We start from the raw sequence: 72,089 nt of genomic DNA, 5'->3' as shown, positions 1-72,089 counted from the left end.
TCACGATCAGATTGCTAGACAGGGGTTGTTGAAGAGACATGTCATGGTTGGCGGTGCTTTGGTCGATATCTAAGCCAAATGTGGTGCCCAGTGGCATGCTCCTAGTGGAGCTATGAAAGATGGAAAAACTTTTCGAGCCAAACGAAGCTATCACAGACCATGCCTATTAAGTTTAGATGTAGAAATTAAAAAAATTTAAATAGACAACTAGACACTAGAAAGATTGTCGCATTTACTACAACAGTGAATGTGCGCCTACTCCACAACACCAACAACTAGCTCCTAACATAGCTAGCTCTAAAGAGCGGGTGCCATTGAAGTACTACAAACACTAGCAATAGAGTTGCTGACAACACTTGAGGAGAAGCATTATAAGTGTCCCTCCAACACTGGAGGTGAAAAAATGTGATCGGGGAAGGGCACGTTCACTATGGTTTATAAAAATTGGGTGAGGACAGTGCCACCTCCCCTCCATATGTTCATATGGTTTTTTTGTTTTTTTGGGCACAACATCCCGTACACGTATTGCATCTCTGCATCGTAGAAAATTTTACTTTAAAAACGCTTTTGCTTGATACTTTGCCTAACTACCTAGTTTTTATTGTGCGACGAGGTCATGGAGATCTGGGAACGAGGTCATGGAGGTCTAGGAATGCTTTCGATAGAAGATGTTATGAAGCATCTGCACCATTTGAGATCAAAATACCATAGGTACATTTATATTGATACTTTGGGTTTCATACTTATTTTAAAGATCTAAATATTGTTGCATAGATTGAAACCATTTTGCATCCAAACCAAAAAGCAAATTAGATCTTGTTGTGCTATATGTATGTACAATGAAGCTGGATGATCTTAGTCGGCAGTTTTTTGTGTTTGCACCTTGAAGCCTACGGCATTATGCAAGATGTTTACATGGTAGAAAGACTTTACAATCTGATTGCTAGTCAAGGGGTATTGGACAAACATGATCTACTTGGTAATACTTTGCTCAACAAATGTGTCGAAGAATTCTCGATGATCTTTCTATCAGACATCTCTTGGAACGATATCAATTAGATGATATGCGTATAAGGTCAAGGACAAGGTCAAGAAGCTGTGTGTCTAAGATGCTTCTTTATCCTTCATTGGTGCCCCTCCAATCTTGGAGGTGAAAAAAGGCGATTATGGAAAAAGATTGGGGAAGGGCTCATTCCATAATGGTTTAAAAATTTGGGTGAGGACAATACCACCTCCCCACTGTACATATGTCTTTGTTTTTTAGCACATCATCTCATGCACGTATTGCATCTCTTTCCATCATAGATCATGTTAATCTTGAAAGGCTTTTGCTTGATACCTCAGCTAAGACAAGGTGGAAAATTTGCTAAGTGACTATAGTCTGGATGAGAAAAGTTGGATGAAAACCTCATCTACCAATTACGTAAATGAAAAGACAAAACCTAATTGTAATGTAATTTCAAACAGTGAGAGATTTATTGCTATTGGTGGGGAAATGAGTCCGGCTAATGTTACTCGTAAACAACTTGTTACTCAGGACCAGGTAGAAAGAGAATTTTTAATGAGTATCGTTGCAGTTGACTCCAAAAACCTTTTGGACGAAAAGGGTGAAATAGATGACCCATATTCCGAAATAACTTCGAAGGATTTGGAAACAGACGATACTACATCAAGTGACATAAATCTTGTGAATTCCACCAAATTTGAACGGAAGAAATTGGTCGATTCCAAGGAAGCAGGATTAAGTTTATATTTACTTGTCAGAGAATTAATTGAAACATTTGTTTCAGTAGTAATAAACTTGCCTTTCACAATTAACAGGATTTTTGTTCATTACTTCACTGAATTCCTCGCGTTGTATACACAATTGGCAGGGATATTGGATAACATTAATGAGGGAAGCAATTTATCAACAAGAAGTAACTCGTTTCAATTTGACTTGCCATCTCAAACCTGTATTTATATTGATATGTGGAACATCGGTATGAGGGGCAGCTTAAACCTGGATCTGTTAGTTAATGATAAAAGAAGTAGCAGTAATTGCGGAGTAAAAAGTAGACAGAGTGGCATCTATGTTGAAACCGACGGTGTATCAAACCTATATCAACCCAAAATGTACGAGAAAAAAACTCCCGTCCATTACAATTTAATCGCGACAAAATTTCTGAGTCCTGAAATAAGAAATAATCATGTAAATGATTTAACAATGTGTTTTGATACGGAGACTGGCAAAACTGATGAAGAGTTTTTTGATGAAAAGGTTGTGAGGTCTATAGAGAATTGGGGATTTTTGAATAAGTCTTGCAAATTGGATGAAATTAATTGGAATGAATGGTTATATTCTATCTCCAGATATAACTTACCATTAACAGCCTGGCGCAATATAGCACCTCGGAAGTGGAAAGTTTGCTTGAGTGAACTTAGTAGTATTGAGACAAATACGATAACTGAATTGAAAGATCAGGTATCTCAAAATAAGCTACACAGTTATTATTCCATATACACAAAAAAATCTTTCCTCGGGAATAGAATTAGTAATTTTAGTAAACTGCGTAGACATAGAAACCTGCTACAAAACCTAACTGATTCCGTAAAAAATGGCGATGTGGAAAATTTATCTATGCAACAAGATATTATGGAGCAAAGGTTTCATTGCAAGAGTTGCATTCAAAAAAGTAGTAGAGGAGGAAGAAACAGAATTAGCAAATTTGTTCACTTTCTGAGTTCTAATGTGGAGAGTTGTTGCTACCGTAAAAGCGGGGCTCCAAAGCTCCAACTTTCAAACTGTCCAAAACAAAAGCTAAAGCACGCAGAGCTTGCAAGTACAACATCAAACCTGGCCATGATTAGCAACTTGATTATGGGCAAATCCACCACCAGCAGCTTATGTTAGGCGATAGGTCTTCAAGATCTAACCATGGGTGATAGCTTATGGAGAAGGACATTTACTTCACATTTGATGAAAACAGCACAGAGCTTCTTGACGCTGTCCTTGTTCAGCACATGCTGCAGTACAAAAGGAGTCATCTCAGACAAAACAGTCGCCAAGAACTGCTTGTGCTTTTGTAAAGTTGTCGTAGAGACGACATGTATGGTAACAATAAACTAAATTGATGGACGTCGAGCTCCTGCAGCAGCCCCATGCCTGCCAAACTTTTCGTGGTCGTTCAGGCCAAGCACGCATGGCACGCCCACCAATAGCATCACGTTTGTCACATGCATGGCCTTGACTTCACAATACTACTCTCTTGAAGGACAGCAATCTCAGCTAGTCCTAATTACAGTTTGACTCAGCAACAAGGGCAACGTGTCAATGTTGTGCCGGTCTTGGTTATTCTACATGTGCTCATGCTTAGCGGGCTACTGCCACTGAAGCCTTCATCTGGAAAGGCATGAGGCGAGCAACGATTTGATTCCGTGCCTTTGGTGAGAGGAAAGTCAGGGTAGCAAGAGGTGATGATCAGCCTTCTCCCCATTTTACCATGTATCAACACATGGTGGCCTTGAGGAATCGTACGTACTTCCTAGTCGTGCAAAGAGTACGTGCTTCCAAGCTGAGCCAAAGGATAAGAGGCACGAAGCAGATTTGAGGCTGATCTGGTACAATTGGGACATGGAGACATGGAGCCACCCTTGTACATTCCTGTCGTCATCAAAGGGCGCTTGTTCAATATGTCCAAGACTAAAGCACCAAAAAGGGAAGCTGTCAGTCAAGGGTTAGCCAAGGACTTGTCAGCTAGATAAGTGTGTGTGTGTGTGTGTGTGTGTGTGTGTGTGTGTGTGTGTGTGTGTGTGTGTGTGAGAGAGAGAGAGAGAGAGAGAGAGAGATACTCAAGTATTCTCACTGGAGGCGTGTTTATTTCTCTCTCCACTTAATGTCCCTTCAATAGACCTCAAAAATGTTCTAATGCCACAAGGGCACGTGAAACCGCCAATGAGGACCTCCTATTTGTCAGTCTACATGCCCTTGTGGCCACTCTTTTTGAGGGTCCCTAAGGTCCTAGCATGGTCCTACATCCCTTTTAAAAAAAATCATGTAATTGGCTCCCAAATCTATCATGAATTTATTGTGTGAAAGAAGATTTTCTTTATATTGCTATACTATAATCTCTTACAAGTTGATAAATGGTTCTTGAATTGATCCATGGTGGTTATAGAAGAATCCTTTGTGCTAAAGAAGAATTCTATGTTCATGGAGAAATCTTGCTCAAGTAGAGTGCTTATTTTTTTACCATAGACTCAATGTGTGTCAATCCTTCATACAAAAGTGAGTATCAAGACACTCCTAACCATATGGTGAATATCAGCCAATTTGACTAAAACTACATACAAAACCATATCCCAAAATGCATCTATTTCCAACCTTAGGGGCACTACCCCTGAACTCCCCTGCCAAGGGGAGCCTAGATAGTTGTCATCGATCCCCCTTGGATTCCCTCAACGATAGTAGTCAAGAAATGGGATCCAGGTAAACATGCAATAGAAAATAAATGATGCTCCATCTCCTACCATAATGGTACAGTTTGCTACACCCAACTATTGAGCAATAATGAACTTAGTGGGAAGATACTAGAGTATTAAGTAAAATTATCCAAGATAGTTTTGATGATTGTAATGTCTCTAATTTGGCTACCAAAAGTGTATGTTGAAAGTTGAAGCAAGGAAGCATTTTGTATTTGAAAAGATCTACAACAATTGTGTACATACTTTGTTACAAACCAAATAAAGTGTCAAACATAGAATTGATCTTCACAATAAAGACAAGACGGGCTTAGAAATAAGAAATCAATTGTAGTGTTACACACTTTACATAGCATCATCGTCAACATGATGTAAAATCTTCAATTAAGGAGGTTGGGGGACATTAGGAATAGCAAGGCATTCTTGAGAGGCATGTGGTACTTGTTTGATAGCAAGGTAAGGATAGTTATACAAGGAAATGATATTCTTGGCAATTTTTTTCATCCTCTACCTTAAAAATTGAAGCACCTTTAAGGTACTCTTGTGGTAGCCACTCACTATCTACCTCTTTACTGGTGTGGCATTGAGGGTACTACAATGTTGGTGGACTAAGGGGATGCGGCTACTTGGTATTGCAATGGAGATGGAATAAGGGGAAGTGGCTCCTTGGCATTGCAATGGAGGGATTGTAAGGTTCCTCACGAACCAAGAATAGGGTGTTTTCCATCTCTACACATGGTTTCTTGCATCTCTCCCCTCAAATACTCTAGTGAAAATTATACAAAGAAGAGACTAGAAGAAGAATCTTCGACAACTCTCCATACATAATGAGTCTCACTTGCACTGTAAGACTCAATCACATGCTATGCAACACTATATAGTACACCAAAGCCACCAAAAAAATATCACACCCTAATGGTATGATGAAGTTTTCTTATTTTTGTTTGAGATGTGAAGCCCCAAGTGTTCAAAGCCATAAAGAGATTATTTGTCTCTAGCTTGATAAAAGAGGGGTTGAGATGGAGTCAAGCTCTGAATGTAAGCTACAAGGAGAGTTCCATTACCATTTTATCATTATGCTCGAGGTGAACCCTTGCAATGCCCACTCACCACTTACACCTCTTGTTGTTGTGGCGTACAGATCCTTTGAGTCCATCCTTTTGCTGCCTGCAAGAGTAGAGGTTTTCATGTGTGGTGTGAGTGAATGAAAGTAGGAGGAGGAGGAGGATCTTGTTTCATGTTGCAATGGAGGTGAAAGAAGAGGGAGGGGCTAGCTTGGTGTGAAACTATGTGGTGGACAGGGAAAAGAGAAGGACGAGGAGCTTGCTTGGTGCTACAATGGAGGTGGAAGAAAGCTAGTAGAGAGAGAGAATGTATGACAATAGGGTGCATGTGATTGTTGCAGCAATGGAGAGCTTCGAAAAAAGTTTGTAGAGAGAGAAAATCATTGTTTAGCTATAGGACAGGTTTGGGGGGAGTTTGGGATGTGGAAAGTGATGTTTTGAATTTTTGTGAAAAAAAATGGATTTTTAATTGCATGTTTTAACTTTTAAAGGTCAAAAATTGCTTTTTTGACCATAAAATAGGTTTGGGGAGCTTTTAAGGAGAAAAATTACGAGTTTAAATTTTTTTTAAATTTTCACATTTTTAGATCATTTTTTATTCCGAGCCAAAAAGTGAGGGAAAAGAAAAAGTGGTCCCCCCTACCTCCTTTATCTTCTCACTAGGTAAGAGGTCATTAAGAGGTGTCTTGTTCCCCTACTTTTTTGAGGGTATAGAGTGTACCCACCACCCTCTTCCTATTGACTGGCCTCTAATTAACCTTAATCCGAAAGGGCCCTTAAAGGGTTTATATTTTTCCTAATGTCTAGTTTGAAGTACTAAAGCCATTGAGTGGCTGCTTTCCCGTGGACGTATCCCACATTGAGTGAACCACGTATATCATGTGCTCTCCCTCTCTCTCTCTCTCTCTCTCTCTCTCTCTCTCTCTCTCTCTCTATAATCTCTCATATGTGAAAATTATCTCTCTCTATTAAGTAAATTACTTTAATATCTACTTAGCTACGTCCTATTTCCTAACATTACAGAAGATCTGTGTTCATCCCAAAATGTAGCTCTGAGCAGACTGACATTTATAAGAAGTAGATCATAGAATTGCAACAGACATTATAAGTTTCTCAAAAAGTGTAGCTATAAAAGCATATGAGAGGGCTTTACAAGCTGACACCCCTTTAGGAAGGGTTTTTGTTGTTGAGGGTATGTGATCTCATTTTACTGTGCACTCTGTATAAGCGTAGGACTCTACACCACACCACCCTTTTTAATAGACTTTGACTCTTATGATCATCTTTGCCAACATGAGTGACATGACTTAAATATGCTCAAATCTTCAAGCTTGAGCGTAGGCCTAATAACTAAGACTCTAAGCAAAGAGTTTATTACAGCTTTAATCTTTGGGATTGATGCTTTTCTCATTTTGTGGCTCAGTAGCCCGACTTTGACTATGCCAAAGAGTGTTTTGTGCACCCTGGCAACTTGACTATTACATTCTTGTGCTTACCACAAACATTTCTTATGGTACAAGTAAGCTTGAATCTTTAGAGAGTAGATTATGGGAGAGCCAAGTTGACATGGAAGGTTACTTTTGCCATACGTTTTTAATCACCTTTGAATTGGTTGCTATGTTGGTGGGTTTTTCCTTATTTGCTTGTCAAGACTCCATTATCCACTTGATTCTCCAAATAGGCATGTTGAAAGGAGCCTTTGATGTTGTCGTAGGTCTCTGTTGATTATAAGCATTTGAATTTTGACTAGGAGTATTGAAACACTTGGGAATCCAAATCATTCTATTGCCTTTGTAGCTTCTTTGATGGATTTGTCTAGCATGAGGTCTTGTTGAGCTCTTGAGATCTTCATGTAGCTTTTTTGCACCATGGGGCAGTCACTTTTTAGAATGTGTATGCTATCACGTGAGTTAACCGGAGAGGATTATTAAAAGATCAAAATGTATCAAAATGTATACATACAGAGGGGGGTGGGGGTTATTTAAATGGGCACGTAGTGTAAATATAGTATGTATATTGAGGTATTATTAATAACCTCTTGAACGCACGTGATATAGGAAGCTTTTGATAATTGACCGCCCCGGGTTTTGCACCGCTTTGGTTTTCTTTAGCTCAAATGAGTAATTGGGTTGATATACCTTCACTTTCCTGGGTTTCTCTATTGAGTATCTATTTGGTTTAGAAAATGACTTAGACTTTTGAAAGCTTGAATTGATTGACACTACAAGAGGTTATGTGCACTTGTGACGCTTTTAGCGACGAGAATACAATGGGTTTTTTTTACCCTCCCCAGTGTTGCTACCACCATTGCTAAAAGCGTCGCAACGGGAACATTGCTATGAGCGTTGCTATATGCGTGGCTATACATGTCGCTAAATAGCTACACACATAGTGACACATACAGTCCTTATTTAGCGACATATATAGTGACATTGCAGAACTTTATATAAAGACGCCTATAGCGACGCCCAAGAATAACTTTTTTGGGTGGCAGGGCATTGAATGCCTAGCCACCCATCAACCATATTGAAAATTGTTTCTAGAATAAAGTATACCTAGATGAATCTAGGATAAGCCCAGATTCACCCTTGAAGGAAAGTGCAAGGTAAAGACCATTGGTAGTCACCCACAAGACAATTTAACCATCAACTCCATCATGCATAGTATTGTTTTCAGAATAAAGATACAAAACTGACAAAAGTATTTCGACAAAAGTGAATTGACGAAAGTAATACAATGACAAAACTATACACATCATAGGCAAAATCACTTGATTGTTAAGCTTTGACCAAAATGTAATAGTTACAACACAATTGTCATTATTGAGAAAATACATGGTTGACCAATAGTTACAAAAAAGACGTACACACTTCATCTCATTATACATGCTAGGAAAAAAGAAAACTAGTGCTAACTGGTTACAGATAGATTGATATCATTTAATCAGACGTCTCATTGCATCCAAGTGGCGTACCTGTGGGATTCTGTTAAAAAAACTAATAAGACTTTCTGTAAGTATAAACATATAATTGCAAAACAATCTATTTTCTTAGCTTATCATTAAAATACAACAAACATAAGAGAGTAAAGTGAAATACTAACCATGTCGGTGCAAGAATTGAGAATGTCCATAAGGGCGTTTAAGCCCTTTTTGCCCGCATAATCTTGCTCGTATAGTGTGGGGTCACGTCCTCATTGACCATTGTTCAAAACATACAAAGAATACATTATGTTAGAATTTAAAAGTACAGATAGACATCACTACCAAACCTAAAGTGAAATGCAAAAACACTTACAAAATAGATCTCAAATGATGCCCACCCACTGCTCCCCAAGTGGTGTGAGTTCCCTGCCTCTACTCGCGCTTTGGCTGCCTCCTTTTGTTGCTTCCACTTGTCAGGATTCTTGTGTGCTGCTTGCTTTGCATTCTTCCAATCTTCTTTGGGTAGCCAATTTGGCCTGTTACACCCATGATTTATTGATTTTTGCACTTCAGAACGCTTGCGCTTACAGTATTCACGCATCCGCACCTTCATCAAGTCTTTATTGAAGCACTCATTCCGACTTGACACGGGGAAATCATCATGCATCATGCTAATGACTCTGTCTTTTAATTCATTTGGCACTTCACTCTAGGTGTTTAGTATGTAGTGTCAGAACACCTGAGAGCAAAGGCCGTGCATGTGCGGGATCACCTTTTTGCCTTTGTCATCCAAGATTATGCCGCCGTTGATGTCGACTGAGTACGATAAGCCCTCTCGCTTGTGACGCGTGATCCTGGGTGTCTTGACAGGTCTCAATTGGTGTCTTCAGTTGCATGTCAATGGGGGTATGGACGACAAGTGTCTCCATTGGATTTTGGGCCCTGAAGCAAGGAGTGTGGACTGGGGTGACTCCCATAGGAGTAGCGAGTGGTGTGTAGCCAAGAATGGCCGATAGCCGTGCAAAACCTGGAGTAGATGGTGATGTCGTGGCTGATGTGGGGGAAAGAAAAGAAGGAGAAGGTAAGGAGCCTCGTCAAACACGAGGCGGTGTTGAGACATCAGTGGTGGCATCTCCACAGCAAACCGCCGCCACCACCACTAGAGCATCGGTGCCTAGAAGAGTGTGTAGATTGTCTCCTCGATACCGAACTCTTGGAGCACGTTGAATGCTCCACAATAGAGGGAGATGCTGAAGGAGTGGAATGACGCGACGGTGCTCCAGAGCAATGAAGCTCTTCGTACCACCTCCTCGCTTGGGGTGACAAGGAAGAAAGAAACTAATCATCATCCATACCTGCATTAAACACACGAACATTAAATCTTAATGATGAATGGAGAAGAAAATCTGAACAACTTATAATTTGATTAAACACAATTTAAATTTCTCACGTATAGGTTTTAGACAAGAATGGATAAAACTCCACGTGAATACAGTATATATTATAAAAAGAAGAAAAATTGCTCAAATACAATGTTTATGGCTTTAAGAGATCTCTCTCATCCTCGCACAACTCAGCATATCTCCCTATGTCTATATAGAGCTCTTCATTAAGGCAGATGTCCTTTGTTTCATTTTGTAGATGCTTTGCATGCATCCCATAGAGCGTAGCAGTGTCAGGCTCGTCTGGCACCACCTCAGTGGCATCCGAATCAGCATCCTCTTTGATCTCCTTCACTGATGCCACTGTGATTGGCACATGGTAGCCCTCATACATCCATGCACTACGAGGGGCTACCTCTATGATATACCACCAGTTTGATGCAAACTTTGTAGGATGAAATACCACCTACAAGAGCTACATAACTTACATGAGTGCTTCCAACCACCAATATTCTATAATTGAATGTAAATATTTACAAACTTACTTGTTCACAATGCTCGGATTTTACAAAATTGTCTCTTAGGTCGGTCTATTTTTAGTTGAATCCACCTCCAAGAAACTTGACTCTCCTCTGCGCACAGTACCATTGCGACCCTCCATGTTTATCTTGAACCATTGCACGTCAAACAAATCCACAAAAAATCCTCTATAACCAATCCTCAAAACTCTTGTAGCATGCGAAGTAAGTGAGTTCCGCCACCACAGGATCTGCATCAGAGGATTATCGTTGAACTTTTTTCCTGGACACGTACAGTCTTTTCATGAGCTATTTTAAGCCTTTGAGTCAAGTCAAAACTTAATTTGGCCTAAAATGTTGAGAGCGGATTTTTTGAGATGGGGCTCAACTCAAGGCTCCCACCAGACAACCACTCCGTGAGACCCTACACACGCATATTTCTTAGGGGCACCACCCTCTTTTATGGAGAAAGAAGGAAACCAAAAACAAACCATATACAACACACACACACACACACACACACACACACACACACACACACACACACACACACACACACTCACACCTTCCTTATGTGCTTCAACACAAAATGCCCTTCAACCATTCAACACACACTCCTTAAGCAATCCCTTTGAACACTGCACAAACTCACATGCAAAGATTGAAATTCACCATATTAGTGCTCATATACTTCTAAGAAAAGCAAGCACAAAACCTCAAAACTCAAAACACCATAATGCACAAGTACTTGACAACTCCTTTCCTTTCCCAAAAGAAGAGACTACTTACACACATAAGGCGGCATGCATAGAGAGCTCTTCTCCATCTATGCAGCCCCAAGACTTACTTACACACAACATAAGGAGAGAAGCCAAGCAAATAGACACCATGGTGCACAAAAGCTTTCTCAACAAACAAGCAACCCAATGAGCACAAAATATGAGAAGCTGCCAAGATATGCTTACCAATTTTACATGCGTTTAGAGCAAAAGTGTGACGACGACACCCCAATTGCAACAATTTGTTGATCAAACCATGAGATAGATCATTGAATTTGATATCCTTGCTCTCATATAGAATCTATAATCCTTATTTAGGGATGAGTATGGTAAGAGAAATGTTTGCAAGAGAATGGTAGCAATAGCATATTGATGCTCTCTCTATGGTGCCGCTTATGATAGCGAGCTTAGGAAATGGATAGGGAGACAAGAGGAGAGAGAGATTAGGGCTTCCCTAACCTTAGAGGAGCTTATTTGCATCCGTGGAGTAGGTGTGTGTATTTTTGTGCTTGCCAAAGGGCCTTTTTATAGCTGTACAAGACCTTGGGTTAGGTTAAACATGACTAGGGTAGGTAATTAACCATAGTTAGGTTCCCTTTTGACCATTCCTTCAATTATGCAAATAAGGGACTTATTTTTTCATTAAAAATAGCCTTTTAGGTCGTGGAGGCTCCATAAGGGTTGATAATGTATGTGGGCCCCACCATGATGTCCCTCTAGTGGCTCCTGCAGAGTGTCCCCATCCTGTTTGTTGTGTCTCTGGAAGCATCTTGAGCCGACCCCTCCACATGCAAGTGGTTTTTAACTCCCCATTGGTATTTTAGAATGTTGGATAAGTCAAGAAAACTTTTCACCTTTGTGGTTTACCTGATTGTAACTTTGACCTGCAGTAACAGTGTCCGCAGCACCTTGTTTTCACCATAACTTTCAACCTGTAACTCAGAATTGGGTGCTGTAAAAGGCAAAGTTAACCTTTTCAAAGTGTTTAATCTGATTTTGGAGTGTTTCTCAAGTATACCCACGAGCTAAGTCGTTCAAGATGCATCCAAAACACCTTTTGAACCAAGTCTCCTTGTAGGGGGCCCTTTAGCATGCATCCAAGGTGTAGCATGGCTTTTTCAAAAGGGAATCCACCTTAAACAAATGAGGTAGGCTCCAATAAAGTTTGATTTATTGGGGATATACATTATATTTAAGATTTGTTGACCAACACAAGTAAATGATCCAAGACTTGGGTCACATGGTGGTGGGGAAGGGAAGGCCTACAAGGTTAACCCTACCCTTGAGAGAAGATGGGTAAGATAAGTGCCCATAAATTATTTATTTACAAATTATGGGATGTAGATAGCTATTTCAATTAGTAAAGGTAATTAGTTAAAAGAATATACAGTAAAAAACTAGGAGTGTAGAATTAAGTTTACTATTTACATTTAGCATGAAGAGAGAAATATGATGTAAATGCATAAAGATCTAAGAAGGATAAGGTGTTTGTATGGAAAAAGGCTATTGCGGAAAGAGAGAATGAACACTAGGTTAAAACTTTGATAAAAAATATATACATTTGAGTAGAAATATAGTGCAAATGCGAGGTTACCATTTAACGCTACTCATATTAGCCCTCCCCCTTCATCTAGGATCATTCATGCTCCTAGATGAAACAAAAGGGTTTTTTTCTTTTTGTTTTCTTTCTTTTTTTTCTTCTTTTTTTTTCTTTTTTTCTTATTTTTCTAAAAAAGGAGGAGTGATATACACTCTTTTACTCCATTAGACCTGCTTTTCATTACCTCAATCCCATAAATCGGAGATGGGAGGGTTGCCTTGGGTATGTTGAGATTCCAAGGCTGGTTCTTCTTTGCACATCAAAGCTTTAAAAATAGGTGGAGTATTTGCCAAGCCGAAGGGAGCCATGCCAATTTGGAGCTTAGACGATGTAGGTAGATGACTTCCTATCAACGGATTGATACGTTGAAAGTAGGGCTTTAATCTCCATCCATTGACTCTGGTCTTGTGGAGTTTTCCTGATAAATCTGCTAATCTGTAACTACCATTCCCAAAATTTGTTTTTATCATGAAAGGTCCCTCCCATCTTTGCAAAAACTTTTTGTCAAGTCGGTTATCATAGCGAAGAACCAACATACCTTCCTTCAATCCTTTCCCCTTGAGCTTCTTGTTGATTTTGTCCCTTTGGCTTGTGGCTTGGGCAATGTAATAGTCGATGGACTCTTCTCTATCAAGTTCAAGTCGTTGAAGATCTAAAATTCTTTCCTACAAAGCTTCTTTTGGCTTCTTTGCTCCCCGTGAGAGAATGCGTAGGCTTGCAATCTCCACCTCAATAGGAAGGAGTGCCTCCTGTCCATATACCAAATGAAAAGGAGTGAATTGAGTGGATACCTTGAAAGATGTTCTGTATGCCCATAGAGCTGCGATCAAATGACGATCCCAGTCGTTTGGTCGATCTGCAACCTGCTTAGAAATGATTTTACATATCATTCCATTCACCTTTTCAACCAACCCATTGCACTGAGGGTAGTAAGGTGTAGAATGCAAATGTTTGACTTTTAACTTTGTCAAAAGATTATCTAGGAGCTCTGCTCTAAACCCTGGACCACGATCTGACAAAATCTCTAGTGGTGTGCCGAATCTACTGCATATGTGATCAAAGATAAATTTTGATACCTCCTCGGCTGTAATTCGTGTTGTACTTTCTGCCTCCGCCCATCGTGTAATGTAATCTACTCCCACAATGATGAAGACCTTCCCGGTAGATGTGCGAGGTAAGGGGCCTATTGCATCCACACCCCACTTCTCAAAAGGACCATACGAAATTATTGGAACTCGAGGTTCGTAAGTGAGTCGTCGATTTCCAGCAATCTGACAACCTTTGCATGACTTACACCAATGCTGGACATCACGGTGTAGACTTGGCCAAACAAACCCTGCTTGCAAAATCTTCCTGTTTGTAATATCATGAGAAAAATGACCCCCACAGACATCATCATGGCATGAAAAGAGGATTCTCTCTATTTCTTGAACAGAGGGTACCCTTCTTAGCACCAAATCTTTCCCTTTATGATTCTGATCATCTCCTATGAGTTGGTAAGGACTTGCCTTTTTTACCAACCTATGCCTTTGCACTTTATCCAAGTGTTTAGGGCACTCACCAGTTTGGAGGAAAAATATGATGTTCTTCAATTCCTCTTGGCCTTGGTACTTTGGTTCGTAGAGCTTCACACCTCCCACCATGATCTGAAGTTTCTCATTGGCGAGATAATCTGCTTCCTTGTTGAGGGTTCTCACAACATGTTGTACCTGTGTAGCTTCAAAGTTCTTTATCAAAGACTTCACCTGTCTAAGCCACTCCACTAGAGTAGGGTTCTTGCACTTCCATATCCCTTGGATTTTCCTAATAACTAGTAAGGAATCACCTCTTATTATAAGTCTTTCGATGCCAAGTTTTCTGCATTCTTCAAGCCCCAACATTAAGGTGACATACTCAGCCTCATTATTAGAATGAACATTTTCCAAGGTGATACCTTTCTTAACAAGAACTTCCCTTTGTGGACTTAGAATAAGAACCCCCCCTGCTGCCTGATCGTGTTGTCGTCGGTAAGCTCCATCAAAGCACAAAATGTGTGCATTGTCCATCTCCTCCTCATTATTTTGTGGTGTAGCTTTGTCTCCTGCCTTTGGTGACTCTTTCCTTTCTCTCACTTTGTATGTGAGAATGTCTGCAAGACCTGCCCTTGTGCTATCTTCCACAGGAAAAGTGTATTCGAACTCTTGAAGTTCTAGAACCCATTTGGCTATCCTAGATGAGAGGCTCATGTGTTGCACAACATATGGTAAATTGTTTTCCATGGTGAGAATGACAAATGGTGCAGGTAAGAGATATGATCGGAACTTTCTTACCGCAAACATAATTGCGAATACCACCTTCTCCATATCGGTGTAGCCCTTCTCTGCAGCGGTCATGACTTTGCTTGCAAAGTATATTGGCCTCATGTAGCATGTTTTTGGGTCTTTTTGCATGAGAACTACACCGATGGCCTCCATTCCTACACTTGGCGTGATGTAATATGTATCCTTTGGATTTGGTGGCATTATTGTTGGAAGAGAGTTGAGAATACCCTTTACTTCAGTAAAGCATAATTCGTGTTCCTCTCTCCATTCAAATGTGGGTTTGTTTGCTAGCTTGTGCAAAGGTGCAATAGCTTCCGCTAGAAGGTGAATGAAACGAGACATGTACCTTACTTTGTGGTTGAAAGTCATGAGCTCCTTGGTTGTCGTTGGTGGTTGTAGTGACAAGAGAGCATTTACTTTTCGTGGATCCACTTGAATTCCTTGCAAAGAAACCACATGACCTAGCAATACCACTTGTGACTCTGCAATGTGACACTTCTCAGGATTAAGCTGTCCCCCAAATTGATGAAGCCTCCTAAGCCCCTCCTCAACTTTTTGTCAATGAAGTCTTTGGCTACTATAGATACAGAAGTCATCCATAAAAACCCTAATTGACTTTCCAAAGAAGGGCTGAAAGACAAGAGTTGTAAACCTTATAAAGGTACTAGGAGCATTTGTGAGCCCAAATGGCATCACTCTATAGGCAAAGCAACCCCAAGGTGTGATGAAAGTGGTTTTTAACTGATCTTCTTCTGCTATTCTGATTTGAAAATACCCTGAATACCCATCACACACTGTGTAACATTCATAGCCGGCTACTTCGTTTAAGATTTCATCTTGGAAAGGAAGAGGAAAATGATCCCTCTTTGTTGCAGCATTGAGCAGTTTGTAGTCAACACAGACCCTCCATTTTCCGTTCTTTTTAGGGGTTACTACAATTGGGGACACCCACTCAGAGTTAGACACAGGGTAAATGAAACCAGCTTTGAGGAGTCGGTTAACCTCTGTCAAAAGTGCCTCTTGTTGTATTTTTCCTAGGCGCCTTAGCTTTTGAGCTACAGGTTTAGTACCTGGTTTTAATTCTATGCCATGCTCTATAACATCCACACCTCTAATTTGTGAGTAATCAGTTATAAACAAATTGGGATACCTCTTGAGCATATCGATGTAGGACCGCTTCTCCTCAGGGGTAAGATCTTTTGCAAGCATCCTCTCAAAGTCTTCAAAGTGCTTGTGGTCACCTTTCTCATCCTTTGTTTGCTCCTTTGTTGGGTCAACCTCTATTGATGGAGTTTTTGATGTGTTGAAGATGATTCCCATTACCTCCAAAGATGATTCTTCTTCGCTATTGGATGTAGTGGTTGAACTTTCCTCGTCGCTTGAGCCAAAACTCTCTTCACTTTCTTCATCAGCTGTGGTCTCATAGTTGATGTCGAGTTGCTTTCCTTCATGCCAATCGTATACTACATGTTGCCCCTTTTTGAGAATCAATTGTCCTCGTCCCCATTTTTGATCTGCATCCACAGCAATGAGCCAAGGCCTCCCTAGGATGATGGGATAGCCCTCCCCCTTGGCTGGCATAACATACATGTCCACACGTGCATCTATATTACATACAGAAACTTTTACATTCTCGATGATCCCTAGGCACTTCACACTTGCATTGTTGGCCAGCCTAGCTTGACAATTAGAGGATTTAGTGATTTCAAGCCCTAGTCTATTCATGGCTCTTTCCGTGATCACACACATTTGTGCTCCACCATCAACATACACATTCGATACCTTCCTACCCCTTACATAAGCATCTACAATAGGTTCCACATCTTGTTGTGGCTTTGAAGTCAATGCCTTTACTGTCACCTTTTCTTTCTTTCTTGGGAGTCTTGTGCTTACAAGTTTGGACCAGTGCTTTCTCACCTTGGGTGATAGATGTAGGAGTTGAGGCCAAGAAATATTGGGCTTTTGAGTTTGCAGATCTTCTAAGATGTTGTAGGGTTCCATATTCTTTCCTAATGGAAAATCGTTGATGCCGATCTCCCTTCGCCTTGACCTCTGCTTCTTGCCTCCTTCCTCCTTCTTTGACTTTTTCTTCCTCTCCTTCCTTGCAGGTTCTGACTCTTCATTCCTTGTGTCTTCATCCTTCTTGTGTGCTCTTGTGCGCTTTTCTGCTGGCATAACATCAAAATGTATAGGGCTCACCTCTATCTCCTCTTCCAGCTTTATGACGTTTACTCCTCTCTCTTCCTCCACTGGTGGGATAGGAGGGATGTTTGCCACTGGAGGTGGTGGTGGTCGACGAAGAATTTGCGGGGCTTGAGCATGCTCTTGCTGCACCATGAGCGGAGGGGGTCTAGGAGGGTATATGTCCCCTGGAAGCCTTCGAGGGTGAGGGCAATTATACATGCCATGACCAACTTCGTTGCAATTCCAGCATCTCAACTCTTGTGCTTGACGTCGTTGATTGTGATTCCCTTCTCTTGGTTGTCGTTGTTGGGGTAGGCCCTGCACTAGATTCAAGGTGAGACTCTCTAGTTGTTGAGTTAATCTTTGCAAGATCTCTTGTTGTGATCCTTCCCCTATTTGTGAAGTTTGGGCAAGAGAGCCCCTAACTTGTGCTCCCATGCTTGGTGAAGAATCCCTCTCAATGACTTCATTTAGGTCCCTTGTTCTATGTGCTTGAAAATTTAACTTCTTGAATTTGACCATGGCCACCTCACGTGCTTCCTCAAATGTTGATGGGAATTTTAACTCTACCTTGGTCTTCAAAAGTGGATACAAACCAGCCATGAACCTATCTTTCTTTAGAAAGTTTGGTGCACCACCTTGGTTTTGTAAGGTAGCCTCCCATCTATCCCATAGGTTAAGGAAAACGGCCTCATAAGATGGGTAGTCTTCAAGGAATACCTGTTTATGTTGAAGTAGACAATTCCAAAGACCCTCTGGAGTATCTCCTTGCCCAAATTTGGCAAGAAAAATTGCACGTTGCCTCTCCCAATTGTTTTGAGGTTGCAAGGCCTCATACCATGCCTTAGCCTCCCCTTTGAGAACGAGTGGAAAAGCACGCAGCTTTACCTCTTCTTTTTCTCTCCCAGAGATGAGGTGTGCCATCTCCAAATTATCCAGAAATTCTTGTGCATCCTCACCATTTTTAGAATGAAAGGTAGGAAAAGTGCTTGACATTTTTACAATACAAGGAGGCTTGTGTACCACAAAGTTTTGACTACGATGAGTGATCACATCAAAATGAAAATATATACATCAAGTGTTAGTTCATAATTTATCATAGGCAAAATAAAAGGGTTGATTGAGGCATTAATTTCATTAAGGTGAGTGGGTCCAAAAATTCTCCTAATGGTTGCTTGAAATCTAAATTTTGTAGCAATTATGATGTGCACAGATTGACGAGCTATGGGTGTAAAAGGAGAAGCAGCTCCAGGTTGGTTCATGTGACAATGTGTTCTCCTCTTTCTTTCTCTTGAAGAAAGTTTCCTTTGAGTGGATCGCTATCAAAGCACCTCTTGTCCCTACCTCAAAACAAAATAAAAACATGGACATCAAATGAATCATCATAATTAATGAATGGAAGAATGATGGGATTTGGAGATGCCAAGATTTCACCAAGTCTTTCTGCTCCAAACATAAAAACAATTCGTTGTTCGTAAAAAAAATTGCGATCTACACAAATGTTAATTCTGATGCGTTGTGAAAAATGAAAAGCATATGGTGCAACTCTATTGTTCATGAGGAGAATAGAAGGCAATTAGGAAAGTCCTCCGTGGGGGCACCACTTTTATGAGAGCGGATTTTTTGAGATGGGGCTCAACTCAAGGCTCCCACCAGACAACCACTCCGTGAGACCCTACACACGCATATTTCTTAGGGGCACCACCCTCTTTTATGGAGAAAGAAGGAAACCAAAAAAAAACCATATACAACACACACACACACACACACACACTCACACCTTCCTTATGTGCTTCAACACAAAATGCCCTTCAACCATTCAACACACACTCCTTAAGCAATCCCTTTGAACACTGCACAAACTCACATGCAAAGATTGAACTTCACCATATTAGTGCTCATATACTTCTAAGAAAAGCAAGCACAAAACCTCAAAACTCAAAACACCATAATGCACAAGTACTTGACAACTCCTTTCCTTTCCCAAAAGAAGAGACTACTTACACACATAAGGCGGCATGCATAGAGAGCTCTTCTCCATCTATGCAGCCCCAAGACTTACTTACACACAACATAAGGAGAGAAGCCAAGAAAATAGACACCATGGTGCACAAAAGCTTTCTCAACAAACAAGCAACCCAATGAGCACAAAATATGAGAAGCTGCCAAGATATGCTTACCAATTTTACATGCGTTTAGAGCAAAAGTGTGACGACGACACCCCAATTGCAACAATTTGTTGATCAAACCATGAGATAGATCATTGAACTTGATATCCTTGCTCTCATATAGAATCTATAATCCTTATTTAGGGATGAGTATGGTAAGAGAAATGTTTGCAAGAGAATGGTAGCAATAGCATATTGATGCTCTCTCTATGGTGCCGCTTATGATAGCGAGCTTAGGAAATGGATAGGGAGACAAGAGGAGAGAAATATTAGGGCTTCCCTAACCTTAGAGGAGCTTATTTGCATCCCTGGAGTAGGTGTGTGTATTTTTGTGCTTGCCAAAGGGCCTTTTTATAGCTGTACAAGACCTTGGGTTAGGTTAAACTTGACTAGGGTAGGTAATTAACCATAGTTAGGTTCTCTTTTGACCATTCCTTAAATTATGCAAATAAGGGACTTATTTTTTCATTAAAAATAGCCTTTTAGGTCGTGGAGGCTCCATAAGGGTTGATAATGTATGTGGGCCCCACCATGATGTCCCTCCAATGGCTCCTGCAGAGTGTCCCCATCCTGTTTTTTGTGTCTCTGGAAGCATCTTGAGCCGACCCCTCCACATGCAAGTGGTTTTTAACTCCCCATTGGTATTTTAGAATGTTGGAGAAGTCAAGAAAACTTTTCACCTTTGTGGTTTACCTGATTGTAACTTTGACCTGCAGTAACAGTGTCCGCAGCACCTTGTTTTCACCATAACTTTCAGCCTGTAACTCAGAATTGGGTGCTGTAAAAGGCAAAGTTGACCTTCTCAAAGTGTTTAAGCTGATTTTGGAGTGTTCCTCAAGTATAACCACGAGCTAAAGCGTTCAAGATGCATCCAAAACACCTTTTGAACCAAGTCTCCTTGTAGGGGGCCCTTTAGCATGCATCCAAGGTGTAGCATGCTTTTTTCAAAAGGGAATCCACCTTAAACAAATGAGGTAGGCTCCAATAAAGTTTGATTTATTGGGGATATACATTATATTTAAGATTTGTTGACCAACACAAGTAAATGATCCAAGACTTGGGTCACATAGTGGTGGGGAAGGGAAGGCCTACAAGGTTAACCCTACCCTTGAGAGAAGATGGGTAAGATACGTGCCCATAAATTATTTATTTACAAATTATGGGATGTAGATAGCTATTTCAATTAGTAAAGGTAATTAGTTAAAAGAATATACAGTAAAAAACTAGGAGAGTAGAATTAAGTTTACTATTTACATTTAACATGAAGAGAGAAATATGATGTAAATGCATAAAGATCTAAGAAGGGTAAGGTGTTTGTATGGAAAAAGGCTATTCCGGAAAGAGAGAATGAACACTAGGTTAAAACTTTGATAAAAAATATATACATTTGAGTAGAAATGTAGTGCAAATGCGAAGTTACCATTTAACGCTACTCAATGTCAAGAAAAAATAAATAATCTGATTTTTTGTAAACTCTTGAAAATTTTTACTTCAATGTATCCTTGAGCTTACCCCTGGTTCATACAACTTCTAAGCATACTCTCCAGTAGGATTGAGTGATTGACAGTCTTTTGGTGCTATTTCTAGCCATAGACCTGAAATTTTGCAACTTCACATAACAACTTACAATTGATTCTTTTGGAGAGAGCAATGTTCTGAATTCCACCTTGGATTCTACTTACCCTACTCCTAGGTTCTACTGCAATGGGATTGTGGAAAGTGTCCACAAACACTCGTTTTCTTGTTTTTTATGGTTTTTTGAGCCTTGATCTTAAGACTTGTCTCGTCCATCAATCATTCTCAAAACCCTAATCTAATCCTACAATCCTACAATCCTAAAGGTACTCAGCAAGTACAATTACTTCCAATCTATCTCTACACAACAAAAGACGACAATCCTAAGCTATGCAATTTTTAAAAGAAAGTTTTGACTCTAGGAGACCTAGAGGAAGTTAAAGGATAACTTCACAAGACACTCGTGTTTTTTCCTAGTTTAGGTCTCTTCAATCCCCGGCAGTGACGCCAAATGTAGGATGGGTGTCTAACCTGACTCCTATCTTATTGTAGACATAGGGAGAACCACAAATATAATGGTCAATCCATGGGACGAAGCTGACTCGACTAGTGCATAGAGGATACAAGAGGTTTTCAATCTCTTGAAAAACAACAAACAAATCGCATCTAACTCAAGCTACACTCAAATGACAGAAATCACCAAAAGCCAATCGCTCATCAACAAACAAATCACATCCATTACAGTATTAAATGACATCCAAACGAGACAAAACTTCTAGGACATGTGTATAAGACCTAAGAACACATGCTTATGGTCTCAAATCTCACTTTAGGTCAAGTACAAAAATCGCAATTATTATTAGCAGTGGATTTTTGACCTAGTCGTTTTTGACCCAGAATGCATCTAAACGCTTAGCAATGATGCTCCAATACCCTGCTTATACTTAGTTTTTAATTTAGAAGCTTAAATTCTTACTTATGATGAAATGAGACCACGGGTTGGTGACACCAAAAGCTACGAAATATCGTGAAATGCTTACATCAATGCATGGAGCTCTTACCTGCGGTTGCAACGCAACAGATGCAACTACAATGTGACAACCGGGGAGGGAGTAGGAGGTGTGAGAAGGAGAGAAGTGAGCACCGTTAGCTCATGCTGTATTTCATTATCCAAAACCTATCAAAATCTTACCAAAATTGGCTTTTATACCTTAACTAAGGTTTTTGGTGGTCAAAACTAATAATCTGTGAGCTCTAACTAAAGACAGATTGATACAATCTGGAAGCTTGTAGCCCCGGCTCATCAATTACAAAGTCTATCCAAAAAATAGGAGTTACAATATTTTTGATTCATCAAAATAATAAATATTTTTAAAATGAAAGCTCTGAAAAATGGTATCTAATGGTATCCAAGTTAGCTTGCTGCTAACAGATGTCGAGCATACAAAGAGAGAAGGTCCAAGAAAAAGGTAACACTTCACGCGGCATGTCTCAAAAGGCATACGCACAATGGATAATGTCAGAGGTAAGAAAAGAATGTTGATTAGTCTTCAACAACAACATAAGGCCAAACATGATTGAGAATGATCATCAAACTCCGAGATGGGCTACAAGGACAAAGGAAGTTGGTGATGCGACTAAATGAAAGCAGCCATCAAGTGTAAAGTTTCCATCAGAAACTTCATGCGATGACAAGGCCATATACAAGAAGTAGACCTGTATACTGTAATATTCTATCTTGTATGTGACTTAATGAAGCCTAACAAACAAAAGGGACTAACACTACTGACAAGAACAAAGGGGCCAAAAATGGAAATTCAGTCACCTATCATGATAGATGTCTACAAAAGCAACCAGGGATCAAGCCAAATTATGGTCTTTATCGTTGGTTCTACATGTGTTTGCTAGCTTGAAAGTGCAAGAGATCCAAAAAGTTAGCTTGTATGCCAAATACAAGCCCAAATCAAACCAAACTTTGTCAGGAGGTTATGAATAGAGAGTACAAGCTAAGGATTTCACCCAAAAGAAAAGAAAACATTTTTTCAAATCTGAAGCCCATGGTAGCCATCTACATACCTTGTACATCATGTATATGAATTTTGGGGACAAATGGACCATGATATCTCATAGATGGTCATCTATCGCGAATGATGTCAGATAAAGCCCTTTTGAAGCAAGTTATCAACTTGGGAATTAACTGGGGTTTGTCGGGCTTTAATTAAGTCATGTATCAAGTAGAAGTAGTATAATGATTTACATAGCACACAAAAGCTAACATTGGAAATGCGCCTTTGATCACATTGATACAAGAACAAAGGAGTCACCAATAAAGAAGAGCAGACACAGAAGTAATCAGAGGATCTCAAAAGTTTGTCCTTGATCAGGCAGATCAAATGTTAGACATGGGTTTTGAACAACAAGTCAAAAACATTATCTCCCAGATTTGGCCTGACAGATAGACTTTGCATTGAAGTGCAACTTGGCCTAAAGAAGCTGAAGGTTTAGCCAAACAATTTCTACAGAATCCTTACAAAGTTGTCATTGGCTCACAAAACTTGAAAGCCAATTACTCAATTCTACAGATTGTAGAAGCTGTTCCTGAGAATCACAAATACGCAAAATTGACATATTTGTTGGAGCAAGTGATGGATGGAGCTTTCTCCATCCACAATGATAAGAGTCAAGCTGAGCGAGACTGGGTTCTTTTTGAATTTAAATCTGGCAATAGACCTATAATGACAGAAACAAGTGCTACACCTGAGCATGGATGTGAAGGACATAAATTTTGTCATCAATTATGCTTTTCTTGAATCATGTGAAGGCTATGTACATCGGATTGGACGAACAAGACGAGCTCGTGCAAAGGCTACAGCCTATACTTTCTTTACATCAGCAAAACAACAGCAAAGACCACACCAACATTGAAAACCAAGAAATGTCAGGGATGACATGAATGCGGAGGGGAGAGTGTTGACAGCTGGGTCAACAACACGACATAATTCAGCAAAGCCTTATTCTCTGAGAGTTATAGAATACTGAGGAGCTAGCCTCGACAAGAGCTACACATCAACGCCAAGCATTCCTCACATAACAAAGCAAACACACAAGCTCACGCATCTACGAGCTACTTGTGGCCATAAGTGTACCAAACAATGTTTGTTTTTGCATGCAAGTAGTCATCATAATCGTGGTGACATAAGCTACACACAAGTACTCATAGATTTCAGTTTCGGACACTTCCAAAATCTGGCTCTATCTTTATACGCGTTTTTTTCAAATGGGTTTAGAGCTAGGGTTTTGCATGTAGAGGCTTAGGGACAGGTGTATCCTAGTGAGGGGATGGTGTTCCTTAAGTTTCATACGATTCTGATATGATTTAGTGAGTTTCCTTCCGTTTGTGTGTATGTGGGTAGGTGGTGTAGTTGAGAGCAGTGAGACTCCAGATTGTGGTTTAGTTGGCCTTCTAGAGTGTTGTATGTGTAGGATGGTCTCAGTTTGACAAGCTAACAATATTTCCTCCGTGTGCCTATCGTGTCATCTGTGTTCTCGATTGACATTATGTTGACCTAGGTTGTTTTGCATGCACTTTATGGGTGGTGTGATTCACTCCCGCAACAGAAATGCACTTGCTTCACTCACCTACTGGATTGGTAGCATCCTATCACACCTTCAACATCCTTCTTATTTTGCAACTGCATCCCTTGTGTCTTCAAGGTTTCTTCTTCAACCTGTGAACGAGAAAATTCAGCAAGAGTTTGCCTCTTTCTCTTGATGATGTCAATGATCTCCTCATGGAACTCACGCTTTGCAATACCAAGAACTTATCCCATAGTAAACTCAATCTTGCTATTCAAAATCCTATCCTCCAAGACTTTCTTTAAATCTGTAGCAACTTCAATATCAGATTGTAGTTTATAAGTTGGGCCTTTTGTCTTACCTTTTGTTGATTCTTTCTTCTTTCCTATTGTAGACTCCTCCATCAGTACTTCAAGTGGAGATGCTCCTTGTATCGGGGGTGTTTGGGAAGGCATTGAGTCGCTTCTTTCCCCACTTCTAGAAGCTCTTTTTTATGGTCCTTCATCAGCATTTTCACGTCGACGCTTCTCTTCTACAATAGTTTCATTTTGTTGGCATTTTGTAGTGTAGGCATGCACTGACAATGAGTCCACTGGATCATTCCATCCTGTTTCTAGATTTATGCAATCACCTGCTTCACGTAGAATCTCTTTTGTAAGATTTCTCTTTTTAGCTAGTTGCATAACATTTGGACCCAAATTTGACCATGATGGTCATTCACCTCTTCATCACTAAGATGCTCATTTTTTACTCCATAAGTAGCTACCTCAATTGAAGAGGTGGCATGGTTAGCTGCCATATCTTCAACTAAGGTTTGCATTCTCCCCTTTCCAAAGTTAGTTCTCAAGGGTAGACTTGTCTCTCTTAAGTGGATTTTACCATCCTTAAAAGAGACATCTTTTGTCAAAGCATCACTAAAACCATCACAATCCCTTCTTACATAGTTTGTACTATCACACCAAATACATCTATTAACAAAACCTTCTTTGGGCTGTTGTCTTTGCCTAAGAACTGGCCCTAATGGTTGGCCTTTTTCTTCAAGCTTTGCAAGCTTCACCTTCAAGTCACGCATTTCCTTTACAATCTCATCTAGCATGGACTCATCAAACCTAGGAGCGATAAAAGTAGGCTTTACCATATTGTCAGAACTTGAGGTGGAAGGACTTGTAGTGTTTACTACCATCTTGTCCCTTCTTCTTTGTTGTTTGGCAAGCAGTGAGACAACACCTTCAACCTCATTCCAATCGGTCTTTAGTCCTTGCTTTGCATCTTTATCTTCAAGAAGAAGCTCCAAATTTTCTTGAAACTCTTTATTCGCAGCTTGTAAGAAAAGATTTGTCTTCTCTGCATCTAGTGTGGCCCTTTTTGTCCTAGTGAGTTGTGCATAGTGCCAAGAAAGCACTGGGCTTTTGGCTGTGAGAGTTTGTGAGAGAACTCCAAAAACTATATGAAGGAGTTAAACCATAGATGCCATGAAGTCTAGGGTTTCAAAAGAAGTACAATCAAAGAAGCCCCACTTTTTCTCTCTTACACTCACACAGACAAAGAAAGAACACAAAAGAGAACATCAAAATAACACAAAGATGAAAGCATCAAGGCTATGGTCATATCATATCATGGGTAATATGAAAGGGTTAATAGATGAGTTAATGGAATTCAATCTTTGCCGACCAAACAGGCTACAAATTGTTCTTTGGAATTGTACTTTCGTGCTTACCATAATATATATGTTTTGTCTAGTGATTGGGATTAATTGTGTGTAAACATTCTCTTGGTTCATAGCAAGATAACTACACTTACGTCAAAAGAAAAGTTATAATCTACAAGGGGTAGTATGATGGGATCCGGTGAAAGAAGTATTTCATTGAGCCTTTCTAGGCCAAAGAGAAACACTATACGTTGTGTATTTTACGGCTATTACATACGTTTCTAACAGATTGCACAGAGTGGAAGAAATAAAAATTCACATCATTTGGATTATTCATCTAGGATAGTATATGAGAAATGTAGAAATGAGAGAAGTGAAGAGATAGGAAGTTTCCCTCCCAAGCCTTATTCTTGTCCGTAGCAATAAGGATACTGCAGGGAGAGATATACCTGTAGCAAGGAGAACCTAGAATTTGTATAGAGAATGAATTTCAAAAGTGAGAGAGATAGGTTTGATTAGAGAGGGAGATGAAATCAGGCATACAAGTTGGATTAGATATGAAAAAGAAAACAACAAAAATTCAACAAAATATCAAAGTAGAACACATCTTACTTCACTACAAGAGGTTGTGTGCTCTTGTGACGCTGTTAGCGACGGAAATACATTGGGTTTTTATAACCCCCGGCGTCGCTAAAATCGTCGCTAATAGCGTCGCTACGAGAGTGTCGCTATATGCGTCGCTATATAGCGACGGTTATAGCGACCTTTAAACAGAAGTCTATAGCGACGCTCATAGCGACGCTACAGAGCCATAAATAGCGACGGTTATAGCGACGCCCGAGAGAAATTTTTTTACTTTTTAAAAAAAGTGCAAGGGTAGATAATAGACCCAAAATAGTCACCCACAAGACGCATTGTTTGCAAAATTGACAAGCGTAAAATTGACAATTGTACACATCATAGGCAAAATGAATTGATTCGCAAATGTAATAATGACAATTGTACAACATCATAGGCATAAAGAATTGATTGGCAAAATGAGCTGCGGTGACAAATGTAATAATATACATGGTTCAAAAAGACGTATAAAATCCGTCTCATGATACATAAGCTATGAGAAACCCTAAACTAATGCTATCTAGCTACGGCTAAACTGACATCGTCTAGTCAGACGTCTCATCGCGTCCAAGCGGCGTATCTGTCGGATTCTGCAAAAAAAGACAATAAGACAGCTTTCAGTAAGTATAAACATATAACGACATTTATAAAACAATACAAAAAATAGAAAAGAGTAAACCCTAATACTAACCATGCCGCCGCGAGAACTGAGAATGTCCATCAGGGCGTTTAAGCCCTTCCTGCCTGCGTACTCGCGCTCGTACGGTGTGGGATCACGTCTTGTCATCGACCACTGTCAAAACATACAAAGATTTCATTATGTTAGAATTCAAAAACTCATAAACCCTAAACTATCGAACATAAAGAGCAATGTGAAAACACTTACAAAATCGGCCTCAAATGATGCCCATCCACCGCTCCCCAAGTGGTGCGAGCTCCCTGCCTCTACTCGCGCTCTGGCTGGATCCTTTTGTTGCTTCCACTTGTTGGGATTCTCGCGCGCTGCTTTCTTCGCATTCTTCCAATCTTCTTTGGCCAGCCAATCTGGCCTGTTCCACCCATGCTTGATTGCTTTTTGCACTTCGGAACGCTTGTGTTTGCAGTATTCGCGCATTTGAATCTTCATCAGGTCTTCATTGAAGCGTTGATCCCGTGTTGGAACGGGAAACTCATCATGAAGTATGCTGATGACTCTGGCTTTTAAATCACTTGGTACTTCACTCCATTTGTTTAGTATGTAGTGTCTAAACAGCTAAGAGCAAAGACCACGCATGCGCGAGATTACCTTCTTGCCGTCATCATCCATGATGATGCCGCCGCTGAAGTCGATGGAGTAAGGCAAGCCCTCTGGCCGGTGACGCGTGAACCTGGGTGTCCCGGCAGGGGTCTCTAGCGGCGTGTCGATGGGGGTACGGACGTCAGGTGTCTCCACCGGTGTCTGGGCCCCGAAGCGAGGAGTGTCGAGTGGGGTGGCTCCTAGCGGAGTAGGTAGAGGTGTGTAGCTGCTAGGAACAGTCAGCCGCGCAAAACCTGGCGTAGATGGCCATGCTGTGGCTGGTGTGGGGGCGGGGAAAGAAGGGGAGGGTAAAGAGCCTCGTCGAACACGAGGCGGTGTGGAGGCATCGGCGGTGGAATCTCCACAACAACCGCCACCGCCACCGCCACCACTAGAGCGCCGGTGTCTAGACGAGTGTGAAGATCGTCTCGTCGACACCGAAGCTCCGGAGCGCGCCGAATGCTCGGAAAGAGAGGGAGATGCGGATGGAGTAGGAACGCGCGATGATGCGCCAGAGCGATGACGCTCCACGTACCACTGTCTTTGCTGCGGTGACAAAGAAGAAAGAAACTCCTCATCATCCATACCTGCATTAAACACACGAATATTTAAACTTAATATTGAATGAATAGAGTAGACAATGACGCAAAGACCATTAAATACAATGACGTAATGACGCATATAAATACAATGACGCAATGAATTGAGTGATAGAAGAGGCAAGTCGAAAACTCAGAATTTTCAATCAAAAGATGTGAGCGCGAGTAGAAAAGAGCGTTATACACCACGGAAGGTACTTAGAGAGCCAGAGCTTTTACAACACGGAGCAAAATTGTTCAAATACAATATTTGTGGCTTTAAGAGATCTCTCTCTCATCCTCGCATAACTCAGCATAACTTCCTATATCTATATAGAGCTCTCTGTTTAAACACATATCCTCTGTTTCATTTTGTAGCTCCTCTGCATGCACCCCATATAGAGTAGTAGCATCTTGATGCTCGTCTAGCACCACCGCAGCGGCTTCTGATTGAGCATCTTCTCTGATCTCCTCCATTGATGCCATTGTGATTGGCACATGGTAGCCTTCATACGTCCTTGCACTACGAGGGGCTACCTCTATGACGTACCACCAGTTTGATGTAGACTTTGTAGGATGAAATATTACCTGCCAGAGCCACATAACTTACATGAGAGCTTTCAAGCACATAACTTGTAAAAGGGGGATGTTACTTATTTACATACTTACTTGTTCACAATGCTCGGGTAGTACGAAAGTGTCTCTTAGGTCAGTCCATTTCTTAGTAGAATCCACCTCAAGAAAACCAGACTCTCCTCTACGTACAGTAGCGTTGCGACCCTCCATGATTATCTTCAACCATTGCACGTCGAACAAGTCGACAAAAAATCCTCTGTAATCGATCCTCAAAATCTCTTGTAGCGTGCCGAAGTAAGTGAGTTCCGCCACCACAGGATCTGCATCAGAGGAACGTCGTCGACTAGACTGTTCAAATTTTGCCATGATTCCACAATCTTGAGTAAAACGCTTTTTGTCGATCCGTTCCATCCTAAAATGTCGACCTTTACACCATGCTGTTGTGTATGACTTATACTACAACGAACAAAGATTATGAGTGGCCGTTCAAACGTTTAGAAATAAAGTCACTAGCTAGTCGTACATTGCAAACTTCCCTTGGTCGCGCAACCCCGAGAGTACTCCCACTCTTCCTCAGTCACTTCGTCACCGCATTGTTGTGTGCTTTTCAATTGGTTGTGCAACCATCTTAAGCTCATGAATGTTGGTAGGCTCTCCAGACCCGTCGGATAGTGCATCGGTGGTCGTCTTTCCCGTCTCCACTCGATTCGTGCCCTTTGTTGCTCTTGCTTTGCATCCTCATATTATGAAATCCACTTTTGCATCACTGGATTGTGAAGCATGCAAAATCGGTTGATTTTAGCCTCTAGATCTTCTGTCATCTTCTTCTCAACACCGAGATTGCACATGACAATCCCAGATATGCGCTCATCATCTATGGTTCGCCATAGCGTGTCCCGTGCTTTATCAAATCCGTCTAGCCACTCTCCAATGTACACTAGGGACTCTCATATCAACCAACCTTCTACCATGCTACCCTCCGGACGTGCCTTTTGACGCACATATCCCTTAAGCATTTTCATGAAACGTTCTAAGAAGAACATCCATCTGGAATGAACTGTGCCAGCTATTTCCACCTCATCAACTATGTGAACAAGAAGATGCACCTGAATGGTTAGCATGGTAGTAGGAAAATGTTTCTCAAACATGCACACAAGCTCCGCAGCATTTAGTTTGGCGAATGGTATGGAGTCTACGTTGATCTCCTTTTGTGAGATCCATTGCACCAGCTTTGCAAGTTTGTAGATTGTGTTACGGATGTCGAGAGACAAACATCCCTCAATGGCAACCGGTAAAATAAACTGTAAAGTATGTGCAGCAATGATATTAAAGTCCACATTTTATGCAATGATATTAAAGTCCACTATGAACGTACCTGACACATTTTATGCCAATCGTGTGACTTCAAACCGGTAAGCTTTCCTTCTTTAGTAAAACACGTTCGGAGCGAGTGCATTACGCCAGTGGGGGTCCGCAAAGATCGAATGGTCTCTTTTACTTTGCGTTCTTGGGCTCCTGTGAAATCCATGGTGCTTTAGGGAGTTTTATCGATCCATCAGACGTTGTTTGCGGCCAATATTGCTCCATACAATCCACATTTCTAAGGTCAACTTTGGCTCCTAAAGTATCTTTCTTGCCGGTCAGATGGTCCCATAGTAGATTACCCACATTCTTGAATATGTGCATTGGATAGAGCAAGTGATTGATCATCAGTCGGGGCCAGTATGGTAACTCGTACCATAGAGATGGTCTCTTCATCCCTGGAGGCAATCCGTCATCGCACATCTCCTTCTGCTCTAACCATGCTTGTGCAGACATCCTTGGTGGCTCTCTTCCCAAAAAGCCGTCGCGTAACACATGATTCCCTGGAAGATACGCTTGATGACCTTCGTAGATTTGCTTCTTCAGTGAGGGCGCCCTACGTGCATTCAGTCTAGGTCCACATGTGACACATGCTCTGTATTCGCTTGTTTGAAGCCCTGCATGTATACACATGATAATAGATCAACTATGGGAAAAAACAAGATTTACAGTGTCTGAGTGAGGAGTGTCAATAGATCACCTGAGCATTCTGTTAGCCCGGGATAGTCATGCATGGTCCACATTAGAATGCCTCTGATCAAAGCATTCCGTCGTCCTGTGTGTCTGCTCATATCCACCACCTCTATGCCAATCCACAATTGTTGTAGCTCTTCCAATAGTGGACGAAGATACACATCCATATTCTCCACTTTATATCGCCCTGGCACAATCAAGCTTAGCCATAGGTGCCCCTTCTTCGTAGTCAACCACGGGGGAATGTTGTAGTTGACGATGACAACGGGCCATACACTGTAAGATGTTGATCTTTGACCAAATGGATTTACGCCATCCATAGCCAGGCCTAAGCGCAAATTTCGAGCTTCCCTGGCAAAATCCGACCATGTTCCATCTATATGTTTCCAGGCTACGCAATCTGCAGGAATTCGTAGCACACCATCCGAAGATTTATTCTCCTCATTCCATGATGCTAGGGCGGCCATGGACTTACATTCGAAGAAATGCTTGATGCGAGAAAGCAGAGGAAAATGTCCCAAAACCTTTTGTGGAATTTTTGTCCCGTGGAGATCTACTCGATATCTTTCGGAATCACATTTCGGACACTTCTCCATGTCTATGTATTCACCTCTGAAAAGAATGCAGTCATTAGGACAAGCGTGGATAGAATTGTAATCCATCCCCAAGTTTCGCAAAATCTTTCTTGCTTCATCTCGGGAATCTGGCATCACATTGTCAGTTGGTAGTATGTGCTCTTTAAGCAATCTACACAACATAAAAATACGATACAGTCATGTAAAAATCTATCAGATCATTATACATTTAGAGTTTTATTAAAGAAAACTAATTGTAATAGATCACCTGAAAAGCGCTGTGACGCTAGTGTCACTCCATCCAAACTTTGCCTGTATGTTGAGAAGAACCAGGAGTGCTTTCAATCTAGACATACGTGCTCCATTATACAATGGCGTATCGGCTTCACTTTTCATATCATCATAGATAAGCCTTTCTGAATCCATGATCGTCTCGATCATTTCATCAATCTCGGGCTCAAACATTGCCTCGTTGGGAATGTGCTCTGCATGATCATCCCCCGAGCTGTCAGAGGCTACATCTTGTGGCCTCACATATGCTTCTTGACCAAAGCGCCTACGAACACGTCTATTGGGTTGCAAGATTGCTGCTTGTTGGCCAGCGTCAGAGTCCGACGAGTTATAATTGGCAACAACTCGATCTATAATAGATGGATCGAACTCGCCAAATTCGCGAACGTGCTGCAAAGAAACACGTCTTGTCCGTCGCATAGCATGCTTGCATTGATTACAAGGACATAAGACCCTCGTTGAGAGATAGGTGTTTCGGTTGGACGGTCCCACATCCTCGTCACTACTCATAATGAGGATAAAAATCTTATAACCTGGACAACAAATTTAATATTCTATTGGCATTCTTCGTCTTCTCTCTCTCTCTCTCTCTCTCTCTCTCTCTCTCTCTCTCTCTCTCTCTCTCTCTCTCTCTCTCTCTCATTCTCTAGTCATGTCCAATCCCCGCACACCTCGGTCTAGAGGTGCACGGAGATCAGAACCACCGAGTTATAATCTCGTCTTTATTCGTCAATACCTATATTTGTGGGTACAATAAATCTACAGACCCACGTCTACATGATACTGCATGTAGTGGACAAAACCCCTTTGCCTCTTCTCTAGCTGTAGCACTTCACAGCATCTTAACATCTTTTCACAGTAGATCTTTTCACTGTTCATCTAACTCTAAACCCTAAACCGTAAGTAATTCTTGCGTGGACTCGATCTAACATAAATAAGCGTAAATCTAAATAAACGTAAATCTAACTAAAAATAAACCTAAATCTAATTTAACGTAAGTCTACATCTAACCTAATCTTTAACGTCTTTTGGGATAGTTTCCTACGATGTTAAAACTCTCTTCTTCTTGTGTGTGTGTGTGTGTGTGTGTGTGTGTGTGGGTAAACCTAAATAAACCTAAGTCTAATCTAATATAACATAAATCTAAATCTAACGTAAATTATGTTATATTAAAAACAAAGAACTAAACTAACAGGGATTATAAGAACCTTAAAACTGATTTAACACATAATTTTTCACATAACTCGGCAAGAGTTGGCATTCTCATCACTAAAGATGTGAGAGTTAACTTCCGACGGTGACACTGCCTCATCTCCATCCATATCTGACGACAGCAATTGGCCCTTTGGACCGTTCTTGCTCTTGTTACTAACTTTGAAGTTGCTGTTGAATGACTAGAGGTTGTCTAGATGGTCATTGTCGAGGATGTAGTGACTCTTGCCGCCCTGAAGATCCACCTTCTTCCCTATCTTCTGAAGACATTTCACCAGTACTTTTGGATCGACGGAGCCCACCATGAGTGAAGGCAACAATACCCTATATTCCATTGAGGGCTTTCTTCACTCGCTTCATGCAGGCATCGCAGTCTATGGAGACCTAAATCTAAATCTAGCGTAAATAAACGTAAATCTAACTAAAAATAAACTAAATCTAATCTAATTTAACTTAAATAAACCTAAATCTAATTTAACGTAAGTCTACATCTAACCTAATCTTTAACGTCTTTTAGGATAGTTTCCTACGACGTTATAACTCTCTTCTTCTTGTGTGTGTGCGCGTGTGTGAATGTGTGTGCCAATAAAAAGAGATAAATGGTATAACCTTTCTATCACCCATGCCAAGTATGATAGATTGGTTATGCCATTTCCCTCTTGAATAATAGGTCTTGAGTTCAACTCCTCGTCGGCTAGATCTTTAGGTCTCTTAATTTTAATTAGTTTCCTACGATGTTAAATTAGTTTCTCTCTCTTTCTCTCTCAATGTGTGTGCGTTTTTTTGTTTATGCATGTTTTCTCTCTCTTTTCCTCTCTCAATGTGTGCGTTTTTTGTTTATGCATGTTCTCTCTCTCTCTTTTCCTCTCTCAATGTGTGTGTTTTTTGTTTATGCATGTTCTCTCTCTCTTTTCCTCTCTCAATGTGTGTGTGCATTCTTTGTTTATGTATGTGTGTGTGCGTTTTTGTTTATGTTTGTACTCTTTCTCTCTCTCTCTCTCTCTCTCTCAAAAACACTATGTGTGTGTGTGTGTGTGTGTGTGTGTGTGAGAGAGAGAGAGGGAGAGAAAAAGAGGGGAAGGGAACATGAGAGTGAGGAGAGGGAAGGAGCATACCTGGCTCTCCTTCCTCTCCTCGTGTGTGTGTGTGTGTGTGGAGAAGAAAGAGAGAGAGAGAGAGAGAGAGAGAGAGGGAGAGCGTTACCTGCTCCTTGCTTGAGGCCGCCGAAAAACTCAGATGTGAGATCTGAGTTTTTTGGCGCTCTCTGTTATTTTTTTTAGCCCAGCCGGCATTGCTATGAGCGTCACAAATTTACTTGTAAATTTGCGACGCTCATAGCGATGCCGGGAAAAAAAAAATTTGAGCGTCGCTGTGTGAGCGTCGCTAATATGAATAGCCTCTTGTAGTGCTTGACAAACCCTTCAGGAGTTATTCACCATTTTTGATGGAGAGAGAAGAAGAGGAAAGACTTCAAGTCTTGATTGATGCACCAAGTTCAAGTCCTTCTTTGCTTAGAGATTATATTCCAAGGATAGCTTATAAGATTGGCTAGTCTTCCTCTAGGAGTAAGTGTAGGCTTAGGCTTATGTTTATGGCTAAGTACAATTAAGCATTACTAATCTTACTCCCTCATGAATTCATCTCATGAATGATTTATAAGGAAGAAAAGGTCTCGTTTTATAGGTGAAGGGAACCCCCAAGGGTTACACAAGAAAGAGAAGAGCTAGTGTGAACAGGAACTGGCAAAGTTTAAAATGAGTTGTCCTTGCATGATGTGGGCACAGACTGGGGTCCAGAATTTTGATCATATCTCCTCAACCATGGCTCCAAATAAAAAAGTAAAAATAGGGTCAAAAAGCTCAACTCATAAGCTACAATTCTTATTTTATATACTTTTTTGAATTCGGATTAAAATCTTGTGTAGAAAAATAATCAAAATAGGGTACAATTTTGGCCGCAAAAGTCTTCTTGTGGTCCCCTTAGTCTAGACTTTCATTTGATTCCAATGGACACCTCATACAATATGAAAGCATGAACTTGCTCCTTGATTTAAAAAATTGTAGTCATGCTTGCAATAATGCATTAAAATAGGTGTATCTTTGAAAATCATGCAAGCTTGTGTCCCACTAGGATATGATTCCTTCCTTGTAGCTATTAAAAAGAAATATAAAAAATACATCTAATATATATATATATATATATATATATATATATATATATATATATATTGGAAGTTACCTTAGATATGGGATATAAATAGGGTGTGAGATGATAATGAGATAGTAGAAAGAAAGAACCAATGCTTTTTATCCCAAGTTAAAGAGGCGGAGCTATTGACACTTTTCTCATAGTATTTTTTGACAGTAAAGTAAGAATATATTATCCTTGAGATAAATAATAGGATGAGATACAAAGCTTATTATTCTACTTAGATATGTATATGTACACTATAATAAATATACGTATGTATCTAAAAAGGTGCAGGATAGATCTTTTAGCATTTGTTCCCACTATATACGTGCCACAGCACGACAACGTATGCTGCTTGACCAAAGCGCCTGCGAACACGTCTATTGGGTTGCAGGATTACTGCATGCTGGCCAACGTCAGAGTCCAATGAGTTGTAATTGGCAACAACTCAATCTGTCTTGTCTGTCGTAGAGCATGTTTGCATTGATTACAAGGACATAAGATTCTTGTTGAAGGATAGGCGTTTCAGTTGGACGGCCGCACATCGTCATTACAACTCATAATGAATGTAAAAACCTTATAACTTGGACATAAATTTAATCTTCTATTAGCATCCTCCATCTCTTATCTCTCTCTCTCAAATCACACTATAAACTACCTCACATTCTCTAGCCATGTCCAATCCCCGCACACCTCAGTCTAGAGGTCACGAACATTAGAACCACCAGGTTATAATCATTGTCTTTATTGGTCAATGCCTATATTTGTGGGTACAAGAAATCTACACACCCACGTCTACATGAAAATGCATGTAGTGGACAAAACCCCTTTGCCTCTTCTTTAGCTGTAGCAATTCACAGCAGCTTAACATCTCTTCACAGCAGATCCTTGTTAGAGGGATTACTCTACACATTACATGTCTGTCTCCAATCTGAGCATCATGCCGTTGAAAGCTCTCCAACTTAATGCCGCATCCATGGCGAGGAAGAGAGGGATTACCATAAACCTAACTCTAAATTTAAACCGTAATCTTGAAGATAAACTTTAATATATAAACTAAATCCAAAATCTAATCTTAAATCTAACCTAGATCTAACCTAATCTTAAATCTAACATAAACTCAAATCTAATCTAATCTTAAATATAACATAGTCTAACATTAACCTAATCTTAAATCTTAACCTAATCTTAAACTAACATAAACCTAAATTTAATCTAATCTTAAATCTAACATAATCCTAAATATAATCTAACCTAATCTAACCTAGATCTAACCTAATCTTAAATCTAACATAAATATAAATCTAACATAAATATAAATCTAACATAAACCTAACTCTTATCTAATCTTAAATCTAACATAATCTTAAGTCTAACCTAATTTTAAATCTAACATAAACCGAAATGTAATCTAACATAATCTAATCTTAAATCTAACCTAGATCTAATCTAACCTTCAATCTAACATAAACCTAAATCTAACATTATCTAATCTTAAGTCTAACCTAACCTTAAATCTTAACCTAATCTTAAATTGAACATAAACTTAAATTAAATCTAATCTTAAATCTAACCTAATCTTAAGTCTAACTTAATCTTAAATGTAATCTTATTTTCTTTACTTTTCTCTAGTTTTTTTTAATCTCTCTCTCTCTCTCTCTCTCTCTCTTTGTTTTCTCCCCTTATCTCTCCCTTGCTCTCTCTTTGCTTTCTCCCTATCTCCCTCCCACTCTCTCTCTCTCTCTCTCTCTCTCTCTCTCTCTCTCTCAAAGACACAATGTATGTGTGTGTGTGTGTGTGTGTGTGTGTGTGTGTGTGTGAGAGAGAGAGAGAGAGAGAGGGAGAGAGAGAAAGAGGGGAAGAAAACATGAGAGGGAGGAGAGGAAAGGAGCATACCTGGCTCTCCTTCCTCTCCTCGTGTGTGTGTGTGGGGGGGGGGGGGGGGGGAAGAGAGAGAGAGAGAGAGAGAGAGAGAGAGAGAGAGAGAGGCACAGGGTATACCTGTAAACCGAGAGCGCCAAAACTCATATCTAAGATCTGAGTTTTTGGCGCTCTCGGTTTATTTTTTACCCTGTCAGTGTCGCTCATATGCAACAAATAATATAGCGACGCTGTGTATTTCCACATTTGAGCATCGCACTGCTAGCGTCATTAATATGAAGAACCTTTTGTAGTGTGAGGGAGTTGATCCATTAGGGTTCTTTTATGTAGAGGCATATGATGTCACATCTTTTATGCTAGCTATTGGAGGGTCAACTTTAGCTTTTTCCTTGTAGGATTTATCGTTGATTCTTGCGCACTTGAAACTTTGGATCCAGCATCAACAATAATTATAATAGTTGCTTACTACCACTTGGAAAAAAGAGTAATAGCACTGTGTCTTCTTTGTAGTTCTCACGTTGGTCTAACCATTGACTACCAAGGATGACATCTGTAGGAATTTATCTGAAAAGATTTACTTGAAAGTTTTCGTGTTCTTCATGATTTTGGATGCTAAGCATAATAGCCATTTCTTCTTGACTTTTAGCCATATCTAGAATTTCTTTGCTATCATTGGGAAGGGGGAAAGTGGAACACACCCGATACACAATCAACATGCTGGAAACGGGGAAGGGGGAACACACCCAGCACACTCTAAGCTTGCCTCTCTATAGCGCAGTGAATATCCAACACCCCAAACCACACAGAATCACACACACTATAACACAAGGTACAAAATCACTATAGCATCAGCTCACTCTTGGGCATCACCGATTTCACACACTCAGAATCTATTGATATTACCCTTCATACACCTAAACCTTGGCACTCATCACCATAAACATTGTTGCCCTAAACATGAGTTAATTCGAACCTGCCATAAGTCTCGTATCCCCTCACCCAACCTATCTCACTCTTTCTTGGCACGCACACGCACGTAACTTGGGGGCGACACACGCACACAACCAAGCCAAGGCACAAGATGTCGAGCCAAGAATAGAGAAAATGACGGGGAATCAAAGAACCTTCAGCCTATAACCCTCTTCAATTCAACTCAAAAGTTTGAGAGCAATGTATAATGATATTGTCACCTTCACAAAAAAAACGGAAAGCCCTCCTCCTCTTATGCGCTTGCAGGCGACCTCTTTGTGGACACGGACTCCTGTTCGCAGCTCTTCTCGCACACGAACAACCTTTTAATAGTATCTTTTTTTTTCCTGCAGCTTTTTGGACTTCAAATCCCAGCCTGTAATAGCCCCTTTTTCATTTTCATCACCTTTTTCTTGCTGTATGTTGCCTTGCTTCCCCATGCTCAGGGTCAGACCCTTGCCATATGCAGCCCCAAAGCTGCTGTCGAACTCCCAATACCGCCTCCCTGTGAGTTATGTAGGTGAAGGATCCATGCAGGCCGCTTCTGCCTCTTCTCGCAGTAGCACACGTTACTCCCCTCCTGCTCTCAACTATTGGAGGTTGCAGCACCCCCCCCCCCCCCCCCCCCCCCCCCCCCCCCCCTTGCTCTGCTATCTTTCCCTTCTTCCTCTCCTAACAGCCCTCTCTGGTGCACCTCCCTCATGACCCAACCATGGCAAGCTCCTCTACAGCACTCACCTTCTCAATCCCAGGCGGCCGTCCTCTCGTTCAACACCCCCTGATCTTTCCTAGAGCTACGAACCAGCACTCTCGTGGACTGCAAACCCCTGCACACCCGGCCCTCCATGCCTTCTATGGCCACCCACTGTAGTGACTCTTCTCTCCCCCGGTCCTCGAGTACCACCAGCTTCACCATGCAATTGGTCCACCCACCTCTATGCAACTGACTGCTCACGCTGCATGAAAACACCACAGATGGTGCCCTTCCCACTGGGAACTCCGCATGCCAAAACGCCCCCTCCTCATCCAGATGGCGCCACCTTCTGTGCAGGCCTCAAAAAAAGTTTTGCCATATGCAGTGCCGCCCCTGGCGACTCTTCCATGCAATTCTTTTAGCTTTTTAGATAATTTTAGCTTCTGATCTTTTTTTAAAAAAAACTCGAGCTTGGTCTTGTTTCCCACGTTCCAGTATGACTTCAGTTGCCGACAATTAAAAAGTCTGATGCCTTTGATTGTGCTCGATTGTCGATGCCAAAATAGATCCAATTTTGGCACCCCTCAATTCCTTTCTCAAGATGCCTTTGCCTGCGAACCTCCATCACATCATAAAACACTTCATAGAAGTCATCATAGTGTGGATAACTAGATGGTTGCACAAATGAGCCATAGCCAATGCCACATACCACACCGGAAAGAGCACCACGCTTACAAGCGTCGGCAATCTTGCACTGAGTAGGGCAAAAATTCTACGAATGGCCTACCAAATGCCACATTTGGCATACACATCCAGGCAAGTAGAGTGTCCTACAGACATATCGCTCAAAATCCCATATCATAAACATCACAGCACCTGTATCCAGCATCCCTTGTCTCGTCCCCAATCTTGTGATATCAACATTTGCTCTTGTCACATGTGATAGCAAAAAACACTTGCAACTTCCACTAGAGAGTGCTCCATCCCTGTGTACTTGTCTCCTAGGTCCATCAAATACCTACTCAATGTCCCTGTCGTTTTCCTGGAAACTATTATGCCTGGGCTTCTTGCACTTCCATAGGCTAACCATCTTCAGTTGTACCATCATTGCCCAGCCCCCTATTGAGCATTCACGCACAACCACTGTATTATTTAGATAAGATATGATTACATATTAGAAAACTAATACTTAGTATGTACAATAGCAGTAGATAGAGAGAGAGAGAGAGAGAGAGATTTTATCAGTTGTACAATCCCTCGAGATCAAATGGAAAGCCATAGGCTCTCTCAACTGTGATGCAAACTCCTCCAGGATCAAATACATGGCATTGAGCACAGCCATCCATCCGTAGTACATGCATAATCAACCATTTTTTTGCTCCTATAAGCCCAGAAACCAACCTCTTGTGCAGCTTGGCATAGCATCGACCTTCAGCAACCTGTATCCATACACCGGCTTCGTACACAAAATAAGCTTGTAAACCAACCTGTGAAGCTTCTGCACCATACATCATTATCCTCTCACCTGATAGGGAGCTCTCCATAGCAGACCCCTCATCAAGAGAGCTTTGCAAAATATGTAAAACAACCTGTGAAGCAACTTTCAAAAGCATGTCCATCAATAGCATAACACCCACCTTTAGCAACCTATCTTCCAATGGTGTTGCTTCTTGGAGAACCAAGCCTACATGCTTCTCAAGCATACCCTCTGTTGTAGGTCCTTCAAATGGCATACACTCCATACCTGACTCACCATGCCAATTTTTGTCCACCATAGCCTTTGATGCTTCATCTTCAACCACTTCATGCGAGAGCAAATCGGATTTCTCGACCACCTTTGCTTGAACATTAACCTGCTCTTCAAGGACTTCTTGTACAACCATATCATCTGCTAAGAGAGAAAGAAATCCATCTACTACCTCATTTTTTGGTAGATCGACATCGCCAACACCTTCTGGAATGCACTGCCGCTCCTAAACACAATCAATAGGGCAAGGTTGCCTAGCCCCCTAGCTAGCTTATTCCTGCATAGCTGTGACTATCGCTTTGCCAACAACTTCAAGCTTGTCTTGTGAGCTTTTTACTTCTTCATTTTCTTCTTCATGCATACACACTTCGACCAAGACCGCATCCTTGCTAACCAGGCTAGCAGACTCTTGTACAGCAGCATACCAAACTAGAGGTACAAATTGAAACAAATGACTAGAATGGCTTACCAATGGCAAAGCAGCTACCTCTTTGAGGCTTGAACTCCCCTTTGGCTTCATGGCATGATGCAACTCCATTATTGTTGAGCTATATCTGTAGTCTGCCGGCTTCAACAAACCTATCGATCTCCAGCTTCTTCTTTACTTTCCTGCTCTTTACCTTGGCTAAGCAAACCATTTGCGCATAGTCCTCTGCACCACCACACCCGACCTTCACCTTGATTCACGAATGCAAGCAGGCTAGAAACTGCTCGCGCTGTCGTGCAGCTTCGCTCCCATGCTAAGAAATATGCCAAGAAGATGCAGATCAAGCTTATTGAAAGCCTACTTGATTAATGGTCAGTGATGAGGGCTTGTTAACAGGCCAAGTTTAATGATTAATGTATGCCAGATGCGGCTTAAAAGGGCCAACATATGCCTTAATGATGCCAAAAATGATGATGCTTGAAGTGAGCACATATGGGAGTTTATGATCTAGAGTTGTAGTGCTTGAAGTGCTCTACCAGCCTGTCTTTATGGCTCGTCGATTGGAGCTACGGTGAAGAAGTTATGGCATATTGAAGTTTGAGTCGATTGTAGATCCGATCCAGATTGGGCAACTACAGGTGAGGTGACAATAATGAAATGAATGCACGGGCCTGAAGTGCTCAATTTTTGGAGCACGTCGGTCTTTTCAGATCGGCGATCGGATTTGTGGTTGCCAAGTTATTGGCCATTAAAGATTCACCAGGGGCCGGTTCCATACCAATCTGGTCAGCTCGGCCGGAGTGCCATCTAGGAGTTTTTGAGCTTCAATCAAGAAGTGCCGCAAACCGATATGCTTTGGAAGTTAAATACTCTAAATGTGGTGCCCGTACGGAAGCACATAAGTACTTGAAGAGCATCGTGTCCGAAATGACGTCTCTTGGAATGCATTGACTGCGGGATTTACCCCAAGGTAAGAGATTCCCTGATGACATTGTCACTCAAGGACGGCTAGAGAAAGAAGTTGTGCTTCGAAATGCATTGGCCGATATGAATACCGAATGTGGTGTCCTTTCGGAGGCACAAAAAGCTATCGGTGCGCTTTCACTCAAAAGATTCGGAGAATGCCAAACGCGGCAGTGTGAAGGCAATGGAGCGAGGAAGAGCATGCTCAAGTTGGTGCTCTTTGAGGGCCACCCGCCCAAGGACACTATGGTGACCAAGGGCCCAATAGCAATGGCCGTCCAAGGGGACATGCTCAGTGGCCGCCCATTTGAAGAAACTAAAAGGGTTTTAGTGGGAAAGCAAGAGAAAAGAAAAGCTTAATGGGAGATGACGCAGGCAGCGAACAGGAAACGGGGTTGCGCCGGCCTATCCGAGCATCGGATGATCTCGGCTGCGTAACGAAAACTGAGAAGTAGCCCATGGCGACCCAGTTTGGATCCATTCTCGTCAAGTTCTAAGTTGGCCGGGATCCGTAGCTGCCACGTCATTGAGTTGCTTAGGGGGAAGTGAGGGCTATTAATTTAAAAAAGGGGAATTGCAACGAGGAGGGCTATCAACGAAAGGCATAGCAAGGAAGCGGGGGGAAGGGAACAAGAGGTAACCAAGGGCAAGGCGTGAGAAGGGAACAAGAGGTAACCAAGGGCAAGGCGTAAGGAGGAAGCAAGGGGAGTCGAAGGGAGAAGAAGAGGAAGGCGGAGAGGGGTCGTAGCGAGGAGCAAGCTCCCTCTCTCTTGCTCTCATAATCGGCAAGGTAAACAAGGCAAAGCTTCTCTCTCCCGCTCTCTCTCGTTCTCGTATCGGTGATACAAAGCAAGGTTCTCTCTCGCTCTCTCTCATATCTCTCTCGGCCCTTGAGATGCTTGAGGGAGATGAAGCAAAGGGGATTCAGGTGCTCATAGAAGTAGAAGAGGGAAGCCTTCTCTCTTCTCTCGCTCTCAAGTTTGAACAAGGGTAGGACAAAGACTATTTCTCTGTCTCTCTCTGGATTAGAGAAACAAAGCAAAGGCTCGGAAAAGGGTAGAGTTAAGCAAGGAGTCAAGGCAGAAGAAAAAGGGTTAGAGCTTAGCAAAGCAGGAAGTTACAGGATAATTGACAATAACTAATGCTTAATGATTAAGGCAGTGAGCAGAGTTGAAGCTTGCAAAATCCGCGAGGTATTTGAAGCAAATAAAGCGAAAGGAGGAAATTTCCATAACCGTCATCAGCTAAAGATTGAATTAACATTCTTTTAACTCGGTGTCGTTAACGGCCTGGTTAATCCTATAAAAGCGAGAGCTTAAACTCCTAGTTAGCAGCTGATCCAAGTGACGGCGCTGTTAACAACCCGCCTTGGCTAAGGAGAAAATTGTACTCAAAGTAATATTCAATTAATTGATGATTGCGGTGATTGGCAGATTAGCTGTCAGTGTCTCGTGTTCTCTCTCTTTAACACCTCCCACAGCCAGAGGCTCGACGCCTGCCCGACTCACGTAGCGAACACATGTAACAGCAGCTAGTCTCTCCCACATAGACTCAAATTTATCCAAAAACAAAGCAAAATCTTCACTTACATCCTGCTTCAGCTTTCTCAATTGTTCACCCAAGTCCGATGGAGAAACCCACTTCTGAAAAGCTTCAACAAACCGCTTGCAAATCTCGTGCAACGACTCTCGATCTGCAACCTTCAATCCTTCAAACCAGGCTTTCACTCGTCGTTGTAGAACCAATGGTAGTGCCTTCAATTTGGCTTCGTCTCCACAAATTCTGATCTTCAATAGGTATAGCTCCAGATTGGAAAACCAATCTGCATCCTCTTCTTCTCCAGCAAGCACCAATTCAATATCATGCATCATCTTCAGGCTTTAAAACTTCACCAAGGAGCAATCGGTAGATCCTCAGTGGGGGCACCACTAATAGAAAGGGGGAAGGGGGAACACCCTCACCACACTCTAATCTTGCCTCTCTATAGCCCATTGAATATCCAACACCCCAAACCACACAAAATCACACACACTATAACACAAGCTACAAAATCACTATAGCATCAGTGCACTCTTGGGCATCACTAATTTCACACACTCATGATCAATCGATATTACCCTCCATACACCTAAACCCTGGCACTCATCACCATAGACACTGTTGCCCTAAACATGAGTTAATTCAAACCTGCCATATCTCTCCTATCCCCTCAACCAACCTATCTTGCTCTTTCTTGGCACGCACACACACGTAACTTGGGGGTGACGCACGCACACAACCAAGCCAAGGCACAAGATGTCGTCGAGCCGAGAATAGAGAAGATGACGGAGAATCAAAGAACCTTCAGTCTATGACCCTCTTCAATTCAGCTCAAAAGTTTGAGAGCAATGTACGATGATATCGTCGGCTTCACAAAAAAAACATGGAAAGCCCTCCTCCTCTCATGAGCTTGCAGGCGACCTCCTTGTGGACACGGACTCCTGTTCGTAGCTCTGGTGGCTCTTCTCGCACACGAACAACCTTTTAATAATATCTTTTTTTTTCCTGTAGCTTTTCGGACTTCAAATCCCAGCCTGTAATAGCCCCTTTTTCGTTTTCATCTGCTTATGGACCTTTTTCCTGTTGTATGTTTCCTTGCTTCCTAATGCTCAGGGTCAGACCCTTGCCATATGCAGCCCCGAAGCTGTTTTCGAACTCCCAATACCGCCTCCCTGTGAGTTGCACAGGTGACAGCTCCATGTAGGCCGCTTCTGCCTCTTCTTGCAGTAGCACACATTACTCCCCTTCTACCCTCGATCGTTGGAGGTTGCCCCCCTCCCCCTTTGCTCTGCTATCTTTCCCTTCTTCCTCTCCTGGCAACCCTCTTTGGCGCACCTCCCTCGTGACCCAACCATGGCAAGCTCCTCTGCAGCACTCACCTTCTCAAGCCCTGGCGGTCGTCCTCTTGTTCAACACCCCCTGATCTTTCCTAGTGCTACCAACCACTACTCTTGTGGTCTGCAAACCCCTGCACACCCTGCCCTCCATGCCTTCTATGGCCACCCACTCTAGTGACTCTTCTCTCCCGCGGTCCTCGAGTACCACCAGCTTCACCATACAATTGGTCCAACCCCCTCCATGCAACTGACTGCTCATGCTGCATGAAAACACCACAGATGGTGCCCTTCCCACTGGGAACTCCGCATGCCAAAACGCCCCTCCTCATCCAGATGGCACCACCTCCTGTGCATGTGATTCCAGGGCTCAAAAAAACTTATGTCATCTGCATTTCCCCCTGGCGACTCTTCCATGCAGTTCCTTCAATTCTTTTAGCTTTTTAGCTAATTTGAGCTTCTGGTCTTTTTTTTCAAAAAAACTCCAGCTTGGTCTTGTTTCCCACGTTCCAGTATGACTTCAATTGACGACAATTAAAAAGTCCCATGCCCTTTATTGTGCTCGATTGTCGATGCCAAAATAGCTCCAATTTGGCACTCCTCAATTCCTTTCTCCACATTCCTTTGACTTCGAGCCTCCATTGCATCGTAAAACACTTCATAGATGTCATCATAGTGTGGATAACTAGATGGTTGCACAAATGAGGCATAGCCAAATATGCCGCATATCACACCGGAAAGAGCACCACCCTTACAAGTGTCGGCAACCTTGCACTGAGTAGAGCTAAAATTCCATGAATGGGCTACCAAATGCCACATTTGGCATACACATCCCGACAAGTAGAGTGTCTCGCAGACATCTCGCTCATAATCCCATATCATAAACATCATAGCACTTGTATCCAGCATCCCTTGTCTCGTCCCCAATCTTGTGATACCAACATTTGCTCTTATTACCTGTGATAGCAAAAAACACTTGCAGCTTCTACTAGAGAGTGCTCCATCCCTATGTACTTGTCTCCTAGCTCCATCAAATACCTTATCGATGTCGTTGTCATTTGCTTGCAAATTGTTATGCCTGGGCTTCTTGCACTTCCATAGGCTGACCATCTTCACTTGTACCAACACCTCTCTATATCCCAGGATATACACAACACCCTTAACCACTCATTAGGGAATTTGGGAGGTCATTTGGAGGACCTTCTAAGAAAATACAAATTTTTTCTTCTCTCTATAGAAAATTGGTGTGGTAAAAGAAAAGGTGTCCTCATCAACCATTCAAAAAGCGTACTTTGAAGTGGATTATTTTGACATAGTTATAACGGCCATAATGATTGATAGAATGTCCCTTTTTAGTTATATTGAATGCACCTCTTCATATAGGAGGTAATTTCTTTTCCATACAATATATGCAGTAGGGAGTCTAGGGAGTAATGGTGCTATACTCTTTCATTTCTTGATTTTCTTGATTGTGTATTCATGGCTTCTTCATCCACCCCCTCAAACCTTCTCACTAAATGACATAAATATCATCTACATGTTGATTTGAATCCTGAATATGAACCTTTATGCAAGCGAAGTAAAACAAACGCAATAGTCACACCCACGGAGAAAGAAAGACTCATAGTAGAGGAAGCAAAACACATAGATTTGCGAACAAATGGATCACTCTATCCTTTGAATCCTGTGAACAATTCCTCCCTTGCACTTGCAAATCCCACTACTTTATTGACCTTTACAGGTGATGGACAGAATGGTTTACTTGGCTACTACAAATCTCTAAGTGGGAAATCAAAAATTCAGAAAAGCATAGTTCACCATCAAGAAAATGAGATTATATGACTTTCTAATTTGCATTGTGAGGACCAAAAAACCCTTTTGCAGTGCACACAAGAAATACAAGTATTGCAAGAAAAAGTGTGGAACTTACAAAGGAAAGATACAAGTTTAGGTGCTCGTGTGCGAAAGAAGAGACTACAGAATCTTGAAACCTTGAAGGTTGGCTCTGGAGGTCTCAAGAAAAGAATCCAAGCATTGACGTTAGGATTGTGACCCTTTTAGTTTATTCAACTATACACTGTTTTTTTTTATGTCTGTTATATTTTCTATGTAGACATGCTATATATCTAGACAAAGAAAACATAGATCCAAAGGCCAATGTAGGAAAGCAGATGAATCCTTTGATAACAAGTGGTCTCGCAAAGGATATAATGCACGACAAAAAGTATTAAGGTTTTGTAGCAAGATGGTGTTGATCATTTTATTACAAAGAGTGCAGTGCTTGTCAGTGAAATACATGGCACACTTGGCTCCCTTGGTGTGAATAAGAGAGGGTACTTAGCTATTCAACAGTCCTATCTCCTCTATTTTTGTGAAGAATGGAGTAAAGTCTAAAGCTTCTACCAACAACAGCAAGTGTTTGGAAAGAGAGACTTCAACTCAAGCATGCACAGACATATTTAATTGGATGTCCATTTCATATTAATGGTATTTATAGATCACAAGGAGAAAATGTAACCTACAATGAGTACATCATTGTTGCAAATTAGAATGGGTTGAGTTCTAGAATGTAACATTTGAAGAGACAGGTGGCGTTCTACAATTTTTTTTGAAGCTAGATGAGTGTGAGATTCTCAAAGACAAGAAGATAGAATGAGTCACAATAACATTGATGAATAACGCTCTTTCAAAATGCCCCACTGATGATCCTTCATACTTCAATGTTCAATTAGAAACAAACATATGGTGGCTTGGTGCTTTTCAGGTATTCCATTTCCATCTTGTCTTCAGATTTGGTGAGCCCTCTTGAGATTTAATTTTAGATTTAGTTTCACGTCTCATGCGGATTTAATCTTGAAGGTAAAGAAAGAAGAACACGATATTATATATTGGGTGTTCCATCAAACCCCTATCCCTCATATCATTGATAAACAAATGAATCAAGGAAAGGTGATGGTTGTCAATGGGAGCAGAGACTTTGAGGTCCAATGGCATCTTGTAGGTGACCTTAAAACACTAAATTGTATATATGATTGTGGAATGGGTGTTATGGTAAAGGCTCCATGCTTGTATTGCATAGAACCTGCAAAGACGATGAACCCAAAATGGTGGAAAAAAGCTCCCACTCGCCACCATGAGGATCCTAATTTCCATCTAGTTCTGGATATTCCACCTGTCAATGTCCACATTTGTACAATGCATGCTCTTTGCAGAATTGTGAAGAAGTTGGTGTATGTGTACATTAAGTTTTCTTGGAAAATCAAGAACTCAAAAGAACAAAAGGTTGCGGTAGAGGCGTTTGAACTAGTTTTGTCAGAGATGGGTCTCCATGGGGGCAATGTGAAAATCCAGCGGGACAAGAAAAGGTCAACCAATGTTAAAGGTGTACCTTGAAAACCATTTATTGGTGGGGTCATTTTTTATCAAAACCAACAGGAGTCAAAGATAAGAAGCTCACCAAGTGTGGAAGGATATATCAGTCCAGTTATGTCAGCAAAATTGAGTTTCAGCAATGGAAAAATCTCCATATGGCAGTGAAGGACCAGGAACCCACAACTCACAATGCCAAGGGTGAAGTGTGGCATTCCATCGATATGCTATTAAGATGAGTGGACACAAAATGATATAAAAAAGTTTAAGGAGAACCTTCAGCTACTAAAGAAAGCATTCAAGACACCATGGATTGAAACTCAGATTACTCATTACATGATATTGTTAGAGCACCCTTTTAAATGATAAGGACTAAAAGGTTGTTTAAAATTCCTGACTTCTTGTTTTATTTGCAGCACATAATTTTCAATCACTTACCTTACTTCATTCAAAAGTATGGAAACCCAAGCGTATGGAACACCCAAGGCTTGAAAAAGTCTCATTACATGGCCAAGAATGCATGTTTCAGACACACACAACATGGTGGATCTCAAGATAAGGCAAATAGTTTGAAAGAGTTGTTTCAATGGTTTTATCATAGAATCCTTCATCGGCTGCAACAAAAATTGTATTGGATTGTTTGGCAACAACACAAGAATTTAGGAATTTGCATAAAAGGAAAAGAAAATGAGTAGAGGTATTCAACAACTCCAATTCTCATCGAGAGAAAGTGGAGAGAGACAATGCAATATGTTAACCATAGGTGGGTCAAGAGATTTTGATTTTAGGTCACAACATGTACAAGAAATTCCTAATGATATAATTAATAGATAAAGTATAAGTCACAAGTCTCTCAGCTTGATGATAGATAGTGGATATCTTTTGGCACATTACCCTTGTATCGGATCATTAAATGTTTGCCATAACATAAGAGTTCATTTGGGTTTTGTTTCCCCAAAGTGAGTGCAATTGTTGTGTACGTGCAATAATAAGTTTCACGACCACCAATGTACCCCGGACATTGGGACAATATCCAAAACATTATGTAGCAAAAACTTTGTCGATGAGGATAACTTTGTCTGCATTTTGTGGTAGAATTGATCCACCTAGGAAGCATGAGAGCGTCTTGAGGGAGAATGTTGTAGTACTTCCTTCTTGGGACATTCCATTGTGAAAGACTAGTATGGGTGCCTCACAAATTCTGGCAAGGTATTGTCCTAGTGTTGCATCCCTTCCATGATACTCTCTTGTCCGACGGTGAAGGAAGTCATCCTTTTCAGTAATCCATGGTTGTACACAAAAGTATGAGTTAGAGAAAGACAATGACAGCTAAATTTATTTTTATTTTTTTTTTTGGGGTGGGGGGGGGGGGGCTACCATGTAGCTCTCATCTTGCATATATAAGTCATCCTTCCATAGGTCCATTGACCTCATGGACCCTTGTGTAGGATGCGTAAACCAGTCATCTACTTCTTGAGTACTAATTGATGGCCTGAGGTTTTTTTTGATAGCTCGGAAGGTAGACTCATCTGGAAATGTCTCTCTATACTTTTATTCTTTCTCAAAGTAGAGTTTGAGGCACTCCACTAGGCTACTATAAGTTTCCATCACCTCATCATCACTGTTGTCATCAAATACAATCCACCCCTCCCCTCTTGAAATTTGGAGATGGTGGCAAAGTGCAAAGTCCTTCCTTAAAGAAAAATATACTTTGAATGTCATGGAGGAAAATGTATGATCTCTTACCAAATTTGAACTCTGGTAGTCCAAGAAGCATAATGTGGCTTGCTTCTCATTAAAACCAGAGACATCTAAAGGTAGTTTGACGTCTGATGTTTTAACTGTAAGTATTTTGCTTCATTGCATCTCTTTAGCCTCTAACTCAAGATTAATAGCCTCCTCAATCTCGGGAACACCATTGGAATCCATGTCCTCATCATCTTGTTCATCGGGTGGTAGATCCTCCTCATCCATTACCTCTAAAAAGGATCTTCCAATAGACTAGAAAATAGAGAATTTAAGAATAGAAGGAACCCAAAGGATTCTTTGATTAGCTTGCAATCTCATTCATGCATAGAACACCATGAGGGGATTCTATATAGATGATAAGCATCTGATGGTACTTCTTGTATGATCATCTTGTGGAATCACAATCTTTTAAGTGCACCACCACCATGTCAGCAAGAACAACCCTACCCCTATGGAACTCAAGCTCAAACTTGTCTCTTTCAGACTTGAGGAAATTGTTGTGATGAGTGTCATCTAGAATGTATGGGGCATTGAAGATAGAAGAGACCTTGTCAAATATTTCAGCAACTCCTGTAGATATTGCAAAATCAAAAAGTCTTTCATCCACACATGTAAGATTTTCAACCCCATCCACCCCCTCCTTACATTTTGTAGCTGGCTCACAGGCACAAGAAAGATCAATGTTTCTCTTTTTAGTGCTAGTCACTTGAAGCTTCTAGCTTACAGGTACTTCTTCCTATTCTGATGCTTTTGAGTCATTGGGGGGTTCCTCTGTCCCCATAACATCATCTCCAAGAAATGTATCTTTGGCATGAGCAAAGTCCACATCTCTCTTTAAAGAGGCTCTCAGCAACTCATGTGGTCTCTCTTCTGTAACCTGTTCACCTAAGACAATTTTTGGATTGACCCTCTGCCTCTTGAGGTCTTAATCCTAAGAAAAACATAATACATGCAATAATAGGTAAGTATTTGGGACACACCATCAATTAACTTTTTTGTTAAATATTATAACACATCTCTCTTAAATTGCAAGCTGTTGGGCTGTGTGTGTGTGTGTGTGTGTGTGTGACAGATTGGTCTCATTACTTGAAATGAAATTTTATAAAAGGCAGAATCTAGGGGAAAATTTTTCCACAAGTAAGGCAAACTATAAAGATAACCATGTAGTGTAATATTTTGATAGCAGTCTTAACCTTTCAACCGGTCAATATTTTGGTACCACCCAATCTTCCAAACAGTAAAGCAACCAAAAATCTGAACCAAAGAGAGTAGCCCTTACCTGCACCCATAGAAACAACACAACATTCTGTTAGCATTGGCTCTGTATGCAGGTGATGCATGGGCATCCTAGTTGTTATCCATGTCACAAAGGTACAGCTTTTTTGTGCAAGTAGACTATCATTGAAAGAGAAATTTTAAGAGACTTTGGTAGCCAATTACACCATCATAAACATAATTTCAATAACCTATTGATGCATAGTTACCTACAAACTACCAATGATTAGCATTATAAGAAAACTTTGCTAAACGTCTTTGTAATTTATCTCCTTATAGTTCTTGCAAGTTCTATTAAGAAAGGCTCTCTTCCTAGTACACGCCATGTTCTTAGCTCTCATCCAGGCAGTCATCTTTTACCTTGGTATATCTTGATAACAATGGAAAAATCATTTTTGTCTTTATTATACACACTCTTATATACAAGAAAACCGTGATAGGTTATGCCATAAATCTAAGCAACACCAGCAAGTAGCTGGATGGATTCCAGCAAACATCCAAGGAACCCGAGATTCTCACTAATCAGAAGCTATACGTAGTAATCATACAAGCTAAGGTATGATGTAGCATGCAGAGATAGTAAATAACCAACCAAACCAGTTTGTAAGAAAAAACACCCTTAGTCTAGGCTTACCAAAGTGACTCCCTCTTACTTCTTGTAGCAAAGGAAACCACGAGACAAAGAAAACTTTCAAACACCCAGATCTTTTCAATGTTCCCATACATATTTTTCGTCTCCAAAATAACCATATAATGTAATAAACTAGGAATTTTATATTCTAAAATAGGTTGTTATATTTGAAAAATAGGTATTTCTATAGATTCCTGCAAAGAACGAGTAACCCTATCAACACATCCATGTACTCCACTGTTTCGAGGATTCATTACTTAGCATAATTTCTATAGACATTTGTAAACAAGAACATAAACAACCATTTATGCTAAGGTATATAGCATCATCCAAGAGAACCTAAATCTAAGATAACTGCTAAAGTAGAAGGCTAAACACCAGGTTATTAGTACAAACCAAAAGCAGCCCCACATCCGCATCATAATTGGCAATGGTGCCTTATACAAGGTTAAGAGAGCCTTAGGTCGAAACCCAAATGGAGCAGAAGAGTTTGGTGTAAAACCCATGCCAACCCAAGAGGAAGCCAAACAGAGTGGTCACATCTGCATACCAACAACAAGTACTCATCCAAAAAGAATCTACTTAGCATATCAGCCCAAGGTATTCCTTGGAAAAACAACTCAGGCCAAAGTGATTAGACCAGCACATGTAAATGAAGCCAGGTTTTCACAACATATTCCTTCAAACAAACTGGTGAGAAGTTTTACCACACCAAGCAATCCACCAGTCCAATTCTCATGATAAACCGTCTTCAACCAATATAATCTCCAACCCCTTAAAGTAGTTACTCACATCCATATTCACTTTATCATGAAAAAACATAACTAGACCAGAGTCGCCCAACAACACCGCATGCAAAACCATGCCATAATCACATCACAACACATTTAGAATTGTCCTTAAGCTCTCAATTACCAAGCAAAGAGGTATTAACTTCAAAAATTAACCCATCAAGCCAAAGAACTCCACCTAAGAAGAAGAAGCCAGAGATGAACCTCCAAAGCTTGTTGCTTATCTTTCCCTTTAGCCATAGCATAACAAACGTAGAGTACAGTCACTCAAAAAAGGCTACATCACCACATCAACTACTAACAAAATGTACATAAGCCTGCTAAGTGAGTGAAAACCCTCACCTTTAAATAGGATTGAATGATCAAGGTTGAAAGTAAACCACAACTCGTCCATGCAAATGCAGCTCCATCGCACCTCCACAACCAATCAATAGTCAGATGGCATTTTGCATTAAATGGGGCCATGTGTAATGCCAGCAAGAGCACTCCAAAATAGGGAAAAATCAACCCACTTGCAGATCCATCACATCGAGCATAATTATGTAGGCAAGTAAAACTACCAGTTTTGACATCCATACTCTATTTCTACAAAGGGTCAGAAGTTAATAACCATTAAGTAAGGTCAACATTATGTATACCCAAAAAAGGACCCATACACATGTGGCCATGAAAAAGGTCTAGGGATGGCCAAAAACTCAATGTAAATACAAGCTGCATTAGATGTGAGCTAACAAAGCCTAGGACTTGGCTTTATAATAAGATAAGCCTAAAATTTCTCCTATACAGACATTTATGTGTGTGTGCACGCGTGCGCGTGCACGTGTGTGTGTGTGTGTGTGTGTGTGTGTGTGTGTGTGTGTGTGTGTGTGTGTGTGTGTGTGTGTGTGTGTGTGTGTGTGTGTGTGTGTGTGTGTGTGTGTGTGTGTGTGTGTGTGTGTGTGTGTGTGTGTGTGTGTGTGTGTGTGTGTGTGTGTGTGTGTGTGAATCAAGCCGACTCAGGTGGGGAAAAGAGCTGAGTTGAGTTCTAGATTAGTGCTGGAGCATGTGGGGTGTGTTCAAAAAATAGTGAGTGGACCTGCTATGTTGTGAGAAATCAATGGGGTGGGGCATGCATGGTGTCATTTTTGTACCTAAAAACTCCAAACTTTGCAAAAAAAATGTAAGTCAATATCATTGCAAGGGCACGGGGCAAGTGATGGGCCTTCAATACATGCTGCAAGTGGGCTAGGAAAAGGAGCACAGTTCCAGGTTAGCAGCGAGACAATGCAAGTGTTGTGAGTAGGTGTGATTTTCCGCCAATGACAAAGCTAAGCAATATGTGATTGTGGCAAATTTGCAACACTTCACGATGGAGAATAGAGAACGTGGGCCAGCTCGTGGCCATGTTACAAGGGCATGTGCAATGTGAGGCTTGAGCTAGTGCAGGTGAGATGGTGTGTGTGCCCTTTAAACTTTTCTCTTTCAAAAAACCCCAAGGGGAATGTTCACATGGGTGTGTACAACTATTATCGCAAGAGGAAGAGATAGTGAGGAAATTTGGACCAATTATCCATGATCGAGATCATCTTTGTTGAAGAGAAGCTCATATGTGCGTGTGTGAAAGAAGAATTACTATTGTATGTGTATTCCCCGCAAGCTCGGTTCCTCTTCAACAAATTGTTCATTGATGACAAACATATAGTGCCATTGAAATGTGTATTGGTATTAGCATTTTGTGTTTATGTTGGTTTTAACTTTCCAAATTTTCACATCATGCACATGATAACTTAAGCTCTTATTTGGTTTTCTTCAATCAGCTGCTTGCTCAAACACATGGTTCTAATTCAATTTCATGTACGCACAAAAGATCAAGTTTCGAGTCAAAATCGATGCAATATGCTAGTAATTTGGGGGCACATATAATCAATACCAATGCATATGTTCCCTCATTGGTCAATATGAGCCCAATTAACAATCATCACAAAATTAATTTCTCATAACTCAAAGTCCTAATCATCCAAATCCAAGTGGATCTGTCATCTTGGTTTGTATGTCTACACGAGTGAATTTGTCATCTTGGTTTGTATGTCTACATGAGTGAATTTTGGGTACAATTACACACACATCATTGCATATTTTCCATGTTCATCACATTGATCAATCATTAGCATGACAATGCATTAAAAATCTTCACAATTGAACATCGATTGAGTGATCCATCTCAATCTTCAAACCAATATGTGTTACATCAATTATTTGTCCAATTCATCATCATAATTGGTAAAAATACCAATTATTCATTCACACATTGGATTGCACATGTCATTGATTGGCATACACATCCAAATTTAAGCCAAAATTATATGCAAAAAATGCATTGATCCCACGTTGCAATGCTCAAATTGAAGACTAGATCAAGCACAAACAAATGCATGCATGCTCAATTTCTTAAAAATTGATCTTAATTTTTCCTAATCAATGCACTCACTCCAAAATTAAGCACAAAAGTTTGAAATTTGATTTGATTGGCAATGTGCTTAGGTCTATCCCTAATGATTGCACATACATTTCATGCACAATTCTCATAAAAAAGCATTTGGGTGTCTCAATTGACCGTCAATCATAAATCAAGTGGTCTTCAATTGGGCACACACTTAAATTTTGCCCAATTTTTTGGCAATTAGACATATCCAATGATTGGAATTTCCTAACATTCACATTGTCAACTATGCTAATATAAATGCTACACTTGCCAATCCCCTTAACCTTTCAAGAGTTGGGATGTCCACCTGATTGAAAACCAATTCCTATCTTGATTGTCTTCTATTGTATATTTTGACACAGTATCAGATCTATAGATGACATGAACAGCGTGGATGATGCTTGGCAGTGGCTAATCTAGTCCCATTTTGGGCTCAACCAAGAGACAATGAGTAATGCCAGTACAATCTTTTGTGCATGAGGGATATTTCCATCAAGGGCATGTATCATCTATGGAAAATCTCTTTAGGGAACTTGTATATTCACCTTTGAAGCAACATGGATAGCCTTTTCTAGATCTCACTTTCTCTTTCTTTGTCTCACTCCCATATGAGTGTAGAAGAAATGGCTCACACACCAGTTATGTATAGGCCAAGGCCACAATCTTAACTAACCTTGCCTTGGACTTTGGACTAGGCCAGTGACCCACTATAAAGAGCTCACATTGTCACAAAGGCTAGACCACAAAGGTTATGCCACAAATGCCATATAGTGACTCAATGGACTACGGTGCCATGGAGACCAAAGACTCCTCCCCTCAAACCATGAGTCTCTAATGTTAAGAGATAGAGAAGGAGAGATATTGAGATCTTGCAAGTAGACATGTACACACAGATGGATATACAAACTTTGACTTCTTCTTATTCACTTAATCAAGGTCATAAGTCTACAAAATATAAAAGGGAAACTACAATATAAGGGAAAACCAATACAATGGTGTAGTGTGAACTGCTAGTGAGTGAGCTGGATGGATGAGTCTACCATCACTATGATACGTAGACCAATTTGGTGTAGTCCAGCTTCAGTATCATGGGCAAAGATATGCGTATCCACCAAGGCATGTTAGTGATGATGATTATTGGTGATAGTCAACTAGGATTAATGCATGTTGCACTTCGCATCTCAACACTCTCCTCAAGCTCAATGCCATCTCACATATGCCAAACATCACTTGCAATAGTCACAAGTTTGCTGCTCCAAGGGCCTTTATGAAGATATCCACAACCTGCTCATCATTTGTCACATACTCAAAGTTGAAGTTGCATGTTAAGAGCCACTCTTTGATGAAGGGGTAATGCACCTCAATGTTGCATGTTAAGACCCGCTCTTTGATGAAGATATCTGCAACCTACTCATCATTCGTCGTGTACTCAAGGTTGATATTAAGACTCGCTCTTTGATGAAGGGGTAATTCACCTCAATGTGCTTCATCCTTACATGAAACGCTAGGTTTTGAGCCAACTATATGATGCTAAGTTTGTCATAGCTCAATAGAGAAATTGTAGGTTTCTTGCTGCTCCATGTGATAAAAACACTCCCAAGTGAAAACATGAATCCACTAGTAGACATGTAATCATATGTGCTACCATCCCAATTTGCATCTATGTAACCTTAGAGCTGCAAGTCAATATTAGCCCTATAAAAGAGTCCATGATCCAAAGTACAACTCACATAGCATGATAAGTGTCTCACTGCATCCAAGTGTGGTTTCCTAAGAGACTATATAAACTAAATCGCCAATCCAATTGCACAACTCAAGTCGGGACGTTGATGGACACCATAAAACTTGGTACTCTTGAGCTCTTTACCTTGTCCTACCACTTCTACTAGAAGCTTGTGCACATTGTATAGGCTATGAGTGTGGTCTTTTGGGAGCGGTTTTTGTATATACACCAAGCAAGGTGTTATGTTAGGAAATAGAAAACCTTGTGCTTGGGTTAGCTTATCAAGTGCATGAAAAATCAAGGGAGCTAGTATTTTCCTTAACCCTAATGAAAGGGCAAAATATGGCAACTCAAAGGTTTAGCTTGCAATGATAAAGCTGTTGGGAATGAATTCTTTCTTTGACAAGAACATGGAGGGCAGATTGAAGATATCTTTTGTGGGTGACATGAGGATGCACCACGTCAATAAAAATCCCTTATAATCAGTGTACTTGAGCAAAGTGGTTGGTTTTGTTGTCAAGCAAAGTAACCAAATCATTGGGGGTGGTATGAAGGTGGAGCATCTTAGCCAACAAGCTATGGTGATAATAAAAGCAACTCCATTAATGGGCTATCCAAAAGGTTTCTAAAGGAAATAAAGACAAAGAAAAAGAGGGTCCAAAAAGTTTATTTTCTAAGAGAAGTCAAAGAGTACATGGAAGAATGCACATGCCTCAGCCCATGCTTTGTATTAAGACGGCAACATCTAGTGACCTCTATTCACTCTAGCATTGTCCCTTCCTTGCTTCAACTCAGCACCCTTTTTGTATTTCCTTTGAAGAATCTTGGGGGTTATAAGAGAAATAATGATTTGTATATGAATTTAGAAACTAAACTAGGTGTCGCCTCGGATGGTGTTCAAGTTCATGGGGGATGCCATAACAATTAGGTGACCAAAGAGATGTGGGGATGGAGAGCTAGTCTTTGTAATGTGGTTGAGGCAATGGTGGATGTGGGTGTGGGTGTGTGTGTTTCCCTTGAGCTTCATTAGATGTTGGTGCCCCGCACCAAGGAGCTAAATTGGCAAAGAATTTCACTCAAGGAGACCTTTAAATTTGAGTTATGGTGACTACAAATCATCCTATGTTTTCAGGGAAGAAAGGGGTGGAGAGATGGCTTGCAAAATCTAAGCTCTATATGTTCTCTCTGCACATGTTCATAGACGATACAAGGGTGGTGTCTTTTCCTCTTCTCATGGAGGATGATGCCAAGTTATGATATAATGAGCTACATGATTCCATCAAGAAAATTTGGAACAGCCTCAAAGAGGCTTTAAATGCAAATTTTAGAAGGCATGCAATGCCATCAAAGATTGAAGAGAAGATTCAAAGTCTACACCAAGATATTAATGGTGATTACGAGATGCTTGTTGGTGAATTTGGAAGATTGTGGGATCAATTGGTAGTTGTAGCAGACGTAGTTCTGTTAAGTATGGAGCCTGATTTACTCCTTCTAATTTTTTGTATTAAAGACACACATTTGTAATGAGGAGAAGCCATTGTGCGTGAAGAAAAATCACTCATTGGAAACCAAAATTGTCACGGCCAGTATCGAGGAAATCTCAATACTGGCTTCGCCAGAATATAATGGTCAGACAGCGATCGAAAAGTGGTCAAATAATGGCCGATCGTTTGGCCGGTTGGTCAATGTCCGGTAGTCAATGGCTGATGGCCGATGGTCAAAAGTCAATGGTTGGTGGCCAATTTCAAAAGCGGACTTGTCTTCTCAACGGTAAAAAACAAATGGGTGGATTGGAGAGTCCATTTGGACTTGTCTACACAAAGGAGGCTACACACGATTGCCTCCCATGAGAGAGAACAACCCTTTTGGCTTATAAAAGGAGGCCATTTCAGCACACACTTTGGAGTGTGAAGTTGATGCAACAAGGTGGGTGTGAGGCGGTGAGAGTGAAGCAAGGTGGGAGCTCTATTAAGGGTATAAACCCTTTGTAACCTACTTCTTGTTTGAAGTACTAAAGCCATTGAGTGTCTGCTTTCCCGTGGATGTAGCCCACATTGGGTGAACCACGTATATTTTGTTTGCTCTCTCTCTACTCTATAATCTCTCGTGTGTGAAAATTTGCCTCTCTCCATTAAGTAAGCTACTCAAATGTCTATTTACCTACATCTATTTCCTAACAACTGGTATCAAAGCAAGATTTGCTCATAGCTAAAGTATCTCAAGGAAAGGATTCCTTGAATTGAGTGGGAGTAATGGCAAAGGAAGGGAGCTCAAGATTGAGAATTTCAAGGGCAAGAACTACCAACACTAGAAGATGCAGATTGAATAATATCTCTACCAGAAGTACTTTATTTGCCAGTAGGGAGTCTTGCAAAGAAGCCCGCAACGATGGCAGATGAAGCATGGATTTCCCTTGATCAAAAGGCACTAGGAACAATCTCGTTAATCTTGGCGTTAACAATGGCCTTCAATGTTTTGGAGATAAAGACCACGGAGAACTTGATGAATTCACTTGACGGTCTCTACGAGAAACCATCAGCATCCAATAAAGTATTTCTCATCAAATGCTTGTTCAATCTAAAGATGGCTAAGAATGGTTTAGTTGTAGAACACCTAAATGACTTTAACACAAACATGAGTCAATTTTGATCAATAAAAATCAATTTCAATGATGAAGTGCAAGCTCTCCTTATACTATCATCTCTACCCAATAGTTGGGATAGCCTTGTGATGGCTGTAATTAATTCTATCTCTGGCACAAATACTTAAGTTTGATGATACTGTGGGTATTCTCCTAAGCGAGGATATGTGAAGGAGAAGCATAGGAGAATCATCAAGTGTTGCATTGTCAGTGGAAACAAGAAGAAGGCCTAAGGAGAGGTTCAAAAACCAAAAGAGTCATGATCGCTCAAGGCGGAGCAAGTCACACAAAAAGTCTGTTCTTGAATGTTGAAACTGCGGCAAGAAGGGCCATGTCAAGAAGGATTGTTGGTCCAAGAAGAAAAAGGAGTCGGAGTCTCAAGACAACAAGCCAACATTGGAGGCCAATGTGGCAGGTAAAGTAGAGAAAGATGCTTTAATTCTCTCAATAGACAATGTGTCTAATTCTTGGATAGTAGATTCCGGGGCTTCATTCCATGCAACGCTACACAATTACACCAAAGGTAATTTTGGGTATGTATACTTGGGAGATAATCAAGTTTGAGAAATTATCGACAAAGCTACAGTTTGTGTCAAAACTACTAACAAAAATGATTGGAACCTTAAAAATGCTAGGCATGTTCCTTCTCTTTGCAAGAATTTGATCTCTACAGGACAATTGGACAATGAAGGTCACAACATTGCATTTGGAAACAAACGGTGGAAGATCTCAAAGGGAACTTTGCTGGTTTCCAAAGGAGAAAAGATTGGTACACTCTACTGTTAGCTTGCAATCTTCAACTTGTGCAAACAAAAGTCGACAGTGCGGTGTGGCACTGTCGGCTTGGGCATATGAGTGCATTCGGATGCAAATCCTTCAAACAAATAAGCTTCTACCAAGTTTGAAAGAAGTGGAATTAGAGTTCTGTGAAGATTGTGTTTATGGTAAACACAGGAGGGTAAAATTTCAAACATCAAGAAATGAAAGAAAAAATAAAATAACTTGAGTTGGTTCATTCTGATGTTTGGGGTCCTGCAAGTACACCACCCTTGGTGGCTCATTGTACTATGTAACATTCATAGATGATGCAACTAGGAAAACATGGGTTTATGTGATGAAGAATAGCTTAGATGTGTTTTCCATATTTCAAAGGTGGAAAGCCTTTGTGGAGAATGAAGCAGGTATCAAAGTTAAATGCCTCAGATCCGACAATGGAGGCGAGTATTGTAGCCAAGCTTTTGAAAGATTTTGTGCTAGCAGTGGCATTCAAAGGCAAAGAAAACCCCAAGGACACCTCAACAAAATGGAATTTCTAAAAGGATGAACAGCACAATCATGGAGCGAGCACGAAGCATACGGCTACATGCAGGCTTACCACTTAAGCTTTAGACGAAAGCAGTAAGTATGTCTTTGTACTTGATCAACCAGTCACCCTCAACAGCATTGGATGGGGGAGTTCTAGAGGAGGCATGAACAGGTGAACCGATGAATTATTCATTTCTCAAAGTGTTTGGGTGTGAGGCTTTCATGCACATAGATAGAAGCCTAAGATCAAAGCTAGATGCAAAGTCCCAAAAGTATTTCTTCATTGGCTATGGAGAAGGTGACTTTGTGTATTGCCTATGGAATCCTAAAGATGGTAAAATCTTTAGAAGTAGGGATGTAATTTTCAGTTGAAAAAAATATGTACAAGGATTACTTGGAAAAAAAACAAAAAAAAGAAATAGGTGATGAGTACATGGAGCTTGAGGACAGTGAAGACTCAAGGAGTACAAACGGTGACAACGTACAACAACGTCAACCAAATGAGGAGCCTCAACCTATTCCCTAAATATCTACAAGAGCAAGTAGATCTCCATAAAGGTTTATTCCTTCCTTTAACCATCTCTTGATCTCAGATTCTAGAGAGCTGGAATCAAACGAGGAATCTATGTAGCACAAATCCAAAGAAGAATGGATAAAGAGCATGCAAGTGGAGATGGACTCATTACATCACAACCAAACATGGGAGTTGGTTGAGTTGCCTAAAGGTAAGCGGGCACTTTAGAAAAAATGGGTGTACAAGTTAAAGGAAGAAGAAGGTGGGAAGAAAAGGTACAAGTCTAGGCTTGTGGTTAAAGGGTTTTTTCAAAAGAAAGGTATTGACTTCAATGAAATATTTTCTCATGTTATAAAAATGAACTCAATTAGGCTTTTCTTAAGCCTTGTGGCTACTCATGATTTGAATCTTGAGCAAATGGATATAAATACAACATTCCCTCATGGGTGACTTAGAGGAGGAAATTTACATGCTTCAACCAAAGGGTATGAAGTAAAAGGTAAGGAGAACATGGTTTGTAGATTAAAGGAGAGCCTGTATGGTTTAAAGCAAGCATCAAGACAGTGGTACTTAAAGTTCGATCGATGGATGTTGGACCATGGATTCACAAGATGCAAGTCAGATCATTGTATCCACACAAAGAATTTGGGAGATGGGAAGTTCATCATCCTATTGTTGTATGTTGATGACATGTTGATTGCAAGTGCTAACATGCACATCAAAGACCTAAAAGAGGAGTTGTCTAAATATTTTTCAATAAAATATTTAGGTGTTCCAAAGAGGATACTTGGTATGAAGATATCAAGGGACAGAACAAAGATGACAATAAAGCTATCTCAAGAGGATTACATTAAGAATGTACTAGAAACGTTTGCAATGCAAAATGCAAAAACGATTTCTACACCTTTGGCAATGGTCACTTTAAACTAACCAAGGATATGTGTCCAAAGACACAAGAGGGGATAGCCTATATATCTAAAGTTCCATATGCTACAGTGGTAGGTTCTCTTATGTATGCTATGGTCTAGACAAGGCTAGACATTGCACATGCATTGGGAGTTGTAAGTAGGTTCATGGACAACCCAGGTAAAGAGCACTGGAAAGTTGTGAAGTGGATACTTAGGTATCTGAAAGGGACAACAACAAATGCTTTGTATTTTGGAGGAACTAATAATTTTCTTCAAGGGTATAATGATGCAAGTACGGCAGGTGACAAAGATACTCGAAGGAGCCCTACTGGCTATGTCTTCACGGTTGGGGGCATAGCAGTAAGTTGGTCTTCAAAGCTACAAAAAGTAGTCTCACTTTCTACCATAGAAGCAAAATATGTAGCAAAGACAGAGGCAAGCAAAGAAATTATGTGGCTATACTAATTCTTAGAAGAGGTTGAATTCAAACAAGACAATTGTGTCTTTACAGTGATAGCCAAAACGCTATCCATCTTGCAAAGAACTCAGCCTTTCATCCGAGGACAAAGCACATTGAGGTGAGATATCACTTCATACACACACTCATTAGGAAGATAATTGAGTCTAGGAGGGCCTCTTTATTTGGTAGTTTAAAGGAGTCAAACCTTTAGTATTAAGACAGCAATAAAGGGCAACTTTTGAGTTCAAATAGGTAAAACGGCTAGTTTATTTGAATTCAATTTTTTCTCCCAAAATGAAATATAAAATCTAGCGCGCAAAAGTATATCATGTAACATATCTATGGAAAGAGCTTGGCATGTAGATTCTAGATTTAAAAATCTCCACTCAGATTGGACATCATAAGTAGGAGTTATGGAAGGCCAAAATCATAAATTTGTCCTCCCCCTTTTTGGGAGGAAAAGTGCATCCTTCAACCTCTCTTACACACCCACCATTCTTGCACACATGGCATGTATCTATTCGTCCAAATGTTAATCACCTCCATAATCTCATGGCAAATAAAAAGGCCCTTCTAGACTCCATCCTATTCCTAATGCTTTGGAAGAGGGACAGCTAAAGCTAGGAAAGGTGCATAAGTGAAAATCCTGCAGGCATGTTTAGAAAGGTGGTCAACAAGGAGAAGTTGAGCTTCTTCTCATCTTCAATTGGCATTCAAGGATAAGAAGCCAAGACACAAACCAGTCATAAGTTTGGTATAGAAATCAGTCTCCAAGTGGGAGCCTGATTTACTCCTTGTAGTTCTCTGTTTTAAAAAAACGCACATTTGTAAGGCCCAGTTATAAGGAGAAGCCATCGTGCGTGAAAAAAATTCATTGGTCAGAAACCAAAATTTTCACGGCCAGTCTTGAGCAAAGCTTGAGACTGACTTCGTCGGAATATAATGTTTGGACAGCAGCCTGAAAGTGGTCGAAAAACGGCCGATCGTTTGGCCGGTGGCCGATGATTGGAAGCCAATGGTGAGTGGCCAGTGGACGATTTCAAAGGCAGACTTAAGGGAAGCCACACATACGTGGATTGGAGAGTCCATTTGGACTTGTCTACACAAAGGCGACTACACATGGTTGCCTCTCATGAGTGAGGGCATCCCTTTTGTCCTATAAAAGGAGGCCATTTCTACACAGATTTTGGAGTGTGAAGTTGATGCAACAAGGTGGGTGTGAGGTGGTGAGATTGAAGCAAGGTGGGAGCTCTATTAAGGGTATAAACCCTTTGTAACCTACTTCTTGTTTGAAGTACTAAAGCCATTGAGTGACTGCTTTCCCGTGGATGTAGCCCACACTGGGTGAACCACGTATATTGTGTTTGCTCTCTCTCTCTCTCTCTCTCTCTCTCTCTCTCTCTCTCTCTCTCTCTCTCTCTCTCTCTCTCTCTCTCTCTCTGTTAATCTGTCATATGTGAAAATTTGTCTCTCCATTAAGTAAGCTACTCAAATATCTATTTACCTACGTCTTATTTCCTAACAATTTCAAGGGGGCTACTTCAAATTGCACTGGTCCTTGGCTTGTCTTCATCCTAGGGTTAAACAAAAGCTTCAGGTAGAAGAGGTTGACAACTACAAGTTCAAGGGGTCTACTTCAAATTAAAGTGGTCCTTGGCTTGTCTTCATCCTAGTGTTAAACAAAAGCTCCAGCTAGAAGAGGTTGACAACCATGAGAGGGCAATGGAAATAGTGGCCATTAAAAGTCTCAAAATCAAGATAAAAATGGATGAAGATATGTTTGATTTTCCTATTGAGTCTTCTTCTTCAATGCGTGGGAATCATCAAGAGGAAAGAGCACAAGGTAGGGAAGGGGCTTCTAATGTTAGAAATCTCTCAAGGGCCAATCAAGAGCTATCAAGCAAAATGGAGTTGATCATAATCAACATGATGGGGAGAGGGAAACCTGATGAGAGGAACCAAGGAAGAGGAAGAGGTTGAGAGCAACATGGTAGGTGCTACAATTGCAATGCCAATGACCATTACTCACTTGATTGCCCTTTTCCTGGGGGGGGGGGGGGGAGAGAGAGAGAGAGAGAGAAAGAGAGAGAGAGAGAGAGAGAGAGAGAGTATCCCCTTTTATGGAAGAGGCTTAGTAAGAGGACAAAGTCAGTCCCAAGATGCAAGGATACAACCTCTTCAAGCCCCACTCCCTCCTCCAAATCTTCCTCTAAAGTATGTGCCTCTAGGTCCACAAGGTCAAGTAGTAAATTTTCATGATGGAAGGGAGGAAAACAAAATGTCTTCATGTGAATTGTTGGGATGAGGAATTCCTTTATGTTATGCCTAACAAGATGGAAAGATAAGAGACACAGAAGGAGAAACATGAAGATCCAAGGTGCACAAGAAGGAAGGGCAAAGAGGTGGAGGATCAACCCCTATTACAAGAAGAAGAAAAGGCATCACATCTATCAACGGGATTTCCTCTTAGGCCAAGGCATGGAAGAGTATAACCTTTTAGAAGATATTCATAAGCAAAAAGCTTCCATCACCTATGATCAACTCCTAGCACTTAACCCTAAGCTTAGAAGGCTATGGCCAAAGACTGTGCGCACAAGGCTTAGTTCTAAAGCTGAGAAGAGTGGGGGGCAAGCTCTCATATTAAAGGTAGGACACCCTACTGACATGGTACCCGTAGTTGAGGCAATTATGTGCAATAAGAAGCAAGTTCAAACTTACATGGATGGAGGGACAAATATATGTGTGATGATTGAGGCTACCATGCAAGATAGTGGATCTCAAATATCAATCAAATTAGATATGAAGATGCAGATGGCTAGCCACAAGAGGGCTAAAAACTATGGAATATTCAAGGATGTGAAGGTATCTATTTTAGGTATTGAATGTTTGATTCATGCATATACACTATTTTGGGTCCATGCATGCTAACAAGATTGGGAGTGAGGAGCTCTATCTATTCAAGATAGTGGTATACAACATGTGCACAAGGGAGTTTCAAACCCATGTGAATGAAGATCAAGATAGCTTTAAAGAGACATCAAGTGAAGAGGATTCTCAAGAGGATATCAAGGAGGACTCTACTACATATAGTAGTAGCTCTATGTCAAAGGAGGTATGTCAAATCAACATGGATCTTTATGGAATTATCGTGGATTTCATGGAAGAAGTGGATCAAATTGAGATTCAAGGTATGCCCAATTTTGAAGATTCTAATGGCTCTACTCACATCAACATAATGAGCATGCTAGGAGAGGATTTGTCTATCAAGGAGAATGAGGAGTATATCAATATGTGTGCCAAATTTACAAAGCTTAAGGATTTGAGAGGAGCTAAAGGGGTGGAGCACACCATAGAGCTCAAGGAGGGAGCAATCCAAAGGTGAAAAAGCTTCAATGTCTCTCCCCCATGCAATTAGAGACTCTCCATTAAGAGTTAACAAAATTTCTTGAAGCTATTATTAACTTTCTTGTCAAAGAGTAAGAGTGGGTCTCTCCTATGGTTATTATACCCAAGAAGGATGGAAAATTTCATGTGTGTATTCAATGTAAACCGCTTAATGCCTCTACTAAAAGGTACTATCATCTACTACCATTTCAAGATGAGATATTAAATCAATGGGTTATGAGATGCACTCTATAATGGATGGATCCTTGGGCTAATTCCAATCACAATGGTAGAGGGAGATAGGCTAAAGACTACTTATATCACACCACCCTGGGGACGTTTCTCTTATTTTAGAATGTCTTTTGGACTAATGAATGCGTAGGCTATTTTTCAAGGATGGACCACCAACAAGGTTTTGAGTCTTACATTGGCAAGTTTGTAAGGGTTTTTATGGATGATGTAGGCTATTTTAGCACAAGGGCTACTCACAAAGATAAGATTTAATCATGTTTGCAATGCCTTGAGGTGCTCTCTACTTGCCCATTGGCTTTGGGGTAGTATGAGCAAAACTTGCAATGGAAGATCTTGTAGTTTGTTAGTAGTGTCAAGATTAGCTCATTGACAAAGTGACTACCTCGATCACTGGTGATTTCAAGTGGGAAACCAAACCTACAAAATATATTCTAATACAATAACTTTGCCACCATGTTACATGTGCAATCGATGGTGGCCAATATCTCTGCCCATTTGGTGGCATGATTTGTAGTTACTAGAAGGTACTTTTGATTTTTGAGCTGAATTGGGGAAACAAAGTTGGACAACAAAGTCGAAATTCCATCATTCAAAGGGAAATTGTGCCAATGAAACTTGTAAAACGGTTGGATTTCCTACTCGCCGCTTTAGGTGCACAACATTGACAGACATCACAAGCCTTCACATGAGCAATGTCATCCCTAAACACATATAGCCACCATAAACCACTATGAGTAAAAAAAATTGTTGTGATATATCCAGGGTAATGGCCCCCTGTGGGACTAGTCTGGGCATCTTCCAAAATATTTTCTACTTCATGGGGAGAGAACATCTATGCCATGCACCATCTGGTTCCACCACTTGTAGAGTTGATCTCCAATGAGAGTAAATGGTTTAGACCTCAAAAGTAATCTTCTTTTTTGCAAGGGAGAGGCATTCTCTAGATATAAGAGGGTAGACAGCAAATGCAATACATCACCATACCATTAAGGGGTCGTGACCACTTTGAAGAGATTGCTATCAAGGAATTCATCCTCAACACCTATGACATGATGCTTCTTGGGGCAAATAACTACCTCAAATTTGTGAAAGAGCAAGTAGCCACCACAAAACCCAGCCTACAACTTGTAGCTTATTCAGTAGATAACGTTGGTGCATCCAAAGTGTGTCAACCCTAGCACAGGGCATGGGTAGTGGTGTGTATGCTTACAGATGCATGGTGGAGGGCTAGAGTAGATATGGAGAGCCTTGACAGGCAAGTGACAGCGGATGTGTATGCATAATGCGATTTTTAAGACCAAAACGGTTCCGGATTGGTCCAGGCAAGGTAGCAAGTGAAGGAGGTTCAAAGTGCTGGTTTTTGGCTTGAATATGTAGAGCTCAAAGTGATGAAGGAGCACGTCTAGATGGCTCATCAAACGGAACTACAGGGTGAAAGATATAGCTGTTCAAAGTTGGAGTGCATTGCATATCTCAGACGGATAGGCTGGGTGATGCCAAGTGGTCAAAATGGGTTTCAGCATATGGATGTGTAGTGTTTGATTTATGGAGTGTGGTGGTCTTTTCAGATCGGCAATCTGAGTCCCAAATGTCAAGATATTAGCAGTTGAAGTTTTATCGGGGGCCAGGTTTGTGCCGGGTTGGTCGCCTCGATAGATGTCCCATCTAATGTTTTTGGAGCTTTTTTGGGGATTTTATGCATTCTATGCGGAAATTAAAGTGCGTGGGGGTTTACGGCTTGTCAATCGGGCATCGGGTCCGTTGGATATTAAAGTTTGAAAATGATGGCAGTTGCCGGTCCGGTGGTAGCAGTTGGTGTTTTCCAGTTTTTAGACGCGTCTCTTGAGGGCATGGCAAAACCAAGGTGTGGAAAATTGCATACATTTCAAGGCCAACAAGAAAATCTTTTGGTTGGAATTTGCGATTCAATCACCGGATCACTAGGCACTCTGTGGAAAAGGATCGAAGCAAGAGGGACAAAAGGAGCATTTTTGGAAATTTGTGAGTTTGGGGAGGGCATTGGGGGCCAAGTTTGTGAGCATGTGCCATGTGGCAAGGGAGAAATCCCACAGGCACAATGTGGGGTCAAAAAGTGGGGCTATAAGGCCTAGGACATGAAGATAGGGGGGTATCACAAATGGAATGTGAGCTCGTGGAGCTCTAGGCCATGGCATTGGGTAGGGCTGGTTGTGCGTGAGCGGTCTGTGGTCGAAGATTTTGTGGGAGATGGTGGTGCGCACTGGAGCCGGCTTTGGTTGATGCTGTTGATGGCGCCTGTGGGTGGTGATGTAAGGCTGATGTGGCAGGGCTGCGTGGGCTCGTTCACACGCCCAAATGGGCAAACCTTTTTGAGAGAAAAAGAGAGAGCACCGACGGTGCCATCGGTGCCCCTCTCAATAGAAGATGCTCATATGCCTTGGGGGGTAAGTCAAGCCAAAGCTGGGAATAGCAAGCAGGACTTACATGCCAAAGATGGGTCCAAAAATAGAAGGAAGGCCAAAAATAGAACGGGGCTTGTGCCCACACCCAAAGGGGGCCAATTTTTTGCAGGGGACCCCCAATTTGGCACAAGGGAGGATCTTAGGCTTTGGGGCAGGAGAAGGCCAGGAAGGAGGAGCCCAACTATTTTAGCACAAGGGGGGCTCAACAAGGAGCAGTTGGGCATGAGAAGGCCAGGAGGGAGGAAGTTATTTGGCAATATTGTGGAGGAGGTCTTGACGGTGGAGAAGGAGAAGGGCTTGGGCCGTTTTGGAGCCAGCAGAGGTGCCATCAAGGAGTCTTATCTTTCTGTGCTCTCAACAAGGAGAGCCATGCAGCGATGAAGCTAAAGTTGCCCAAATTTTTGATGCTCGAGATTGCCATGTTGAGGTGGGTGTAGTTGAGGTTTCATGGATGTTTGTAGATGGTTTTTGTAAAGTGTGAGCTTTGTCCTAAAGTGTGAGTCAAGGAGAAGAGAGTGGATTTATCCCACATACTGTGGAGCAAGGCTGTAGAGCTACTTAAAGCTCATTTCATGAATGAATAAACAAAAACTCCATTTTGCACTACATGCTTGTCTATGGTGAGCTTGTGCTAAGCTAAGTCAATACTCAAGATTGTGTTTATGAGTCCAAGCTAATTCTATCTTGGAACCTAATTCACTTGAGTGATAACCTTGCTTACACACACACTCACACATTGATGCTATGTTTCTCTTTCATCCACCATAGCTAGCACGATCCAATTCCTAACATATGGTATCAGAGCTTTAGGTTATGCTAGCTAGATTTGTCATCATGCATTAGTGTGTGTAACTAGTTGCATCTCGCTAATTAAGCACTAATCTAGTTATGTGTGGGCATGTCCTTGGCACACCCAAGAGGCCACTACCCTCCATGGCTAGATAGGCTTGATTAGGGAGAAGATTAGTATCCAATTTTTTGCATGCTCTAGTCATTTTTTGTCCTAGTTTGCACCTTCAATTAATCTCTCCACTTTTGCAATCACCTAAAAATATTGAGCTCATTTCAAAGTGCTCACTTCGAGCTTTCCATAGAACCTTCAAGCTCTGCAATCCGAGCCCGAGAACTCCATTAAACTCACCCTCAAAATTGCCTAAAAATAGGTGTGTGTGTGTGTGTGTGTGTGTGTGTGTGTGTGTGTGTGTGTGTGTGTGTGTGTGTGTGTGTGTGTGTGTGTGTGTGTGTGTATGCAAACCTGTTGAGCTTGGCTTAACAACTTGCTTTTTGGAGGATCCTTCACAAGGAAGCCCGTGGGCTTGTTGGCTAGCCCAAAATAGGCAACCCATTCTTGGCTTAAGGTTTCGGGGTCAAAACCCTTGGCTAATTTGGGGAGAGTGGGCGGACCCAACAAACGCATGAAAAGGAGCTTTTAGGCGGGGGCGGGGGCGGGGGCGGGGGCGGGTCCACTAGAGAGCGTTTACGTGTGGAATTTCTTTTTTCCTCTTCGGTGTTGCTCGCTACCCGGAGATTGGCCGACCTGCCCGGCGTTTTGCCCAGTGCTACCCGGACTACCCGTGCCTGCCCCTCTCGGGCCCCCCTTCCCGCGCTGCCTCAAGGGCTTCAAGTCCGCCTTGCCCACTGGCATTAGCACCGATTTCCACGGTGCTGCTCCTGGCCACGACCTGCATAAGCCCCCATTCCCGCGCTGCTCCCAGTCTCAAGAGCTCCAAGGCAAGCCTCCAAAAGCCTCCAAGGCCACTAGAGACTATTCTCACTGCAGAGCACCGAATGCTCGTCCAGGCATAAAGTCCAGGCATTCAAACTATTATGGCTTCATCAAGATTCTCCAAAGTGCTCAAAAGAGCTTGAACACCCACTTCAACAGCTTCAAAGAGGAAGTTCTTTCGAGCATCAAAAGCAAAACAAAGAGTTATTTTCCCTATCTGTGAAGAGGGGCTTCACCGACGATGAAGAGGTGCTTCACATAGGGATTTCTCTCTCTCTTTCCCTATCTTAACTTGCAATGAAATGAACCCAACCAAGCAATAACTTGCAAATAAATATTGTCTTTATTTATTTGTGCACCGTGTAAAGAGGAAGACACTGGCTAGGAGAGTCTCCTAAGCTAAGACCCTTCTATTGACACAAATGGGGGACAAGGGAATAGAAAAATTCAATGAGGAGGGATTTCACACTTGGCAAACGAAGTTAAGAGGCTACCTTATGAAAAAATGTTTGTGGTCTGTCATCAGCACTGCCTTAGAGCAACAAGCCGAACCTGATGGAGTTCACACTAGGGCATCTACACTCATAAGAAGTGCACAGAATTTGGCCAAAGACGAACAAGCATTGGGAATCATCATCACCTCCTTGCATGACAACTACGTGCATTTATAGATGAATGTAAGCATGCACATGATGCCTGGCATGTCCTAGAAAGTAATTTTGGAGCTAGGGCCAAAAGAAGCAAAGTTAGTCTTAAAAGACAGCTTTACAAAGTTACTATGATTGAAGGAGAGGACATTGCTAGCCTAGTGAATAGGCTTAAGAGCATTTTCACGTAGCTCACTTACATCCAGGTTGAAGTACCAGAAGATGACAAAGTGGCCATACTATTAAGTGCACTTCCACCTTCTTATGACCACTTAGTCACAATTCTTGAAGAGAAAGAACCACCACCACCATTCCAAGATGTCATCAACTCAGTCCAAGCAGAAGAAAGAAAGGGGAAAAGAGCTTCACTCACCTCATCAGGAGGAGTTTTTATTGCAACATCCTCAAGGGGAAGGCATTCGCCATCAACATCGACAAACGGACAAAAGTGTTATGAATGTGGAAGAATGGGACATGTAGCGGAAGACTGCTACACAAACAAACCTTGCAACAAATGTGGTAGGAAGGAATACCCTCCTTCTTGGTGCTACTCAAATGGAGGCAGTAGCAGTGGAGAAAGCAGCAGCAATAGAAGAAACAACAGAAGCAACGAAGGCAAGAGACATGACAGAGGATCAGCTCACATAGTAGAAGACAAAAAGGATGAAGATGAGAGCAACATTGTCTTTTATGAAGACTCGTTTTGAAGATGCAGACTCTACTTGTAGGGGAGGACTTTTTCCTGTGTGGATCTCATTATCCTGTGTGG

General features: G+C 41.2%; 2 protein-coding genes and 1 pseudogene across 2 annotated transcripts; all 3 read right to left on the bottom strand.

Annotated features, from left to right (window-relative positions):
* Positions 1–39,028: 39,028 nt before the first annotated feature.
* On the bottom strand, positions 39,029–40,123 carry LOC147432720 (uncharacterized; annotated as a pseudogene).
* Positions 40,124–43,338: 3,215 nt separating this feature from the next.
* LOC147432719 (uncharacterized) lies at positions 43,339–45,297 on the bottom strand. Its single transcript, XM_086491632.1, has one exon. The coding sequence runs from the start codon at positions 44,039–44,041 to the stop codon at positions 43,577–43,579; it is 465 nt and encodes a 154-aa protein (XP_086347758.1). The 5' UTR covers positions 44,042–45,297; the 3' UTR covers positions 43,339–43,576.
* A 280-nt stretch (positions 45,298–45,577) lies between these two features.
* LOC147432718 (uncharacterized) lies at positions 45,578–46,153 on the bottom strand. The gene is made up of 2 exons (XM_086491772.1): positions 46,082–46,153; positions 45,578–46,000 (listed from the first exon to the last, which is right to left on the bottom strand). The coding sequence occupies exons 1-2, from the start codon at positions 46,151–46,153 to the stop codon at positions 45,578–45,580; spliced, it is 495 nt and encodes a 164-aa protein (XP_086347898.1).
* Between the last annotated feature and the right edge of the window lie 25,936 nt (positions 46,154–72,089).

Source organism: Adiantum capillus-veneris, chromosome 20, assembly GCF_014529385.1.
Source record: "Adiantum capillus-veneris isolate H3 chromosome 20, ASM1452938v2, whole genome shotgun sequence".
Classification (NCBI taxonomy): domain Eukaryota; kingdom Viridiplantae; phylum Streptophyta; class Polypodiopsida; order Polypodiales; family Pteridaceae; genus Adiantum; species Adiantum capillus-veneris.
The sequence above is the reverse complement of the archived record's forward strand: the minus strand, read 5'-3'. Positions and strand labels throughout refer to the sequence as shown.

What these genes read in the sequence shown, in the direction of transcription:
- LOC147432719 (XM_086491632.1), bottom strand. Translation starts at nt 44,041, where the DNA reads ATGATGCATGATATTGAATTGGTGCTTGCTGGAGAAGAAGAGGATGCA.
- LOC147432718 (XM_086491772.1), bottom strand. Translation starts at nt 46,153, where the DNA reads ATGGTCAGCCTATGGAAGTGCAAGAAGCCCAGGCATAACAATTTGCAA. An exon ending in ATGACAACGACATCGATAAG is followed by an intron (nt 46,001 to 46,081) that starts GTATTTGATGGA and finishes TTGCTATCACAG; the next exon opens with GTAATAAGAGCAAATGTTGG.